Here is a 55,000-nt window from a genome sequence, read left to right as displayed (position 1 = left end):
TCACTTAGATAATGAGAATTTACTCTTTTCTTCCCTTAACCTAGACTAATCCTTGTTAATCTTTGTTGATCCATATTTTCTAGGCTAATCTAGGCTAGTGAGGCTAATCTACTATGCTTTAGTGGTATCAAAGCCTAGCCTTTGATACATTTCTCATTAATTTTTTAATTAGTCACTAATCTAAAATTAATTTCTATAAATTCCCTAATCTTGGCAAGAAATTCTTGAGAAATCTATTTTTGGGAGTTTTCTTGATCATCTTGGGAGAAAATTTGGCCATATTTGATAAGTTTGAGTTTATCTTTGGAATTTTCTTGATTTCCCCTAATTCCTGTAATTTTCATGCATCATTTTGAGCCTATTTCTGCAAACCCTAGCTTCTATGGGAGAGTATATCTTGCAAGGAGCTTCTATTGGTCATATTTTATGGCATTTTTGAGCTTTTCTATCACTTCCAGTCTTGTAATGATGATCCTTTTCATGCCCAAGCTTCACATAGAGTTGACGAGACGAGGGAGGGACTGAGATTTATTATCTACATGCCTAATGGAAGCTAATGGAATGCATAAGGTGTTTAGCTATGTTACAAATGGTCCTTCAAAGGCTTTAAACACTTAATATTCTTCCTCCTTGCAAGCCATGAACCCAATGGTGAGTTCTTGATTTCTTATGGGTTGATTTTACATGCTTTTGTACCAAGAAAGCAAGAAAAAGGGATGCCTATGCAGATGTGTCAAAGACAATGGAGTGCTTTGGTGGGGTGATGAGGGTTTTGGTAGTTTTGACAGTTTTTTCAGTAGTACACAAATCCTAATTCAGTTAGAAAGGGTTCGAGCTGATTTGAATTTGAGCATAGGTTTGTGGTACCCACTCTATATCAAGCCCTTAACTTCGCCATTGGGACAACCGTGTAATTGTCTACATCAAATTTTTTCTATACTGGCTGCCCTATTTCTATAGATTTTGAGCCGTCTGAACTAAAGCAAAATTAGAACCATAGTTGGATAGAATTCTCTTAAGGCTCTCCACTACAAAGCTTAAGAACTCCAAATTTAGACTCCGTTTTGATGATCAAAAGGGGAAGATTCTCACCAATTGACTTTCTATAATAGTCAAACAGAGAGTACTTTTGCATTGACCAAGGTCATAGTTCACATATGTGGATTCTACACTCCATTACCTCTCCATAGAGCTAAGGAGAACACAAATCAGAGTTCGAGAGCATATCTAACTAGAAATTAGTCATTGTCATGATGGGATCAAAGTCAAAGTCCAAAGATACTTACAAAGAGGTTGTTGAGAATGATGGTGGCACATCAGAGGCAAAGCAAGATGCGAGGCAAGATGCTCAAGGAGCGATCAATGCACAAGTAAATGTAGAAAGGCATCAAGTGACCTATGCCACAATAGTTGGTGGAGATCAAATGTCACTTTTCTTTCAAAATTTGCTTGAGAAAACGTAAATCGATGAGAAAAACAACTTGCTAGGGTTTGAAAAGATTGTGGAAGGCTTGAATCAAAGACCCCAAGCTAATGCTCATGATGATGATCAATTCTTTGATCACTTGGATCAATGATTCGAAGCTATGGATTAACACTTTCAAATAATTGAAAATAAATTGCATGGTGGCTTTAAAGACATGAGGGAACGATTAAGTGGTCTAAGGCAAGATATGGACAAAGATAAGGAAGTTCACAATGAACCAATGGTGTCTCAAGCTTTGGGACCACAACTTATTGGGCATTCCATTGGTACTCCAAATGTCAATACAAGACACTCACCTCAAGCTAGTGTTTCACAAGTATTTTTACTATTGAGGATGCAAGCAAGCGCAAGAAAGCAAGAATGGTGGCTTTAAAGACATAAGGGAACGGTTGAGTGGTCTAAAGCAAGATATGGACAAAGATAAGGAAGTTCACAATGGACCAATGGTGTCTCAAGCTTTAGGACCACAACTTATTGGGCATTCCATTGGTACTCCAAATGTCAATACAAGACACTCACCTCAAGCTAGTGTTTTACAAGTTATTTTTACTATTGAGGATGCAAGCAAGTGTAAGAAAGAAAGAATGGTTTTGATGTATAAAGATGTGCACCCTATTTTACCGACATCGATGAGCATTTAAGACTTGTGGCATATATGGTTACCACTCAACTGATAAGATTTTGGTTTGACGATGGAGTGTCATTTGAACATGCCAAGTTTGCATTTGATAGAGAAGAATGGATGTGGTGTTGGGAATCCTATTTCTTTTCTTTCCCATGTGTTAGAGTAAGTTGAACTAGTGACTTCCTATTTTTATGGAAAAGCTAAGAAATGGTGGTTGCAAGCGAGGCAAGATTTTGAATGGTGTTAGAAAATTTTAGCTTATGATGTTGTGCAAAACTTTGTGGATGCTCAGGAGAAAGTGAGCTTTAGAAATGGATGTATGCTATTTCTACATAATGATTCCTTGACTAGTTATTCAAAGGATTATTTATATCTCTCCTTCTTTGAGTTGCATCTCAAGGAGAAGGAAATCATTGAAGGGTTTGTACAAAGATTAGGTGAAGGATTCAAGTAAATGGTTCATTGTATTATGAAGAAGGATAATCTCATTGCTCTTGGAAAAATCTTGGTATTGTGGGCATCCCATATGTAGCTCACTTCAGTCCATAGCTCCTTTGGAACATCATCATTATTATGAGGAGGTTTCAAAAGAAGATGGTGGAGATATAGTGATACCAATGAGGCGTGCAAAGGAGATTTTATGCATGCTATTGTGGCTGAAAAATGAACTTGTAGACAACCATGACTCATCAAGTGAAGATGAAGTCGAAGAGGAGCAAGTGGAAGTCTCGCTTGTGGGGAGTGAGGGCATGGACAATGTTTCAAGGGATGATGGATCTATTTTCCAATAGATCATGTTGATGGGTCATACATGTATGGAATGCCTATGTAACAAATTAGGTGCAAAAGGTCTTTGATTATCTTGAAGTGAGATGGGTTTATGTTTAGTGATAATCGTGTTTGTGTTGAACTAAGTGGCTCAATTGAGATCATCCATTATCGCAAGTCTTTGAAGAGATGCAAGGAAGGTGGCATACAAAATGAGGTGGTTTATGTGTTTGAGAAACTCGTGATCCTTCTACAAGAAGATGATTATACTTTTGTGCTGAATTTTTCTCGAAGATCGAAGAGGGGAAGGAATGCTAAAGAAGGGTTGCATACAAAGAGGATACAAATTTGCAATGTTTGGTTGAAAATGGTGAGATAATTAAAACAAAAGCCTCAGACGACTTTTATACCATGAAGGTCAAGCTTCACGTATCCTATGCATCCGTGGTCAAAGGAGAAAAGAAAGCTGAAAATGGGAATGTTTGGACAACTATTGTTGTAAGTACTTCTATGGGTACATTTTTAACTTTTGATATGTTTCCACAAGGAATCTTGATCATGAGGATTGTATTGATAAATTGTTGGATGACACATTGATCGATGTGTCACATGTGGAGGATGCAATCTTAGATGCCGACCCATGCACATGGAAGATCTATTGCAATGCATTGTTTGAGGAATCCTTCACAAAGGATTGGAAAATTTATGTGATTATGAGGATGTTCCATATGGTGAATTGGTGACTCATTATTAGGACAATATGTTGGTGGGGGTTGATGTTGATGATCATGGTACTAACATTCATCGCAAGGACGAGGATGTCTATGAAGATGCGGATGATGGTATCCTTGATGCCAAAGATATTCATTATGAGGATGCATGTTCTATGCTTTGTAGTGGTGGATATCTATAAGTGAATTTTGAGGATAACACTTATGTTCATACATACGTTGATTTTGAGGTGTGCACCTTTAAATTTTGTGATACCAAAGGGATTCTATGGTTATGAGATTGGGGCATTCACTTTCGGATGCATCACTTGTCATGTGAGATGCATGGTACATGACTATGTGGCACACCATGGTGCACCGCAGTGTGGTATGGGTGTCAAGTCATGCTTCTTATGAGATATATGGCTTTGGTGTATTTCCCTTCTTAGATGATGGAGGTCCTCTTGCACATGGGGCATTGGATTTATGTTCCGACTTGATGGATGTACCGATATGCTTTCCTTTTTACCCTGGTATATGTGGTAGCCAAATTGTATAGGTTGGAGATTATAATAACTATCCTTTTGATCCAGGTTGCTACTTGTGCTTGAGAAGGTTTGATCATTGGTGGTCTCCTTTTGATCCGGGAGGTCAAAGCTTTTGATGTTTTGTCCTTCGGCTATTTGATCTGAGCAGCTACTTGTGCTTGAGGAGGTTTGATCATTGGTCTCTCGGTTTTCCTTTTGATCCAGGAGGTCAAAGCTTTTGATGGTTTTCCTTTGGCTACCTTTGAGGAGTCAATTGGTGCATAAAAATAGTGATTATTGTGTGCTAGAATTTCTAAAAAAAGGAAAAGGGAAGGAGCCCTCTTCAAGGCAACATGTAGAGAAGTTAGCAACTGCATTAATGCAGCAAATGACCCAACAATGGAGAATGGGTCAAGGCTTTGACTATGTCAGCGGGCCAACCTCATCTTTACTTGAAGAGAGAACTAGTGTGGTGCCTGATTTGTCGAGCAAACCACACTAGTATGGAATTTCCACATCTGAGACCTAGGCCAACTCTCTACTACATTGGGGAAACCACAAAACATCAAACTGCTACCACTAAAGAGATGCTCAAGCCAGGCCTTTACCATAAGCTTTATCGCCTAATCCTAGGTTTAACCACTAGCCTTACCCCAGCGCTTGCATATCACAATGCACCTCAACTTGGCCATGAAGTGGCCCAACAAGGTATTCTCAGGGTATCTAATGTACCCTTTCCACCACTAGTCCTTTCACCATAACCTCCTTTACCACCACGGCTGACCCCAGTTCACCAATTGACCCTGACAAAGATTTTCAAAGAAGGTGAAGAGGGGGAGGCGGTAGCTAACAATACTGTCTTTGAGCCACCTGAACCAAGTAGCCCACCATGACAAATTATGTGATAGAGGGTGAGCACATGTACCATGTATATTTAGGAGCATCAACACCATGAGGGCGGGACTTAAACAATGTGTCTAAATGACCACCTATGTAATGCTATCACTCTGCAGGACCTCATCAAGTAGGTGAGTGTATGATCAGGAAAGGGATGGCAAGTACTCCTATGAGTACCCCCGTCTTGACTCCCTTATGCACAGGTTGTGGGATAGACCACATGTATAAGGATTTCCCATTGAGAACTAGCATTAGGGAAAATCAAAGCTCATTTTGGGGACCTCTAAGAAATTCTTCATTTTCCTATTTATTTGATACCAAAAATGTGTAAAAGTGAAAAATAAGATCCAAAAGAAACATTATAATATCCCCAAAAGGTGAATCTATTAAGATCCTTGTGCATTAAAGATATAATATATGACACTAACTATGTTACACATCATATTAACAAACACTAGCTACTATACACACCATACTGAAGGTATTTTCTATTTAATATCAAACATTAAATTTGGAAAATTTTTAAATTTTGGAGAGTAACAAACAAGTTTTATGCCATTAGTCCTAATCTGGTATGATAAGAGGTCTTGTTTGTATCAACAGACAACCGAAAAATGGAAGGAGGTGAACTTTCAAACCGGAAGAGGATTTACCATCTTCATATAGATCTTGAAGATTATTATGCTCCAGTTCAGAAAAGGAGAAAGGGTCCACGCATTGGTGCTATGGAGAGAGAACATGAGGTCATCAAGATTACACCATATTGATCTATGGTAGGACGGCTCAATTTATCCCAAGTGCCCAATCACAAACTCCACTCCCTCTTTTTTCAATCCAACATCACTCTTAATATTTGTAGAAGATGGTTACAAAGATCTTCTTGGATACATATCAGGTCACTTGCTTGGTAGTTAACAGATGTGTAAAAACACTTATATATCAACAAGAAGCAACAGACAAATTAGAAAATATTACGGAGTATTCAAAGTTGAAGGAACTACTTCAAGTAAGATTGAAGAATTATAAAAAACAAAAGAGAAACTTAAAAAAGTAAGAAGCAAAGAAACTCTATTGGGCGAAAGATAATGAAAGAAGAAAGTTTGCAATCTTACAGAACTGAAAGTAGGTAGTGAAACTGCGATAAGCAAGGCAAGAATTATTACTAAAAAAATTTAATTGTTATTAAAATGCAATTTTAACGAGTAATAGATTAGTAAGATATTGTTTTGTTAGATATTGAGAACACAATTTATTCTTCAGGAATATATTGGAACCAAACAAAGAAAACGTGAATCCTAATAACCTAACAATCAAACAGATGAAAGGATTGGCACCTTCCAGTATTACAAAGGACATGATTGAAGAGAAAGTAAAAAAAGGTGAAAAGGAATGTTATGCAACAATTTGTTGATAGCAACAAAGTTGATGTTTATGTAATTCAGAAAGCATTAGATGAGAGCGGTGTTCAGAAAAGGATATACTTCTATTTTCAAAACTGTATTCAGAAAATTGTGAGACCAAAGAATCAAACGTGTGCTTTTGCCAACACCTATAGAAGTATGGAGACTAAGAAGCCTTTTAAATCAGTAGGTGGATGAGTATATTGGACAATGCTTCCATATCGAAGGTTCTTTTGAAGGTATAAAAGGTTCATTTGAAGGTATAAAAGGCAATACAATGTGTAATGCATGGAATAATATTTTCGTTAACTTACAACTTCAAAAAAGAATGGTGGAATTCTACAATATCATGTTTGAAGAATGTAAAGGTCTTCTTCAAATTGGATGAATGTGAGATGGTAAAGGAAAAGAAGATGGAACACGTGATAGTCACATTGGTGAATAGGGCACTTGATCCATCCATGACAGAAAATAACCCAAAGTATTTTACTGTGCAATCGGAGGAGAAAAATATATGGTGGTTAGGATCATTTGAGGTAAGTACAGTCTTGAGACATATATCTACTTATGTAATTTGTATTAGGACCACTACAGAAGATCTACTTATGTCATTTGTATATTTACAGGTCAAGACAGAGGATCATGAGACATTAAATTGGGTGTTTCATCAAACTAAAATACCATCTATCATAAAAATTCAAGTTCAAGGTAAACTGCTTCATGTAGAAGGGAGAGGTGATTTTCAAGTTGAATGGCAACTTGCGGGGGACCTCAAAACATTGAAGTGTATGTACAACATTAGCAAAGGAGGTAACTCAAAGTCTCCATGCATATATTGTAACAAGACAGCATCAAAGTTAAGTCAAAAGTGGTGGAAGAAAGCCCCCAATAGAAATAAGGTTGATCCAAAGTACAAGACTATGCTTGTTGACATCTCTTTATCGAATGTACACATGCACATTACATGATTTATGTTGAATCATTAAAACACTTGTATTCCTCTACATTGGATTTGCTTGGAAACTTTGTCTAAAAAAGTAAAGAAGGGCAATTAAGGCATTGGAAAAAGTACTTTCAGACATTGGACTTCATGGTGGTGATATTACTAAAGACTTGAAAAGGTTGATAGACGCTAAGGAAGTTCCAATCAAACTATCCATTGGCGGTGTTAAGGCAAGAAGGTTTTTATCAAGGCCATATGTTAAGAGAAAGCCTAAAAAAAGAACACATTATATCTCTACGATCAAGTACAACTTGTGGAAGGTAGTGCATAATACTATGAAAGATCATGAAGCGGATGGCCACACAAGGAATGTAAAGTGTGAAGTATGGGAATCTCTTGATCAACTATTTATATTCCGCGACAAACAAACTTGGAACAAAACTGATCATAAGGCATTTGAAGAACAACTGAAGATTTTTGGAAAGAGCATAAAGGAGGCTTGGACATATTGCAACATAACACATTACATGGTAAAAATATCAACCTAGCCCTATTATATCAATTAAATTATAAATGTTTTAACCTTTGTTTTATTAATGCAGTATATAATTCACAATCATCTACCTTACTTTGTTGTCGGAGTTTGGTCTAGACCCGGCACTTATGTGGTTCCAGACCACCTAGTTGGCTTTGTAGGAGCAGCGACTAATGCAATTGTGCCCAACGCAATAAGCTTACACTAGGACGTTGAGCTACCTTTCTACCTAAACGCAAGGAGATTGATCATGACTGCAAAGTAGGTTAGTTCCTAAGTCTGTCCTGAATCCGGATAGTGATCCGCACATCCAAAATAGGACTACACTTAACAGAAGATTGAATATTGAATAGATAGAGATATGTAGAATGAATAGAAGTAAGACAAAGACCAATAAGATGAGGACCAGCCCATGTGTCATTCTTGAGTAATAACAATACAGTATAATGCCTTAGCAGAGCTCTACTCATCATGAACTGCTCCTGTTTTCCTATTCAGTATTGTTCCTCTCCTTTGGCCCCAGGTAGACCTGCCATGATTCTTGGACTATCCAAATAGTAATGCACTCCTTCCCTATAATCTTAGCCTGAGTAGACCAAGTCTACTCTAACCCCTATATCCCCTTATCTAGCTGATTCCCCTTTTCCTTTATAACTACACGGGTACTACCCCTTCTTCAAGAAGTTTATTACAAAACAAGAAGGCTCGGTTTGTTGCACAACGGTTAGTCCGAGCGGCGATCTAGGCGGTGACCAAACGGGTTGATTGGCCACACTAACACCTGGAGACATGATGGATGTTGTGCCAGCAGCAAAGCCCACAGTTGCTGTTCAGAAAAAATTGTGTGTCCGGATCCTCCCATCTAGAATCCTTATGGCCTTTTCTAGCCATCTTCGTGTGGTACCTCCTCCGCGGTTACTATGCCCCCTGAGATGAACTTGATGGGCGATCCTGGGCATATCTCTGTCGGTGTCCAGTCGAGACCTGGCACTTTCATGGTTCCGAACTACCTAGTCAGCTCCGGACGAGCGGCGACTAATACAACTGTGCCCAATGTGATAAGCTAATGCTAGTGCATTGCGCCATCGATCTGCCTAAGCTACGGGAGTTAGTCATGACAATGCAGAGGTTGCCATGACACCAAAGTTGCTATATCATGTCATGTTATAATGATACTCATAAAGGAAATTTTTTACATGTACAATGCAAAAATTTTATTATCTTGCACAACCAATTCTCCAGTTTGCAATAAAGTCACTCACCTGCCTTTACAGTAAATCTCAGGAGGACAAGAGAGGACAATTCCTTCTTTTCTTCCTATTCTCGAATTTTCCCCTTTTTCTTTCTACTTAGTCATTAGTATGCTACTCTCCTAGATCCTAACAGGTGCTTCTTTTGCATTCACTTCAAAAAGGTTTGGCTTAGCTGAATAAATTCTCAGCTCAAGAGACATTGTTTGAATCACTAGGGCATCCCGCTGAGCTTGGTCAACACCTTCTTGTACAAGAACCTTATTTTACCGGTCTTCCCTCACTACATGAATCTCGAGACCATTGACTATAGTATGATACCACGGAGCTGATTTAAGATGTGCTTTGGTATTGAAGAGTTTGTCTACAAGGCACCTAATTCCTTACTAAAGAAAAACTACTCAAAAAGCCGAGCAAGCACCGACTGCAAAGCTCATTCCCGTTGATCTGTGCCATATTGACCCGAATCCTCCAAGTTGCACAATTTCCCAGAGCTCCTCTACAATCTCCTTGAAGACCTTCCACAATGGTGGGGAGAGTATGCAATGGGGAGCCCTCCACCACCGAGTGGTTCTCTACCACATATTTTTTTTGGATAAGATAGGCTTAATTAGTCACTAATGAGGATTCAATCTTACTAATTATGATATTATGGAGTGGTAATGAGATGAAAGGAATGGCATTGACTTTGATACCATGTTAAATGAGATGGATTTGAGTAGGATATGAGTGCATGAACATGAAAAAATGAGAGCTATGGTGGAAGAAGACATGCTTAGAGCATAATGTTGACACTAATGAAGATAAACAAGATATGAATTAGGGCTAATCACATGCTCACATTTTTACATTAAGAAAATGAGTTTGACACATCCATTTATAGCTCTTATAGAGCTCTCATCCACATGCTCCATACACCCTTGTGCCATCCTTGTGTTCATAAATGGCCACATGCCTTGTGCACCATTGCATTTTCCATGTGCCTACTTTTTGACCATTGACTCCATTTCACATTCATCCATTCACATCTCTTAATAACCTTAGACTTTATCCATTCCAATTTCATAGCATCCTAGGCTGCATCTACCTTCTTGCTCCCACATACACATGACATGACGGGCACCACATTTCATCAATAGGAGAGGGATAGTGTAGCTTGTAACATTTTTGGTGCTGCTGATCTTTTTTGAAAAAAAATAAAGAACCATTAATCCTCTTGCATGATATCATTTGATCATTCATGTTGTAAAGGAACAATCTAGAAAATTTGAACTGAAAAAAATAAGATTTACACCCCCAAATCAACGACTTGGTCGAAACATGTGGAATCACGTTGCCATGAGATTTTGTAAGCTGCAAAATCATGTCCTTGATTTTTGATTACGCCATGATTCTCTAAAAAATCCAGCTATCCCACCAACCCCGAGACTACGCATTAAAGGCCCTTATCTCTGACATATTTCATCTTATCCAATCGTGATTACGGATTATGGATCAAAGTCTGTGATTGTCAAATCACGACCGTGACTTGCCACTTCATAAATCATGCCTAAGAATCATGCTCCATGACCAGCAATCATGCTGTGATTGCCACAAAACTAATCACGATGATAGAACTTCACAATTTAATAAGAAGGTCATCTGAAATAGTTAATAGAGATATTAGGGAATTTATTTAAACATTCATTGGACTTTTTTGGGTGAGTATCATCACCGCCGTGATTCTGCTGAGGATCACAACTGGTGATTCTCAACCCTATAGGATCATGTTAACTGATACCTTGAGTATCATCAGGACAAGTTCTCAGGGGTGTTTCCAGGGTCTTCTTTTCACTAGGGGAAGCTGTGAACAATTGAGAATAATGGCATCAATTTGTTCGTGATTTCTGTCGTGAGATGATCACATCCATGATTTTTGATCATGAGACTGTGATTCTATAAAATTCTAGTAATTGCAGACTTGATAATTCCAAGTGTGTAAAAATCCATATTTTGTCTAGTTAAAATCATTTCATGCATAACTTAAGGTCGGGAAGGCTTGTGATGACATTGCCCCTGATGATAGTGTATCTACCCAACCAGGATCCTCCTACCAGAGAAGCTTAGGGTTAGCTCACATGGCCAACACACAAAGGAGCATGTTTTCTTTGCAAAGGCCGAGTTCTTTTGAATCATTGAGTAGCAAGGAAACCATGGAGAATCCTCTTAATGAGGAGGTGGCAGGGGAGAAGGGTGCTTCTTCTCCAACACTATTTGGAGGGTTTATGGGCTTAGCTTGAGGAATCCTAGGATATAGTTTTATAAGCTTGAAATGGAAGCTCTACAACTACCAAGGGAGAGCCATTGAGCTCGGATAGAGAAGTAAGCACTGGAAGACCTAGGAGTACAGAGCAACACAACTGAGCAAGGAACTGCTACCACGGGGGAGCAATCCTCAACCCATGGTACAACTTACTCCTAGAATTTGAAGGGATCCTATAAGTGCCCAAAGAATGGGGGTAGTGTATTTCTACACTTCCAGGGAACTTGAGATTAAGAAGCAAAGAAACTCTATTAGGCGAAAGATAATGAAAGAAGAAAGTTCGCAATCTTACAGAACTGAAAGTAGGTAGTGAAACTGCGATAAGCAAGGCAAGAATTATTACTAAAAAAATTTAATTGTTATTAAAATGTAATTTTTAATGAGTAATAGATTAGTAAGATATTATTTTGTTAGATATTGAGAACACAATTTATTCTTCAGGAATATATTGGAACCAAACAAAGAAAACGTGAATCCTAATAACCTAACAATCAAACAGATGAAAGGATTGGCACCTTCTAGTATTACAAAGACATGATTAAAGAGAAAAAGTATAAAAAGGTGAAAAGGAATGTTATGCAGCAATTTGTTAATAGCAACAAAGTTGATGTTTATGTAAGTCAGAAAGCATTAGATGAGAGCGGTGTTCAGAAAAGGATATACTTCTATTTTCAAAATTGTATCCAGAAAATTGTGAGACCAAAGAATCAAACGTGTGCTTCTGCCAACACCTATAGAAGTATGGAGACTAAGAAGCCTCTTAAATCAGTAGGTGGATGAGTATATTGGACAATGCTTCCATATCGAAGGTTCTTTTGAAGGTATAAAAGGCAATACAATGTGTAATGCATGGAATAATATTTTCCTTGACTTACAACAACTTCAAAAAAGAATGGTGGAATTCTACAATATCATGTTTGAAGAATGTAAAGGTCTTCTTCAAATTCGATGAATGTGAGATGGTAAAGGAAAAGAAGATGGAACACATGATAGTCACATTGGTGAATAGGGCACTTGATCCATCCATGACAGAAAATAACCCAAAGTATTTTATTGTGCAATCGAAGAAAAATATATGGTGGTTAGGATCATTTGAGGTAAGTACAGTCTTGAGACGTATATCTACTTATGTAATTTGTATTAGGACCGCTATAGAAGATCTACTTATGTCATTTGTATATTTACACGTCAAGATAGAGGATCACGAGACATTAAATTGAGTGTTTCATCAAACTAAAATACCATCTATCATAAAAATTCAAGTTCAAGGTAAACTGCTTCATGTAGAAGGGAGAGGTGATTTTCAAGTTGAATGGCATCTTGCCGGGGACCTCAAAACACTGAAGTGTATGTATACAACATTAGCAAAGGAGGTAACTCAAAGTCTCCATGCATATATTGTAACAAGACAGCATCAAAGTTAAGTCAAAAGTGGTGGAAGAAAGCCCCCAACAGAAATAAGGTTGATCTAAAGTACAAGCCTATGCTTGTTGACATCTCTTTATCTAATGTACACATGCACATTACATGATTTATGTTGAATCATTAAAACACTTGTATTCCTGTACATTGGATTTGCTTGGAAACTTTGTCCAAAAAAGCAAAGAAAGTAGGCAATTAAGGCATTGGAAAAAGTACTTTCAGACATTGGACTTCATGGTGGTGATATTACTAAAGACTTGAAAAGGTTGATAGATGGTAAGGATGTTCCAATCAAACTATCCATTGGCGGTGTTAAGGCAAGAAGGTTTTTATCAAGGCCATATGTTAAGAGAAAGCCTAGAAAAAGAACAGATTATATCTCTACGATCAAGTACAACTTGTGGAAGGTAGTGCATAATACTATGAAAGATCATGAAGTGGAGTTCAGAAAAAATTGTGTCCGGATCCTCCCATCTAGAATCCTTATGGCCTTTTCTAGCCATCTTTGTGTGGTACCTCCTCCGCGGTTACTATGCCCCACCCCTAAGATGAACTTGATGGGCGATCCTGGGCATATCTCTGTCGGTGTCCAGTCGAGACCCGGCACTTTCATGGTTCCGAACTACCTAGTCAGCTCCGGATGAGCGACGACTAATATAACTGTGCCCAATGTGATAAGCTAATGCTAGTGTGTTGCGCCATCGATCTGCCTAAGCTATGGGAGTTAGTTCCTACATTTGACATGATTCTTGATGTGGCTCCTGATCCTGTTTCCAGATAGGAGTCACGTCCTAATAGGAATGACTTTGGATCTAGATTCCAATTAGAAGATATGTCTATACATGAAAGTACTTAACACAGACTAGGAATTAGATAGACTTATACAGTAGTACAGAATAGAGAGCTGCATAGACAAATCACTGTATTACTTGAGTGATGGCTTAACGCAACAGTACAATGTAATATAGACACTTAGTAGTCACTCTCTACTCTCTTCTCTACACTAGAAGGAAAAGCACAACAATGGTATCGATCGCTTAACCCAAATGACATTATTAATTTTTTATAGCTTAAGAGTGTGATCGAATCTAGTTTTGTACGAAGTGAAGATAAGTGGAGCAGCCCTATGGCTTAATTATACAACATCAAGCAAGCGGAGCATGAGTCTATGAGAGATTATATCTCACACTTGAAAAACTTGAACTCAAGAGTGTAAAGCCTAGGGAGAGGTTAACATAATCATGTCCTGCTTCCTGCTCCCTCCTGGACTCGGATTTTGGTTCCTAAAATATCTCTGGATTAGGATCCTGATTTCCTTTTAGACACCCTTTTCCTTCATCTGGCATCTCTCCATGATAGGGCTTCAGCTTGTACACCCATTTACCAACTTCTTGAGTTTTTCACCATCCAGACTCGCTAGTTCAAAAGTTCATGTCCCTACTTTCTTGACAATTCTGTATGGGCCCCTCCATCTCATTTTCAATTTTCTTGGGTGGGGTCCCATTCTTGATGAGAACAGCAGGACAACATCTCCTTCCTCAAATATCTTGAACTTTGCATTCCTGTCCACTTGAAGCTTTGTTCTCTTTTGCATAATTTCTGCTCTCCAAGTGCTATGCCAATCTCCTTTCGTCCAGCTTGAGGAGTTGTTCGATCATGTGCACCTCTGATTCTTCCGGAGAGAGCCTTTCTACCACTGCTATCCTAAGACTCTATGTAAGGAACTTCATGGTGGGCACTACTGCTTCTTCTAGTCCATACACCATGCTGAAGGTTGTAAGTCCTGTAGCATTCTTATAAGCTGTTCGAAATGCCCATAATGCTAAGTGCAGCTTTGTGTCCCAATCGTTCCTGTTCTCATTTACTATCTTGATGAGGATTCCCTTAAAGATCTTATTGGTGGACTCTGCTTGCCCATTAGCTTACAGGTAGTAGACTTTCAACTTCTTGTGTATTATCATGTGTTGTTCTGTCAGCTTCCTGATGACTTCGTTGATGAGGTGGCTCCCTTGGTTGCTGACTATCTCTATTGGGCATCCAAATCTTGTCTTTATAGTTTCATAAAGAAACTTTGCTACAGACGACGCCTTGCAGTCTCTAAGGGAATTGGCCTCCACCCATTTTGTACAGTAATTTGTGGCCAAAATGTATTTGTTTCCTATCCTTTGAGCAGCTAGTTTGAATGGGCCCCACTTCTCTGCATCCTTCACTGTTAAGCTGCTGTACAAGGGTATGGCCACATTTGCCAGGAACCTCATGAACATGCTGTGCCACTTGATTAGACCAAGGAATCTTGCCAATTATTTTGCATTGTTGAGTGGTTGAAGTTTCACAATGATTGCGAGCTTGGCTGGATCCACTGCTAATCCTTCTGTAGATACAATGTGTCCTAGGAGTGATCCACTTGTCACAGCAAAGGCACACTTTGCAGGATTCAGGCTTAGTCTGGCGTTTCTACACTTGTCTACACATTGTGAGGTGTGTGATGTGGTCTTCCTTCTTCCCGAAGACACTAAAGTCATCCAAAAACACCCTCATGAAGGAGGTCAAATATTCATAGAATATTTCTTGGACCATCCTCCTTTGGAATGTGGCAAGAGCATTTTTCAGCCCAAAGGTCATGACATTGGAGGCAAACGCCCCCCTCTATCATAAAATCTATCTTTTCTTTATCTTTCGGGGCCATTCATACATGGTTATACCCACTAAACCCATCCATGAAAGAGTATGTTTCATGCCTAGCTACTATATCCAGCAAGGAATCAATGAGAATGGAAATGGGAATGGGTCCGATATAGTGGAAGCATTCAGCTTGCAGTAGACCTTCAGCTTCCCATTCTTTTTTGGAACAATGACTATTAGTGATAGCCATTCCGCCCTATCCACAGTAGATGAACCCTACCTTTAGCAATTTGTCAATCTCTTCCTTCACCTGTTTGGCATAGTTTGGGTCCATTCTGTATCTACTTTGCCTAATTAGAGTTGCATCCTCTTTCAGGTTAATTTTATGCTGGTAGAAACTTGGATCAATCCCCTTCATGTCAGAATAGTTCCAAGCAAATACATTTTTGTAGGAATTCAACATGTTTCATGAGCCTCCCTCTAAACTCCTAATTCAACTTGGCACTAATTCTTCTCACTGTCTTGGGCTGTTGATCGTCCCCTAGGTTCACCTCTTCAAGCTCATCTTCTTGAAATTTGATGTTCCTTTTCCTGAGCTCAGCTTCCTCCTACTTCTTTAGGGCCACCATAGCTTTTTCCTACTCAACTTGCAATTCTTCCACATTGTCCTGAGTGTCATCTTCCTCTTCTTGAGTGCTTTCTTCATTCAATGTCACTTTAGGATAAGCCACCAGGACCTTTGGATCATATCTCTCCCCACATACACAAGAATAGGAGGAGTTAACCGTTGGGTGCGTGCTTTGCACACTACCTACACCTTTAAAAAAAGGGTGCATAAGACATGAGAGGAAAATGGAGGGAGTAGAAGAAGTGACGGGACCTACCCTCTTGTTATACACATGGACACATGCTGCCTTGTAGAAGTGCAGAAAGAAACAAAAGAGGGCGTTGCCCTTTGATGACACTCACAAGCCGAAGGGCGCATCACTAGCTTGGACTCAAGAAAGGGAGAAGATAGGAAGGGATAGAGAGAGAAATTTTCAAGCATTGAGGGTAGTGAGCAGGACTAAACCAAGAGGAGCTTGCAAATCTTCAGGCTGACCAAGAAAGCTAGAGATAAGATATTTTTTTGTTCACCATTTTACAACACTCTCATATGCTAATAAAAAACACATTCAAACAATATTATTCATTGTCAAAGTGTGTGATAAAAATAATTTTATATGTGGTGACATAGATATATTAGCATTGATATACACATTTTGTCTTGATTGTGTCTTGTGAAGATGATTATCTCTATTCAATACATACGTCTTTTGTGAAATGATTTTTTTTTGCTACATAAACACATCCATAGCATCACATTTGGTTGGGAGTCAAGGATAGCTATCATTTGAGAAGTTTTCTTTGAAAGGTGTTCTTGGGCTTGGGTTTCTGTTGGCATCTTGACAAGACCTTGTGATCTTGTCATGGCCATCACTTTTGGTGGCTTTTCTCTTTCTTCCCCATGGTCTATTTTTACCATATTGACAACTACATCATTTCCTGTTGGGTTTGCCTCCCTTTGTGGCCTTGCCTCTTGCAGTTCCTGCTGCTACTACTGATAACACTGAAATATGGGCAATCATTTTGTACGTGCCCTAGACCATTGTAATAGAAACAAGCTCCCCTTGCATCAAATCTTCCACCTCCTCTTCCATATGGTCTGTTCATTTGAGGTCCTATGGCGACCTAGTTGATTGCTGGGGCTTGATGCTGCCTTTTTCCACACCACCCTTGGATTTCTGTTCCAGGTATTATAGTAACATATCCCTCCAGAGTGATTGTTCTTCCCACATATAGTGCATACTTATTGCTGACTGTTTCTTAACTTGCACTCCTCTTTCATGTGCCCTTGATTGTTGCACCTTGTGCACCAGACATCTATTCTGAGTCTGAATCTTGTGTGTCCTCCGACAATCTTGGCTAGAGCGCCCCTTAGTTCTTCTTGAACCTTTTCTGCCTGCTTCCTACCTTTATTTTTATGGGGCTTTCACTCTTCGGCATCCAACTCCTAACTGGACTCTGACTCTGAGGTATCTTCTCCAAAATCCAATTTTGAGGTTTCTTCCTCTTTCTTCTTCCTTTTGTCCTTCTTTTTCTTGGAGTCTTTTATTGTTTGCTTCAAGACCCCTTCAGCTCTCTGGCAGCTCCTGCCACCACCACTTGTTCGAACGTAAGGGTGTCTAGGTCGTATGAGGCTACTGCTGTTTGGAGCTTTTCCCTCAGCCCTCTCACAAACCACTGGCCCAGTGTGGCTAGAGCAGGATGGTTGGGCTGGTCCATGCGCATCCGCATTGCTCGTAATTCAGCTACATAGTCTTTTGTTGGCCTCTTTTTCTACGTCATTCTTTGTAGCCTTTCCAGCACCTTCGTTATGGTCTTGTCTTTCCTGAATCTTTTCAGGAGAGCCTTCTTCAGTTTTTCAAATGTCTGGAAGTACTCCAGACCATATTGGGCATACCAGCTACTAGTGGCTTTGCCACCCAACGTTGTCGCAAAGTACTTTGTCTTTTGGGGCAACAGAGCTTTGGTGGGCTAGGAGTGGTTTCAAAGATGAAGATGTGGGTGTCTAGATACTCTGCACTCTTGCCCTTGAATTTAGGGTACTTGAGGGACATCCTGCTCATAGTTGCCAATTCTTCTCCTTCGTGAGCTTCCTTCCTCCTATTTGGTGGCTCCTAGATCTTCTTCTTCCTTATTCCTTAGTGGTTCCGGAATGTGTCTTTCTAGCTGTTGTGGAATCTTGTCTATTAGTCTTCTTGGACGGTGCAGTTGTCCTTCTTGTTCTACAGCTTCAATCTGTCTACAACGGTACTGCATTGCCTTGTTTAAGCTCCCTTCATTCCCCATACATTCTCCATTGTACTCTTATGATTCTCTAGTGAACATTCTTGACACTAGTTAGTGTGCGCTTTCTTTCTTGACTTCTTTTGACTAGCTTACCTAACTAACTAACAGTGCAAGACTAACCTAGAACTGGCCTCCGTATTTCTACTCCCCTACCTAGCGTACCATTTCCCAGCAGGATTTCCAAAAGTGTCGATGTCCAGCACTTGTGTGGTTTCGGACCACCTAGTCGGCTTTGGACAAGCGGGCGGCTAATGCAACTATGCCCAATGCGATAAGCTAACTCTAGTGCATTGCATCACCGATCTGCCTAAGCTACAAGAGTTAGTCATGATAGCGTATAGGTTAGTTCCTACATCTGACATGATTCCTAACGTGGCTCTTGATCTTGTTTCCAGATAGGAGTCACGTCCGGATAGAAATGACTCTAGATCCAGATTCCAGTTAGAAGACATGTCCAGACAGGAAAGTTATTAACATAGACTAGGAATTAGATAGACTTGTAAAGTATAGAATAGGGAATTGCACAGATGAATCACTGTATTACTTGAGTGAAGGCTTAGCCCAACAGTATAGTGTAATAGCACACTCAGTAGTCACTCTCCTCTCCTCTCTATCATGTATATCTCAACCCTGGATATTTCCCCTTACTTCCTTTTCATCTACTCGTGTACTACCCATTGGCAAGATTAGTTTCAAAGTTGTTACAAGAAAGGAGATTTCAACCCAAGAGTTTTTTTCCCAACGGATATACTGGGTGATGAGGTTGGTGGCAAGGCTGGGTGATGACCGATGATGACTGGATGGCCGCCAACAATCTCGGCTCATATGCCCTCTTCCTGTTGCTTACCCAGGCATGCCCTATGCCCAACCGTGCTCTTGTCGACCCCTCAAAATTACACACCAATGGCCGCCTCTAGATACGTTGCCCTTTTCGTCTTCATTTTTTCCATAGCCATGCCTGTTGTTGCGAAGGCATGGGGATCTGTTTGCTTTGGGGTGATGACATCGTCTTTAAATACGGTCTTCTCAGGTTCCTTTGGTCTCCTTTTCTTGCCTCGACTCCATTTCCACCCATAGGGCGGTATTCTTGTAGGTTCCAACTTCATCACCCCCCTTCCCCTTTCTGCTTGGTGGCTCCATTGGCTCCATTGGCAAGGGGCATTAGCAAAGTTGCTCTTTGAATGAGTTGTTGCCTCCTCACCTGAATCCGCAAGTCATAAGAGCCCGCTGCTCTGGATTCGGGGGAGGGGCTTCTTCCCTATCCTAATGCTCCTTCTTGAGAGTTTCTTTGGCCCTATCTCTCTGTTTTTGACGCTTCCAACTGGTTCATGAATTTTGCAATTTCTTCACGGTTGGAAGGTCTTAGGGCACCTGCCTACTGAGTTTCCTAGATTAATTTTTCATATATTTCATAGCGGTTCCCTTCTAGATGCCCATGTTCCTTTGGCCCATTTGTTCCTTGATTCTCTTCTGTAGATATTCTTTTGCCCCCTTTTCTCTTTTTACCGAGCCTTGGAAGTCCTCTATCATATCCTCCTTTGCTTGTACTTCCTTCGCATTGTGTACCCTCCTCATGGTGTCCATCTGCTCTCTTGTCTTTTCCGGGGGCTAGCATGAGATGTTATCAATGCGAGATTCAGCTCATTTATTGTCGTTTTTCATCCTCTTCCTCTTGTCACCCTTGCAGGCTTAGCAGCCTCTACATCCTTTTTGAGGGCCTTTATTGTCTGCTCGTCCTATTTTTGCTGCTCTTTAAATTCTTTGATGAGCACCTCTAGCTCTTCAATCTGGGCTCTTAGTGCAGCCTCGCCATTTTTCTTCTCCTCTAGTTTCTTTCTAGCTACCCACGCATGTTCCTTCAACTCCTCATCGGGGATTAGGTCCATTGATGAATCTTTATAAATAACAAGTTCCTTCCCCTTCCCTTCTGACTGCGCGTCTCCCTTTAGGATGGTGAACCTCCTTTTCCAGACTTCTAATTCATTCTTCAGCCACACTCATTTTCCATTTGTAGCTCTTTTTCCTTGTTGGCGTCTCCTCCACTAGTGCTGGCCTCTTTGCCTGGGTGCAACTGCTTCCATAGCTTTTGTTGGTTTCGAGCCTATTAGCTAGGCTTGATTCGGATTTCCAAATCCTCCCTCCAGATTTTCATCCTGTGAATGGTAGGGCACCATCTGCAAGGAAGGTGTGGAGGCTTGCATTAAGAGAGTGTCAATTTGTTTAGGTATTCTCCCCACACCTCCTTTAGGTCTTCGATCATGCCCTTCCCATTGCTCCATCTTATCCACCTCAAGCTCGTAGACCTCTAGAAATTCCTCTGCATCTAGGACTGCTAGCTTGGCTTCTGCCTTGACCAACTTTGTCTTGTCTATGTAGGCCCTAGCATGCACTTCCTTTATGACCTTGAGGTGCTCCTCTTTGATCAAGGAAACTTGGCCCCCCTCTGTTATCTCTTGGCTTTCCCTGGCCCTGTCCAATTTGATTTGCAGTTGTGCATTCGTTTGTTCTTTCTGGGCCATTGCCTCCTTCATATTCTCCATATCCCGGGCGAGCCATAGTAAACTTGGGCAAACAACTGACATGGCCAAAAAAAGTAAACTTGGGCAAACAACTGACATGGCCAAAAAAGTAAACTTGGGCGTTGAAAAGTAAACTCGGGTAGGTAGTAGCACACCTAAATGCAATTTTGGGCCCTCAATTGCATTCCATGCCCCCAAATCGCATTTGGGGGCTATCAGTATCCCTGAAATTTCTAATGCAATCTGTTTGATCTGGGTCCATTTTGCAAGGATCCCACTTCACTATGAAGAAAGGAAAGATTCTAGCTATGCAGGAGAGGTGGTCACAACTTGTGGGAAAAAAATAGCTCCCACCATGATGAACTCCACGTGGCTTTATCTATTTGCAGATCACTCATGCCTACTCACTCATATTTAGCAGAGCGAACAATCCATGATTAGTGTGGTGACTGTGAGATCAACTATGCGAATCCTATGTATCAAGAAATTGGTGAAACTTGTCTTGGTGGAAGGCTTCACCAAGAGTGTTGTCACCGTTAGCATAGTGCTGTACATAACTCTGGCTTTGTCAATGCTTTCTCTTTTCGCTTATCACCTTAATGTGCCATTTTCTCTAATAAAATAATGATAATTTTAATTTTAATTTTAGAATATATTAAACGTGAAAAATTTAAAGTTGAGCATTTACAACAAAAGTCGTAGACATATAAATTATAAAGTTGGATCAAGATTAAAAAAAACAAGAGTTAAAAGTATAGATAAAATTAAATTATTTTCATGACTACATTTAATCATTCTAAACATAGAAATTATTAAGAAAACACAGATAAACCCAAAAAACGTTGAAAATGTTGATAGAAATAATTTATTTTATTGACTACGCTTGATCATATAAGTGATTTGTTGAAAAGGTCCTAAGTCGTATGATGTGTGGCTATTGTATACTTAATCATTTTTTGACAATGATGTCTAAGTCAAAAGAAATTATATTTGAGGCTCTCAAATATACAAAAATAAACATATAAAATATCTCACAAGAAGCTAAAATGTGTATTTATTAATGTTTTTGAGCTTGGGATTTGGGGTAAGTAAAAGTTGATACCCAAGATATCAATATATGCACATAAAATGATTTACACAAGATCAAAATGTGCTACAATATATTTTTTATATAATATATATAATTCATCACACGAATGCAAAATATGTACATAAAATGATCCACATTAGATCAATAAGTGTTTTTTAATTTAATTTTTTAATTTAAGTTAAACATAAACATAAGTCACATCATAAAAACATGAAACATGCACACAAAATGATCCACACGATGTCAAAATGTGTGTTAATTTTTAAATTAATTAATTATATTTATTATTTTAAAAAAATTGTAATAAATTAAATTTACAACTTAAATAGCATGTTTTCATAAAATAAACCACTTGATAAAATAAATAATTCTTATTTTATTAAAATATTTATACTAATGAATCAGAATGTTTTCACAAACTCAAGGGTAAAAACTTTTACCTAAAGCTCAAGATGTGAAATAGAAAATAAGACATTGAATACTTGATAAAATAAATAATTATTATTTACACTAATGAATCAGATTTTCTTCACAAGCTAAAACACTAGGTAAAAAACAAGGGTAAAGTTTTTTACCTGAAGCTCAAGATGTGAAATGGAATATAGGACACTGAAGGCTAGTACTATAAGTTCTTTCAACCAAAATGCATCCATATATATAAAGACCTAAATGTTTTAGTCGCGCGAATAATCTTTTGATTGAAAAAAATGTTCCGATCAAAATATTCTTTCGGTCGAAACAATCTTTCGATTGAAAAAAATGTTTCGGTCAAAATATTCTTTTGATCAAAACAATTGGTAAAAATTTCTTGTTCATCTACAAAATTCAAATAAAACCCAAATTAAAGACCTATAATTTAAATTTTTTAATAATTAAATTGAATTAATGTAGCCTAGCTTTATCATGGCTACCTTAATCTCAAAAAACCGTCACTTTATGAGATAAAATCATGCATTTCAAACTTCCTCCATAACCTACCTATTTTTTAGATTAAAGTGGGAAAGGACTGTCTATAAGTGCGTTTGTGCGGATGTCCCCTTGAACCTTAATATTTATAATTATATTACCACATGTATATGGACTTCCTTATCTTACCTTGAGGAAGTCAACCCTAATGAAAACTCTATTCAATTTCTTTATTATCAATAGAAAATCCTCATATATTCTCCCACCCAAAACTCTAAACTTGAAAAATGACATAGCTCTTAAACTCACGCTCTCGTTTATGAGCAAAACCTTGTAAGCACCACACCCATGTACCACCATAACACATCAAGACGATAGCTTTACTATGCACAAAATGACATGAATAAGCTAAACTGTAAAACCCAAAAGCACCATGACTGGAACGCATCAAGAAGGTAACTTTACTATGCACAAAACAACATATGAAGAATCTAAACTACAAAAACCAAATGAATCTAAACTACAAACCCCAAATGCACCTCCTCTAGATTAACCTCAAACTGTATAACTTTCCCCTCTTTGTGTACAAAGAAGCATATATGCAAGAACACAGACAAATAAGAAGTTGTAGAAGAAAATATTGATTCCTAAATCCATTGTGACCATCAACCAACTACATTTTGGTATATCCAATGCCTTGTCCATCCCTCATTTAAAAAAAACTTCCAACATTGTTTAGTGATAAAGTAGCTTACTGACATTCTAATGTGTGCGTGTACTTATAACATCCTACAAACCTTGTGTATCAACAAACCTTCTGATGTGTGTGCCTTTACTTGTAACATCCTACAAACCTTGTGTATCAACAAACCTTGGAAATCAAAACTATTTACATTGGTAAAAGTATTTCAAGTATTGGAAAGAAATCCCTCAACATGAAAGTCTTGACATAGCTGAGATGTAATGCTATGGGGCTATTATGTGCCTCTTTCAAAATCTTTAGTTTCAATTTAATTCTATCCCAATATACATAACCTATTGTTAAAATAAAGGCATCCATCTTTATAGCTATATCCTTGCACCTTTCTCAACTCTTCAAAAGTCTTGTTTGACTATTGAATTAAGAAAATTATAGGTGTAAAGAAGGCATCTTGAGAGATAATCTTGAGAGATCACACCCTTAGTAAGGGATTTGATATCATTAAAACAACAAGTAAGGAGGCTCTTTTTGCTAAGAGCATCTACACTACATTTTCCTTTCCGGGTTTATCCTTGATCTCAAAATTGAATTCCTGTAAATTTTCCATCCATTTGTGCTAGTGCATATTTAGATCTAGCTGGGTAAAAATCCACTTGAGACTCTTATGATCTCTCACAAGTGTAAACCTTTGGCCTAGCAAGTATGCCTCCAATTTTCAAAGCATATACCACTATAAATTTTAAGTCATGTACTACATAATTCTTTTCATGAGGTCACAACTTGCGAGACTTATAAGGGTATAGGTCAGCCATCTTTCATTAGTATGGCACCAATGGAAATCTTCGTACATCTATAACCACGTCAAATGGTTTGCCAAACTTTGGTGATTTGAGCACCAGAGATAGCTAGGAGAGCTACCTTTAGTTTATCAAATGCACTTCGACACAGTGGTGTAATGGAGCATCCTTGTTTAGTAGAGCAGTCAATGGAGATGCAATCTTAGCATAATTCCTAATAAAGATTCTATACCATCTTGTTAGCATAATCCCTAATAAAGATTCTATATCATCTTGTCAAACCAAGAGATCGTCAAACCTCTTTTACTCATTTAGGTACAAGCCAGTCCTTTATTGCTTGGATTTGGCAAGATCTACTGCAATCCCATCCGTTGAAACCATAAATCCAAGATACTAAAGAAGGTACATTTTCACTTGTTTTTAGCAAAGAGCTTATGTTTCCTTAGAATTTCTAGTGTTTTTTGGACATGCTTCTCATTCACTATCCTACATTCTTGGATTAGACCAAAATATCATTAAAGAATACTAACACAAATTTATCTAATTATTCCTTGAAGACTTTTAACATCAAAAGTGATTGAAGTCTATAGGGACATTGTCAATCTAAAAGCATCACAATAAAGTAGTGATGTTCATACCTTGAGTTGAAAGCAGTTGTAAGTATGTCTTGCTCTATGATCATAATTTAATAGTACCCAGACTTCAAGTCAATCTTGGTGAGCACTGTAGAGCCTCTTCAAGAGTTCATCAATCCTAGGAATAAGGCATTTTTTTAAAACCTTCAGTAGATTCAACCCATGATAGTTTTTATACAAGGTCTTAGCCTTCCATCCTTATTCATTTGGAAAAGTATAGGTGTACCCCCAAATGGCCTCGAGAAGCTTATACATTTTGTAGGCTTATTTATCCATTGAGATTGAGCTTCAAGAACAAGTTCAATTTCATGATCAAATAACTCTCCTTGGAGGATAAGGTTAGTATGCTCTTTGAGAAAAATATTTGCATATTCTCTTACCCATTTTGGCTCCCTAGCTTTAGCTTCTCCACATAGATGGCTTGCTTCTTCCTAAGTTCTTTGAGAGGTCTCTTGAGCAACCTTGAAGCTTTGACTACTTACAAAACAAGAGACATTGAGATCTCATTTCCTTGCACTTTATTGCCTTTAAGGTTAAAGAAAGAGATTGTGCCTTTGTGAGAGTGGATATCAGCTTGATTTGCTTTTAACCAATCCATGCCTACAATGCCATTATAGATAATATCTTAAATACATAGTGATATTCTGATTTTCATCAACAAGCAAAAACTTCATATTGTGAGTTTCATGGTATGTGAAAAGAAAAAACTTAAAACTATCAGTTTCATGGCCATTTATTCTCATTTCCATCAACAAGAAAAAAATCAATACTATCAGTTCCATGGAATGTGAAAATCATTCTCAACAAGAAAAAAATCAATACTATCAGTTCCATGGCATGTGAAAATCATTCTCCCACTTGCCGATTTAAGAGGATTACCAGAATTCGAGCGAGGTGGCAGTTCGAGCAAGGACATTTGTTGATTTTCACAACAAAGTGCAAGTTATTTATGTTCCAAATAGAGGTATCTCTCATTCATTTTTGGAGAAGAGCGTATGTACATGAATTTTTTTAAATATGAAAAATCCACAGAAACATGGGAGCAACGGTCTTAAGAACATATATCCAATATCAAAAGTATAATTTATGGTTAGTTAGCTTTGATTGCATCTATATGTTATAAAAAATTGCATTGTAGTTATATCCCCAATTAAAATTTATTTATTGAAAACATCTCTAAATATAGCCCTCTCTACTTTATTTATGGTTGATGTTTTGTCCACGTTATTTTTAATGTCAAGAACTTTAAGGATTAAAATTTTAGCAATTACTTTTCCTTTATTCAAACAACAATAGTCTCTTAAAGATTGAAAAACCAAAACCACTTGAGCATCTATATCATTGTCAATATGTACAAACCAATTCATTATCCTCAGGTCATTTTTGTTCCAAATTTAGCTATTTCCCATTCATTAATGTAAAATCCAAAAGTCCACATGATTTTATTGAATACAAAGAAAGCCATACACATTTAGAAGCAAGGGTTCTTAGACTGTCACCCAACATCAAAATAGCAAAATTGTAGCAAGGGTAGCATTAATGCTTCTATACATTCCCAAAATTACATTGAAGATTTATTAGAACATATATAAGCGTTTCTCAAATTCTTCTCCCAAAAAAAGCTAATGCATCCTCATACCTATTGCAATTTCTCCTTTTCATATTTTTTTATGGAAGTCCCAACAAAAACCTTCTAGACCCCAAGGGAATGGCCAAGCACACCAATGATAGACTGGTCAACACTCCATGTATGGGCTAAAGAGGTGTTGCAAAACCACACAAACTGCTCTTTAATACCATTAGGATGTTGTCTTCTCCACTTGAAGCAAGGTGCAGGGACACCCTTAGTTGCACTTCGACCTAATGTATTTATGAGTGCTCCACATCTAGCCTTTGTGGGGCAGCAATGAACCCAAAGCATGTCACCACACTACGTGGCTCTGTTCTTCTGATGGCCCAATTAGTGTCATGAACAACACTCTCCTTGCATAGAATCTCCTCTTCATGTATATTTAAAGAGGAGGTCTCCTCCCACCAATTGGTCGCCTACCTGTAACATAAATGTACTCCGGCCTATGACTATCATGCTCCATCACTATAGCAGGAGTGGAAGAGTCTCTTCTCCTTCTAATTTGGGTTTGCTCCATCGATGGCCTTTGCATTTCAGGTGTCTGAAGCCAAGCCTCTTCTATAACAATGTGGGCAACATCAACTAGTCTCTTTGTCGACACATTGCTTGAATCTCATCATAATCCTCTCCCTTAGTTGTCTAGGGTAGGTCCTGTTCCTAAATGTTTGCCAGACATGTAGGCATTGTAGTGTATACTTTGAAGCACATACATTTCCAGGTTTGAAGCAGTGGCCTCATATAAGGTTATGTGTTTAGCATATCCATGAGCAGTCCTCATACTTGAATTCTTTGTCTCTAATAAATTCACAGAAGGAACAAATCCTGTGTCCTTATGTTGTTTCATGAATGATTCCCCCCATTGGGAAACTCGTATATCCCACCATGCTAACAACCATGTCTCAAGGGCAAACAACTCACCATCTTTTACATGCATAGGTGTTCACCACTTCTTTATCATCTTTACAAATCTCTGCACTAGCATCCGATGTCGCTCTCTTCCAGTTTCTACACAGCTGCTTATGCTCTTCTTGAAAAGGAGGACTAATGCATTTCCTTGTATGCTTTATCATGCTCATTTCCCAATGAAAACCACATGTTCTCTCTTTACCCTCCATTAGATTATTAGGTCCACCATTATACACTGTTCTAACTGTAAGCCAATTTACACCTGCTCCATCTACCATAAAGCCTCTAAATTCTAGCAAAGGGAATCCATTGTTTAATATTTGATCATTAATGAGTTGCCAAAACTTTATCTGTGCACTAGTGTCTTCAAGCTTAAATTCACATGTAGCAATTGTGAGAAGCTCTCTGATGAAAGGGTCATACACATGGGCACCCATGGTAGACCATCCCTTAACCCGGTGGACATGGTCAAAGTGCAACCATTGTTGCCCCAAGCTACCACGTGGCCTCATTCTATTAACCAAGTCAAGCCATGAACCTAGACCAACAATAGACATCTTGAAGACATGAGGTTGTTGATCATATGAGAGCTGTCCAAGAAAAAGTATACTTTGTAGAAATGGATATTTGCACCGCCGTTTCAAATCTAGCAATGAATCAAGCCCACAATCCACTCCTTCTAATCCATATCTAGCTGACTACATGGATCTTTGAATCCTCCTTCTTTGTGACAATGGTGTGATTGTCTCGAGAACCTGCTAAACACCAATCTCATCCAACTCCTCAGTTACTTCCTCTTTACCAACAATCAACATGTCCATGAAAATATCTTTGGCAACACCAACTTCAATATTTTTGCAAGACATGAAAGGGTTCTTTCTTGCACGGTCTGATACCATTTCATCTACTTTCTTTTTTTTTACCTCGACTGCTCCCCTCATCAACAGGATGCTCATGAACTCCCACATGCACTGCACATCTTGAAGTATGTTCACAATCATGTGGAATGCAGTAGTAAATGAAAGCTTTACATCGTGCAACACATATTGGTATCTCACCACAATGAATGCATACCACGGAACCACACTCTCTATCAATTGGACCCTATGGACATGTTTTTCTCAATTTTCCTTTCCATTGTGTTTCATTGCATAGTTTTGTCCGATCGATATAAGGACAATCTAAATTGCAACACCTCAAGTAGCCTGCACACCTACTTATTCGAACCATTCCATTGAAAGAGTCTTGCGAGCTTGTAGAGTATAGCGTCCAGACATGACCATCAAACTTTTGATCCATCTCCTAAACATTGCAGAACCTAGAGGAGATGGCGGAAGCTCAAACACAATGTAGCCATTATAGTGTCGGGGCAACTCTGAAACCTGCTCTATAGTGGTGGCACTCAAGAAAGCAACATGTAATGAACTATTAAGTGGAAGCTTTCAAGCAAGCTGATCACACTCATACTGTCCCTCGATTTGGCAGAAGGTGTAGCTTCCTATGTCGTTACTATAGTGAACACACCACCATACTTTGGCTTCACCTTGAATTTGAATTCTCCGGCTTCCAGCTCAAGTGGTCGATGGATGATCCCTACATCTTGAAGTCCTGTCTCCTCTTGGAGGACAATGTCGCTACTTTGCAAACCAAAGAAATCAGTGAGTTGTAGCAGTGAAACCTCACAAACAGCAGTGAAACCTCACAAACAGCAGTGAAACCTCACAAACAGCAGTGAAACCTCACAAACAGCAGTGTCGTATATGATTTTCCAAAGTCTGAGCACCATGGTTGATAACAAGGAAGGATGGCATTGTGAGCTAAGTAATGAGAAATCCAAAAACATGAGGAATGGTAGGGAGACAGAGAAGAGCAATGCTAAGGCAAGGATGGCTAGGAGAAAGAAACACAAAGAAGAGCAACCAAGAAAGAGAGATGGTGTCCATAAGTGCTGATATGGCATAGTCCAGCTTGAACGTCACAAAGGGATATGGTGGCCAAATAATGACAACAAATGCCATATTCTGAATTAAATGGTCAATCAAGAAGTGGCAGCTATCTGGTTCACATATAATTTGCAGGCATAAACAATTATGTTTTAGTATGCACCATCTAATGCAGTGAGGGTTGTGAGGAGATTGTGCTCCATAACGTTTTTTGATTCTACAAATCGTGGAATATTTAAGTGGATGAGAAAGGGTTTTCTCAACCCCTCAACAAGGGATAGAATGGCTTTGCCATTTATGGCCCATTAATTTTACCATTTATTGTAGCTATACTAAATGGATTACTGTGGACCACCGTTAATTGCCATTTATGGCCCGTTATTTGCCACTAACCCAATATAGATCACATCGGATCTTTGTGAATAATGTTTACTACTTATTACATTCTAGCCCATTCTAGTTAACACTTGTAAGTTAGTCTTTAGGAGTAGTCTAGGTTAGTAGTTAGTAGTTCTAGTTTAGTAGTTAGTATTCAGTTTAGTTTAGTAGTAGTCTTTAGTCTAGATTAGTAGTTACTAGTTCTAGTTTAGTAGTTAGTCTTCAGTTTAGTTTAATAGTAGTCTTTAGTCTAGATTAGTAGTCTTAGTTAGTAGTTTAGTTCTAGTTCTAGTTTAGTTAGTCTTTAATCTTAAGTTAGTCTTTAGTTTAGTTAGTCTTTAGTCTAGATTAGTAGTCTCAGTTAGTAGGTTAGTTAGTCTTTTCTCCTCCCTCCCCTTACTCCCTCCTCCCAACGTCTTATTCACTCAAACCCTAAACCCTTACTCCTCCATACCCTCCCTTACTCCTCCACTCTAAAGCATCGCTCGAACGTAGTCGCTCAATAATTCGACTTACTCCTCCCAATTTAACATTTATAGATTTAATACTATCAGTTTCATGGCATGTGAAAAAATTAATACTGTCAATTTCATGGCATGCGAAAAGCAATCTCCCAATGTGCTAACTCAACGTTCATAGATTTACTTTTCCTTTAATACAAATTTATTTTTTTATAGCCAGGCAAAATGAACGAATCAGTGCTAAATAAGAAAATTGAAATTCCTACCCCAAAAGGTCACTAGTGTGTCCGAATAACTAGGAATTGTGGGTTTTGGCCATGATGATCGATGGCATCATGAATCCTAGATCTTTTCTCTTCTTTATCTACTACTATTTTTACAAATTTAGAGATAGACCAATGATTAGGAACATGCCCACGGTTGAGTCCTTAGGATCGGGGTAAAGGGACATGACTATTTTTGATAGCAGACAGAGTTGGTTTAAGAGTGTTGCTATGGTGCTTCACTTTGTGACCAGGCTTGAAACACTTAAAAGCATTGGTTCCTCTTGAATCCTGCTCGAAGAGAGGGCATCCGATAGACTGGTCTATCTTAGCTTTCTCCTTGGAACCTTGATGTAGCTTCAATTCTTGGAAGGAGCTTATAGGAGCAAGGGATCTCTTCTTGGGAGAGGTAGGAGGCTTGATTCCCAAGGTCACCACACAATCCTTGGCCATGGACATAGCCTCGGATACAGAGGTGGGAGGGTTGATTCCCAAGGTCACCACATAATCCTTGGTCATGGACACGTCTTGTAGGTTTCGCATTTTCTACCATCTTTTCTAAGGGTTTAGTAAGCCTATAGATGAATCTGCTAAGAAGACATGCTCATACATTAGTGGGGCATATTTTGAGAGGCTACCATAAGCTTGATGGTACTCATTTATTATTTTTCCATCCTAAGATAGTCCCAAGAACTCATTGGTTTTCTTGATAAAGGTATCCCTTTATGGTATCTAGGTGTTGTGTGGCAAAGGTTCTTCCACTAGATCTTTGTCGAGCCCTTAAGTTTTAGACATACTAGGGCCACTTGACTTATCTCGTTAAATCCATCAATGTTGAAGTAATCCTCCATGGCTTCAATTCGTGCTTTGACTACCTTGCCTAAATAAGGTCCTTCGCCCATAAAGTTCCCATCCTGATCCTTGTTAAGGGCCTCCTTAAGGGCTTGCACACTAGGTCCAATGTGGTTATATAAGCATGGTTGCCTGAGACACGTCAAAAAAATTTGAACACCTTTAGGCAATTTGATCTTACACTTAGGATAGAAAAGACATTTATCGTAAACCAAGAACTTTCATTATTCACTTTAAAGACTTTACAAAGGCTTCCCATCAAGGATCAAGCATCACATCAAATAAAGTTGAGCACGTTCAGGCAATTTGATCTTATGCTTAGGATAGAAAAAACATTTGCATAAAATGGAAACTTTCATTACTCACTTTAAAGAGTTAACAAAGGCTTCCCATCAAGGGTTATAAACGTCTCTCTAGGCAAATACAAACTTAGTAGCCTTAGTCTACTCTTAAATCATGTTGAATCATGAATTTTTACATAATGAAGGGCATAATTTTTAACAAGACCTAATTTCTCTTTAATCATGTTCAACACACAAGGTTTTCTCTTTAATCATGTCCAAGATATAAGGTTTTCTTTGAATTAGGGTGTACGATCCAAGTAAGCATGTGTTAAGAAAAGCCTACCCTAACCGTGTCGTGGGAAGTTACCTATTCGCCAAGCTTGAGCATGGCTCAAGAGCTCCACCGTAGCCGCTCATCATTGTTGTCCTCCCACACTCGTTGTCACACTAAGGCAGTTGCTGTAATCCAATGGGTGATGCAAGCTCTCTCGCGCGAAGATCGTGTGGGATCTCCGCGGAAGAGGATCGGGTTGGTTAGTCTAATCACGAGAGAGAGAGAGAGAGAGAGAGAGAGAGAGAGAGAGAGAGAGAGAGAGAGAGGAAGCAAGAGGGAACAAGTGATTAGCACTAATCACTCCCAAACCCTAACCCTAAGCACACTACACATGCTAGATTAGAGTCGCAAGAGAGAGGGAGAAAGAGAACACTCCACTTCTATTGCACAAATGGGAGAATGAGTTACAAACAAGAGAAATTGGCTTTTATAGTTCCAAGCCTTTTCCCACTAGGCCGCGTGGGAGTAAGTGACCCGGGGTGCCCAAAACATAGTTACAAGGCTTTTCTCTATGGTTTGGCCAACTGACCAAGATCCTCTTGTTTGTCCTTTGAAGCTCAATACTTGGGAGCGTATTTAGGGAGTTTCCCTCATCAAATGATGGGATTTACAATACAGCATGAGCGTCTATTACATAAGTGTGCGGACATAGTTGTCATAAGAATGTGTTAACCAATATGTGGTTAACAGCATGGGTTGTATACACGTACTCCTTGGGCCTCCAAACTGGTCCCTTGAGATACCCAAAATCTCCAGTAGGAAGGGGCATAGAGTTACGCCAAGTGTTTGGTTGATAGACTTGGCTATTTTGATCCAGGAAACAAGTGAAGAGCTAACAACTTGAGTGACAAGATGCTTGCAAAGTTGAAGATGTTGACTGTAAATATTCTAAAAATATCTATGAAAAATACTCAACAATTTAATAATCTAATGTTTTTTAAAATGTTTATGAAGAACTTAATATGAAACCCTCATCAAATTATCCCATAACACTAGCTCTCACCTCATGTGGATTTCTCACTAAATTAACATGTTGAGTATGTCTATAGATTAACAAATAGGCATCCATAGAAATATTCTCAAAACAACAAACTTGGTGGCACACTATTTCTACAATGAGAAAACAAAGGTGATTATGGCTTAGCAAATCTTCAATGGCACGGAAAAGCACATAATTTCCAAGAACTAGCAATGGCATCAAATGCCTCATCATGCAACCTTGAAAAATGACCAAACACAAGCCCATTAAACTTTAAATTATATAACTAATGGACATTTCCATGTAATGCTCAAGCTATACTTAACAGACACTTCAATATAAATAGCAACTTAAATATAATAAAAGTAACCACAAACCAAACTAAGTTGTCAATCAACCGTCTTCAAGTTACATGGGAAGGATGTTCATTTATGAGTGTGTGAACACTTGCTTAGGCATGAATGCCCTCTTATCTGGATAAGTATGTACTATGTGTCATGTGCCCATTAGTACTTGTGATTTGTGTGAGTAAAAACATAAGGTCCCGCACCTATAAAAAGGGCATGTACTTTCATTTTACATCAATGATGCATTATGTACGTTTGTGCCCAACACTCGTGTGTGTATCTCTCTCTCTCTCTCGCTCTCTCTCTCTCTCTCTCTCTCTCTCTCTCCACACTATGGAGTTTCAACCCCCATAGCTACTGTAGCCATTGCTTAACCCTAGGAACTACTACTAGTAGAATAGTGCCATTGTGGAAGAAGTCATGTGTAGTGTAGATGGATAGATAGAAATGGAAAGTATAAACTCTTCTAAGAAGGCAACTAGGTGTTGTTGTTCAACTCAAGAATAGGTCCGCATCCTAAAAATTGAAGCTCAAACGGATAAGACTATATTAGATAACTAGAACACTAGGCTAGGGCATATCCCATATGCCTTCACCAAATGGCATTCCACTACCTATAAGATGTCCTTCATACTTACAAACATTAAAGTTCTAAATTTTTGTGATATGTGGATGAAGCCTTTGATAGTCATGTTGATACATGGGAAATTTTTACTATGTGGAAAAGATAAAATTTCCCATTTCATATAAGAGAAAAATCAAAGTTTATCAAATTTTAAATGGCACAATTTAGGCAAAAAATTGCTTCTCTAATGCAACATATTTTTCATATTGATACTTCAAATGTTTTTAGCGAACATTAACACCACACAAGGAACCTTCCCCACCCAACCACATCAACCAATATGTGCCCTAGAAGTGGCAACATCTTCAAACCATTTCTCCATGGGAGTGATACAAAAGATGCCATGTATCGTCTTGTGGCTTCAATGCCAAGACACAAAAAGATGCCATGCCATGTGGCTTTTTGAGTTTCTTTAAAAGAATATTAGATTCCATACTTCGGTTAGCTAAAACTCTTTAAATTTAGAAAAAAACTCAACAATATATAGTACGAGTTTTCATAACAAAAATATTCTTCTTTTGTGATTTGAAAAATGATGAATCTTAACTCTTTTGTGATTTGAAAAATGATGAATCTTAACTCTTTTGAAAAGTGGCTTTTTTAAAATAGATATTTGTCTTTGGAAAAGGAAATTCCAAAGTGGTATTCCAATTTTTTAATAGTGAAGGTGTCTTGAAAAAATAAAAAATCTTTTAAACTGTTGATTGGAAGAATTAAATGTTGCAAAATATATATAAAAGATAAAATTCTATTAAATTGTTGATTGGAAGAATCCATTAAATTAAAAGAATCAAATAGTGAAATATATATATAAAAGTCAAAAGAGTCCATTTTGTTATAAACAACTATGTGGAATTTTCTTATAGTGTTAAGAGTACATGAAAAGGACAACCATAATAAATATACTCCTTTCTACACCCTACTCTTCGTAATAAATATACTCCTTTTGTTATAAACAACTATGTGGAATTTTCTTATAGTGTTAAGAGTACATGAAAAGGACAACCATAATAAATATACTCCTTTCTACACCCTACTCTTCGTAATAAATATACTCTTTCCCATGCTGCACATGCAAATGCAAAAACACATATAAAAATGCAAAACAAACATGCAAATTTTAATTACAACCTCTCTAAGCTTATTAAACACTCAATTCCTATATCTTTTAGATTTCTACTCATGAGACATTCTCTTGATCCACACTAATTGAATTATACAAAAATCATGCAAGTATTGATTGCCCAAAAATTAACCACCCTTCTCTTGAGATGTTAGCATGTAATTACTCATGCTCCAATAACAAAGAAATGGAGGCATGCCATGCATTGGCATGTGGCAATGCCTTGCTTCCTTAAAAATAGTATCGATGATGTTGATAAGGAGCATGCGAAGAAATTAACATAAATGAAGCAAGGTTTTGGTGCGCTCCTAATGCAGTGATGCTCGATGGTCATGTTATTCTTAGCATTTTTCGTACCTTTTTGCTAGAGTACAAGCCTCAAGGGACAATACACCATAAAAAGGTACAAGAGCTAGAAGAAAAGTAAAAAACAAGATTAGAGTGTCTTTCTCCCCTCTTGAGCAATGATCACCCACTCTGGTAGTGTCGTGTCATGCTTCTTCGTGTGCAGTGTTGGACTTGTGCTCGTGTCATGTTAGAATTCTCCTCTACCTCTACCATCACTTGTATGTGGTTCTTAAGCACCCCCCCACCTCCCTCTACCATCACTTGTATGTGGTTCTTAAGCACCCCCCGGGCTCTCTCTCTCTCTCTCTCTCTCTCTCTCTCTCTCTCCCCCTCTTCTCTCTCTCTCTCACACACACACACACACACACACACATATATCTCCATACATCCATTCATCCATATGCCAAAACACTTTGCCTTGTGATCAAATGGCCAATAACTGTAAGCGACACGCACTGGTGGTGCCTATGCCATTCCAAGGCCACATACATCCTCTGATGGAGCTCGCCAAAAAGCTCGTCTCAGCAGGCTACAAGGTAACCTTTGCCAACACGCAGTTTAATCACGAGCGGATTCAAGCGTATCTGCAGAAAAATGAAGGAGAGGAGCGAAAAGACGGCTGTGGGCTGCTCCGCCTGGTTTCTCTGGAAGAGGGGTTTCCCGCGGTGTTCGATCGCCCCTTAGATTTAGCGACGGCCGCCATCTCCCCGGCTATGAGGGCTGCTGTGGAGCGCCTCCTCGCCCAGCTTCTTCAGGAGGATCCGCCCGTCTCGTTCCTAGTGTCCGACCTTCGCCTCCTTTTCACACAGGGCATCGCCCACAAGCTGGGCATCCCCCGCCTGGCGTTCTGGACCCAGTCTGCTGCCAGTTTTGCCTCCAACTTGCTCATGGCCCATGGTTTCCAGCCCCCTCCAGGTACAGATCCTGCTGCTAATTACTGGTTTTCTCCAGCTAAGGATATTGTTTTTTTCCCCCCCATTATATATACCGATATTCACAACTTTTTTATTCGTGTCTATTAACAAGGCCGACTAATAGGAAATTTTACGATTCTAAGGTTTTTTCCAGTGCTTCCTCGGCCTTCTCCTTGAAGCTTTCTGTCCTCAGTCATTCCTGAGGAGCTCGCCTTCTATTCATCGATTCCCTCCCCTCATCAGCCCCTCGTTGCCCTCGTAGCAGGTCCAGCAGGTAGGCATAGGTGCAGCTGTTGGCAGATGCGGTTGCGCTCTATTCCCTCCATGCAGCCCCCTGGTCACCCATCGTATCCTCCACTTCAACTCAGCCATAGGTCCCCGCTGCTTGCCTCCAATCTTGCGTCCCTATACAGTGCATGCCACAGAGAGAGAGCGAGAGAGAGAACCTACGTTGCTCTCTGCGTACCATAAAGAGAGAGCACTATCTATCTGCGCATACAGAGAGAGAGAGAAAGTTGGACTCCAGGGAGCGCTAGTTATCTCTCCATGCAGTTGCGTGCCATGAGAAGCCATAAAAAATCTCCATTATCTATTTTTGGGAAGATTGAAAAGCATTAGGATATTGCCAGTGCTAAAACCTTATAAAAGATTAATCCATAAAAGCTTTTATTAATTAATAGCCTCTGAAGAAACGTTTTGGTGCCTTATACCGATTTTCAGGAAGAAAAAATCTTCATTCTCTACAGAAAAGAAAGTTGAAAAACCTGTAGATCTATCCTCAAAAAAGCTTAATTATATTTTTGTCAAGAAATCTAGAGTTAAATTTTCTTCATTCCTAGAATTACCATTGCATATTTTTTGTTTTCTCTTCTCTCATTTCTCTTCAAAACTAATACAAGATGAAAATTGTGGGATTCTTGCATGAGCTCTTACCATTATCATCTCTACACTATTATTCTCACTATTCTTGCCCTTGCCTCAGCATTCACTCACGTGTCACTTTGTGGCCATCTCATTTTACCACACATTCACTTATGTGTCACTCTATGGTCATCTCATTTTACCATGTCTAAGAAGGCAGAGTTAAAGAGTGAAGAAAAAGCTTTATTCCCATTTCAAATTCAAATTTAGTGTAAAAAGGGCATAGTGCTTTGGGAGGTCACTTATATGATGAAAATGTATCTCTCTTTCTCTCCAGCATTGTTTAAAAATAGGACACACTCCATCATTATTTGAGGATATAATAAGTGAGCACACCTCACCACATCTCTACCAATGAAAAAAAAAAGTAAAAGCAATAAGCATTTCTATTTTTGAAAAAAAATTTTGCTTTAAAAAATTCTCATACATACTTTTTTAGCACATACTCCCTTGTGTGCATACACACACACACACTACACACACTCTTGCATGCTTGCACACAGACACTCACATGATCCCATATCATGGGTCTTCCGGGGAAAATGCCTTAAGGAAGCAGTGACACCGTCTCTATGGCTGGGGAGGACGAAGCTAATGACAAAAGCGTTTCTCTGTTCGAGTCTCAAAATAAGTTCGCTCATCTCTGACCTTGGCTCGAAAAACAAAACAAAAAAACACTCACATGATGCACATACACATAAAGGCATACACACGTATATACACACTCTTGCATGTTTGCACACACGTGCACACACGTGCACATACGCACAACACACACGTACATGCACATGCACATACACGTCCATGCATACTCGAGCGTGCACACATATACACATATGCATGTATATATGTACACAAGTGTACATACATGTGCACATATTGACACATGCACGAACATACACACACATAGGCACATAGATGCACTCTCTTGTGCATGTGCATACGGAGATACGCGTGTATACATATAGGCACACGCACACACTCTCATGCGTGCATATAACATCGACACACATTCAATCACGCACGTACATATGTGCACACACACCCACACATGATGCACATATACGCACTCGTATGCTTGCACACACACTTTAATACACATACACAACACACACACAAACATACACATGCAAATACACGCACACACACACAAACATACACATGCAAATACACGCACACACACACACACGTGCATGTATGTATGCATACGCATACACACTAGCGCACGTGCACACATACACGTACATGTGCACGTATATATACGTATGTATCCACATACACAAGCCAACTGCACATACTCTAGCATATGCGCACATAGAGATACATACACGTGCATGTTCTTGGACGTGAATTTGGACATGTTCCTGGATTCATGTAGGTATATAATTCAACTCTATTAGTGGACATGCAGATTTCAGATTGTGAATTTTTCGTCCGAGTTGTGGCCAGTTGATATTGTGCTTATTCTTTTTATCTTTGGGAGTGCATTTGCCCTATCAACTACTTATTTGTTGTACTAATTCTTTCTATTTGCTACTTCCCTTAGTGCTAGGCTTCATTATGGCTGAGTCTGCCCTGTATCTTCGGAGGTTTGACAGAAACTCAGTATGATGGCCTTTGTGTGAATATATGCTCTTATGTGTGTGTGTGTGGAGTGCGTGTGAGAGAGCATATCTTGATACAAAGTTCTACACCCACTATTGGGCACTGATGACGTTAGTGGAGATGTCATAGTATCTAGTCCATACTATGCATAATGGAGTTGATAGTTATATAGTCATGTGGGTTGACTACCATGAGTATATAACATGCACGTTCGTAAAAGGTGAATTTGGACATGTTCTTGGATTCATCTAGGTATATATATACATACACGTGCATACACATAAGTGTATGCACACATGATGCTGCACACACACATGATTTTGTTGACACATACAATCATATGCGTGCACACACTGAGTCGATTCACATAGTCGCAGCATGAGGGTAACGTGAGAGCGGTCTTCATTAAGGCTTTAATACATATAGGTACACTCACACAGACATGTCGCACACACATTATGGACACATAAAAGCACGCACACTCACACACCATGTGCATACACACTCTCAACATACACTTCTATGTGTGCACATATATAAACACAAAGAATCGACATACGTACAATCATAGACACTTGCATGTGCACACATAGGCTCGACACATACATGCACTTGCATGCACACACCCACACCCATGACATGCACCCACACACATGCATGTCGTGTGTACACATAAATACCAAAGTTCTTTTAAAATTCTTAATTTTTACCGTTACTTTTTTTTTTCCGCGTTCCCCGCAGATGACTCAACACTCATCACGTGTGTTCGTGGTGTGCCCCCTCATAGACGCTCTGAGATAAGCAGCATTCTTTTTGGCAACAACCCTTCGTTTCCAGTTGCTGAGGAGTATGGATGCGGGCCTTTCAAACGAATAGGCGAACCTACGTGGGTGGTGCTCAACACCTTTGAAGAACTGGAGGCCACTACATTGGACGCTTTGCAAGAAGATCTAGGGTTTCGACCTCTCACACTGGGCCCCTTGGTAGACGCGCCTTCGTTCAGCATCTCTCAAGGGTTACAGAGATCAGCTTGCAGCTGGGACCTGAGAACTCCCACCTGGACTGGCTCCGAGCTCACCCTCCGGCATCTGTCCTCTACATTGCATTCGGAACAGTGATAACCATATCAGATGAGCAACTTGAAGAGCTTGTGCTCGGCTTGGAAGCTAGCCAGCAGCCCTTGTTCTGGGTTTTTCGTCCGGACTTGTCTGGTCAGTCGGGGAAGTTCACACTGGGCGCCCTCTTGCACCGGCTGAAGGATCAAGCAATGGTAGTTCCCTGGGCGCCCCAATTTCACATCCTGTCTCACCCTTCCGTAGGAGGGTTTCTCACGCATTGCGGCTGGAACTCCACACTGGAGGGCATCACAGCTGGAGTTCCGATGCTCGGATGGCCGCATTTTGTCGACCAATTTCTAACTCGGAGGTGCGTGGAGGATCAATGGGGGATTGGGTTGGGTTTGGAAGCAGGTACTGAGAAGAGTAGTGGGCTTGTCTCGAGAGTGGAAGTGCAGGAGAAAGTGAGAGAATTGATGCAAGGGGAGAAAGGGAGACAGATGAGAGAGAAGGCAAGCAAGCTGAGCGATGCAGCCAAAAGGGCTTTAGTTGAAGAAGGGTCATCTCATCGGGATTTTGAGCTTTTTCACAAAGCGCTTGGATGACTGCCTCGGTGGTGCAGTAGGCCGGTTTAACATGGTGGAGGACGGTGGTTGCGGGTCCTCAGCACTATATGCCACGGGGTCTTAAATGAAGCCTAGGCTGGAGGACTTGCTTGTCCTCAGCACTATATGCCACTGGGTCTTAAATGAAGCCTAGGCGGTGGGATGATTGTTGTATCTGCATAGCTATGCACAATAATTCTTTTTGGTCCCTATAAGACCTAGAGTTATCCGACATCCTTTTCACACATGCATGGGACTTGCACTTTCACCCAAGCAAGAACAACAGCATTCAAAAACCATATTGTGTGAAACATGATTACAAACAATGCAAAAGTAATTCTAGTCACTCTTGTTAGCTTTTTACATCCAACCATAGCCTCATTTATCATCTTGTTAAAAATAATTGTAAAAGAGAGATCATGAATTTGTGTAACTTCACGTTAATTGAAAAGAGAGACGATGGATTCGATGTAACTCGAAGACAGTCGATTTGAGAGGTTTGTTTGGTTTGTGGTTACTTTTATTATGTTTAAATTGTTATTTATATTCAAGTGTCTGTTAAGTATAGCTTGATCATTACATGGAAATGTCCATTAGTCATATGATTTAAAGGTTAATGGGCTTGTGTTTGGTCATTTTTCAAGGTTGCATGATGAGACATTCGATGCCATTGCTAGCTCTTGGAAATTTTGTGCTTTTTCATGCCATTGAAGATTTGCTAAGCCATAATCACCTTTGTTTTCTCATTGTAGAGAGTGTGTGCCACCAGGTTTGTTGCTATCGGATACTTTTGAGAATATTTTTATGGATGCCTGTTTGTTAATCTATAGACACACTCAACATGCTAATTTAGTGAGAAATCTGCATGAGGTGAGAGCTAGTGTTATGGGACAATCTGATTAGGGTTTCATGCTAAGTTTTTTATAAACATTTTAGAACACATTAGATTATTAGATTGTTGAGTATTTTTCATAGATGTTTTGGAATATTTACAATCAACATCTTCAACTTTGCAAGCATCTTGCCATTGAAGTTGTTAGCTCTTCACTCTTTTTCCTGATCAAAATAGCCAAGTCTATCGATGGAACACATGGCGTTAAGTCTATGGGTGAGAGGATGTATGAACAATTTTTGTTAATAATAAAGAAATCGAGTAGAGTTTTCATTAGGCATGACTTCCTTAAGTTAAGAGAAGGAAATCCATAATGTGGTAATATAATTATGAATATGAGGATTTAAGGGGAACATCCGCATGAACGCACAAGTTTATAGATAATCCTTTCCTAGTTTAATCCATAAATAGATAGGTTTTGGAGGAAGTTTGGAGACGGAAGATTTTGTCTCATAAAGTGAAGGTTTTTTGATACTAAGGTAACCATAATAAAGCTAAGATACATTAATTCGATTGAATTATAGAGGTCTTTAATTTTGGTTTCATTTGAATTGTAGATGAATAAGGAATTTTTTCCAATTGTTTCGATCGAAATAATATTTCGACCTAATTGTTTCTGATGCCTTAATATATTCTAAATACCGTCATTGCTACTAAGAAGTTCAAATCAGTAAAAAGTTATTTCAAACTTATAAATAAAAAAAAACTTTTAGCATAGCAAGAGAGGTTACCGTGGCACTTCACAAGCCACTAGTACTAGAGTCAAGATGAGGATAAGCGAGGCTACATCAAGTCACTATTAACTCCATTTTGGGCATCTCTCCATTACATACGAGAGATAGCACAATAAGTGTCATGAAATAGCACTCTAAACATTGTAATTATAAGAATAGCTGGCTATGCCACAAAACTATGTAATTTGTAAGCATTTAGTTTATCTTTCATTAAGTTGTGGGGGGGGCACCCAAGTGTGAATAAGGGCCAGTTGTATAAATAAGATTATTCTCATAATGCAAGACACAATCCCCCTTTATGCCAACTGAGTCTAGTCTTATCTATGGTGTGTGTGTGTGTGAGAGAGAGAGTTGAGAGGAGAGAGAGAGACATTCATGGTGCATGTTTATATTCTTGTATGGAGAATGGCAAACCTCATGATGATGACAGCTTCAGGAGAAGGCAAGAGAGTGGTGCTAGCTGCCACCAGCAAAGCTTAGAGTCTTCCGAGATTTGAACTTGGACACACCGGCAAGTTCCCCACGATAAGGTGATCATTGTCCATTTCACTATAGGAGAGGGATGGTGTAGCCCAGTAAACATTTTTGGCACCGTTGTCAAGGACCACCGGTCTTTTCTACTCTATTTTCTCTCCCTGACATATTCTTACAAGTCTCTTTTTCCTTAATATGGCTTCTTGAAGATGTGTGATTAGTAGAGAAGAGAATATAATGTGGATAAGGTTATGAAGAAAGAGGACAAAATAGGTGAAAAAGGGTTGTTTTGCATTGTTTTAGCAATTTTAATTTTGAAGTTATTATTTACAACAGTGATTGTGGAGGGAATAGCCATTTATGCAGCATTTTTTAAAAATATTAAAAAATCAAAAAAATTAAGCGTCATTAATTCTATTTCTTGCTATCATTTGAATATTTATGTTGCAAGGGATCAGACTCAAAAACTAAATTTTGCACACTTGAATCATTGATGTTTGGTTGACACGTGCAGAATCACATCGCCATGATTTTGTAAACACTGCAAAATCATGGTTATGATTTTCATTCATGACATGATTTCTTGACAAACTTATCTGTTCTGTAATTTTTGGGATTCTGCATTAAATGCACGTTATCTCCGAAAAATTCCATCTTATCCAATCGTGATCACAGTTAATGATGAATCACGCTATGACTGACATGTCATAAATCATAGTTGAAAAAACGGTCCATGAATATTGATCATGTCCATGATTGTTAACATGTCACCAATTATGTCACTAAAATCATGGCGTGTGATTGCCACGCCAAGGAATCACGCCTGTGATTGTCGAGCATGTTGTTGATTACATGTCACCAAAAATCGCGATGATAGAATCTGACCATTTGATAAGATAGATAATTAAAACAATGACTAGGGGTATCATTGAAATCATTTAAACAATCCTTGGACTTGTTTGGGTAAAGACCATCGCCGTGATTTTGTAGAGGATCACGATCGTGATTCTCAATCCTACAAAATCATGGTCGTGATTCTCAATCCTGCAAAATCACATCACCAAGATCTTCAAAATCAATAGGAGAATAGTTCAGGAATGTTCCTAAAGGCTTTCGGATGCTAGAGGAAGTTGTGAAAAGTTGAGAATATTTTGTAAAATTGTTGTGATTTTTGCCATGATCACGGGCTCGTAATTTCTAATCATGACCATGATTGTGGACATTTTTCGCTGTAATTTTGTAGAAACTTGTGAGTTCCAGATTTGATAATTCCAAATGTGTACAATTCTAAAATTTTGGCCAGTTAAAACCATTTCACATACTTAAGGTTGAGTAGGCTTGTTGGTGATATCGCCCTGACAATAGTGCATTTAACCCAACCAAGATCCTCCTACTAGATAAGCTTAGGGTCAGCTTGTACGGTCAGAACACAAAGGAGTGTATGCTTTACATAGGATGAATTCTTTTGAGTCATCAAGTAGTGAGAAATCCATGGAAAATCCTCTTAATGAGGAAGTGAGAGAAGGGAACTTCTTCTAGAACACTGTCTGGAGGGTTCATGGGCTTAGCCCAAGAAATCTTAGGATATGGACACAAGCCTAAAAGGAAAATCTCGACAGGTTGCCAAAGGACAATCATCAAGCTTGGATCGAGAGGTGAGCATGAAAAGACTTGAAAATACAAGACAACAACTAAGGGATGAACCATCACCAAGGGATGAGTAACCCTCAACCCGCGATATAGTATTCTCCAAGAATATGAAGGGATCCTATAAGTGCCCTAAGAATGGGGAAGTATACTTCCCCGCTTCCAGAGAATTAGAGATTAAGGAAAGAATGAGAGAAGCCCAAACCCAACTTAGAAGGCTCGAACAAGAAAAGACCAGCTTAGATCTCCATAAGGAGATGGAGATGTCTGAGAGACGTGCTTTTGATATGACAATATGTGGAGAAGATTCTTCTAGTGTTAGGGGATTGAGGCATGGATAGAACTTGGCTGCATGAGGTAGTGTGCTAGAGAGGCTGAATTGGCAATGGAGGAGGGCATGCCACCTCTAGAGCCTCTTTTGGAGATGATCTAGCTGAATGAGAAATGATCACGAGGAAAGTTAGAGAAAACTTACACCAAGGCTGAGGTAGATGCAATTTTAAGAACCCCAGAGTTCCAGGAATACATGAGAGGAGTAGTCTTGGATGATGGTGTAAACAAGAACATAGAAATTGTCCTAATACCACCTGACCCAAGTGTATATATGAATCAATATGTTGGAGCCACAAGAGGTCGAAATAGGAGAGGGATAGACAGGATGGTGTACAAGGCCACACCAAGTGAGCAATGCTCATATGGGAGTCACAGAACTTGTATATCTATTAAAGATCACCGAAGAAGATTAATGCCAAAGTTTTCAGGTGATGGTGGCGATGCCATACAACACTTGGAGATATTTGAATGGATTGATTAGTGACGAGACGAAACTATTTGCATTTTCCCTTACATAAGAAGGGAAGGCACATCCAATGGTATCGATAGCTTAAGCCAGATGATCGGATTACTTTCACACCACGTAAGAGTGTGCTTGTACCTAGTTTTGCTGTGCACAAAGTGGAGCCCTGTGGCTCAACTCTATAACATCAACAAAGAAGAGGATGAGTCAATGAGAGATTATGTCTCTCATCTAAAAAACCTAATCTCAAGGTGTAAACCTATAGAGAGGTTGATAGATGAGAAATTACTACCATGCTTCCGTAGGGGAGTAAGGGATACTAAGATGCTTCACTACTTGTTGTTGGCCTAACCAACATTGCTTGATAATTGTTGGAAGCAAGCCATCGACTTTGGGTATAACATGCATAAAACCTTATGATACCAAATTGGCTACTATGGTAGCTCCATAGCATGCATCGGGCTGAACAAGCACGATAACCTCAGAGAGACCTATAAAGGATATGACTCTAGATAAGCTAAGAACTACACTCCTAGATAAGATAAAGCTAAAAGAGGTAAGGGATGTACCCATAGAACAACATTTATACCCACGACGAGAATTGGTATGGTGCTCAATATATTGGAAAAATCACACAAGCACAGAGTGTCCTTAGTTAAGGCCTCACCCATTTGATGTATAGTGTGCATTGTATGCGACTTGGGAACCATGACATGAGTATGTGTAGGTACTCACATTTGACACAAGAACTATAGGCACCTCAAGTACCTCAGTTGCCTTCTACATAGCACAACAAGTAGCTTTACCTATGCCACTTGGGCAAGGGCTTACACCACGAGAAAATTTGTCAAATGTGAAAACTGGATGAGAGGATTATATAGAGTATTAGAAGTACCTATACCATCACCTGTTCTACCACCACAACCATCAGTACCTCACATAATGCCAGTTAATCAAATGATCATTGAAAAGGTGCAGAGCAAGGAGAATATGCATGGAAGCCTCGACAAACTATGGAAGAGCTAGCTGAAAATCGGGAGGTGCCTCCATAATATTTTCTAATGTAAGGGAATATGCAAGTACCAGTATTCCAAGCTGCAACGTAATGGAAGGGCCGTGAGATTAATACCATAGAAAAAAGAGCCCCACCATTGTCAAGGACCTCACTGAGTGGCCAAGTGTCCTCATAAGATCAATGTGACAAAACCGCATACTACTCAAGTCAACACATCCTGGAATGAGTTGTGTAAAGTGTGGAATATTAACCATTTAATCAAAGATTGTCCTTACAAGGGCACTGCAGAGTCGTCAACAACCACTAATCAAACCATGGGACTCAGGGTCTAAGGAGACTAATGTGAAAGGAATTATGAATATTCCAATGGTCAAGAAGGGACAAACGATAAGCATTGTTATTGATCTTAGCAGTTATTCTAAAAGGCCTATAAAATCATGGAGATAATTTAATAGCTGGATGTTTCTCAACAGACTTTAGTCTGCACTTTTTTATGCGAAGCCAAACTAAATCATTTTCCTCAAAAGTCTTTGGTATTCTGTGCTTATTAGCCTATTTAGTGTAAGCTTGTTGAGTCTTAAGAATAGACTCACGAGCTTTAGCCAAAATTCGATTATGAGCCATGACAAAATCATTGGCCGCTCGAACTTCATGAGAAAGTCTAGTAATTGGAGTTGAAAGTTTCTTACCATAGACAATCTCAAAAGGATCTTTGCAGTGGTTGTATGAGGTGTGTTGTTATATGCAAATTGTAAAAGATACATGTAAATACTGATCCCAATTTGCAGGAGATGAGATAGTGTAAGATCTCAAAAAATCTAGAATAGTGCTATTTGTGGCCTCAATTTGTCCATTACTTTCTGGATGATATGTAGAACTAAAATCAATCTTTGTGCCTAAGTTTGAAAACAATGCCATCCAAAAATGATTACAAAATCGAGAATCACGATATGAAATAATGACTTTAGGTAATCCATGATTTGTGAAGACAGTTTTGATAAACAATTGTGTAGCATGTGAAGCATTCAATGTTTTACGACATGCAATGAAATAAGCTTGCTTACTAAACCTATCCACAATTTTCCATATCATATCATTTCGAGAAGATGTGGTAGGTAAACCAATTATAAAGTCCATAGAAATTTCTTCCCATGGTGCCGCAACAGGAATAGGTAAAGGCATGAGTAGCCCATACTTTTTCCCTTGGTGTCTTTTAACTCGTTTTGACATAGATCATATCACGACAGAAATCACGAACAAATTGATGCCATTATTCTCAATTGTTCACAGCTTCCCCTAGTGAAAAGAAGACCCTGGAAACACCCCTGAGAACTTGTCCTGATGATACTCAAGGTATCAGTTAACATGATCCTATAGGGTTGAGAATCACCAGTTGTGATCCTCAGCAGAATCACGGCGGTGATGATACTCACCCAAAAAAGTCCAATGAATGTTTAAATAAATTTCCTAATACCTCTATTAACTATTTCAGATGACCTTCTTATTAAATTGTGAAGTTCTATCATCGTGATTAGTTTTGTGGCAATCACAGCATGATTGCTGGTCTTGGAGCATGATTCTTAGGCATGATTTATGAAGTGGCAAGTCACGGTCGTGATTTGACAATCACAGACTTTGATCCATAATCCGTAATCACGATTGGATAAGATGAAATATGTCAGAGATAAGGGCCTTTAATGCGTAGTCCTGGGTTGGTGGGATAGCTGGATTTTTTTAGAGAATCATGGCATACTCAAAAATCAAGGACATGATTTTGCACCTTACAAAATCTCATGGCAATGTGATTCCACATGTTTCGACCAAAAATCGCTGATTTGGGGGTGTAAATCTTATTTTTTTCAGTTCAAATTTTCTAGATTGTTTCTTTACAACATGAATGATCAAATGATATCATGCAAGAGGATTAATGGTTCTTTATTTTTTTCAAAAAAGATCAGCGGCACCAAAAATGTTACAAGCTACACTATTCCTCTCCTATTGATGAAATGTGGTGCCCGTCATGTCATGTGTATGTGGGAGCAAGAAGGTAGATGGAGCCTAGGATGCTATGAAATTGGAATGGATGAAGTATAGGTTATTAAGAGATGTGAAATGGATGAATGTGAAATGGAGTCAATGGTCAAAAAGTAGGCACATGGAAAATGCAATGGTGCACAAGGCATGTGGCCATTTATGAACACAAGGATGGCACAAGGGTGTATGGAGCATGTGGATGAGAGCTCTATAAGAGCTATAAATGGATGTGTCAAACTCATTTTCTTAATGTAAAAATGTGAGCATGTGATTAGCCCTAATTCATATCTTGTTTATCTTCATTAGTGTCAACATTATGCTCTAAGCATGTCTTCTTCTACCATAGCTCTCATTTTCTCATGTTCATGCACTCATATCCTACTCAAATCCATCTCATTTAACATGGTATCAGAGTCAATGCCATTCCTTTCATCTCATTACCACTCCATAATATCATAATTAGTAAGATTGAATCCTCATTAGTGACTAATTAAGCCTATCTTATCCAAAAAAAATATGTGGTAGAGAACCACTCGGTGGTGGAGGGCTCCCCATTGCATACTCTCCCTATCATTGTGGAAGGCCTTCAAGGAGATTGTAGAGGAGCTCTGGGAAACTGTGTAACTTGGAGGATTCGGGTCAATTTGGCACAGATCAACGAGAATGATCTTTGCAGTCGGTGCTTAAAATTTTGGGAAAAATTGACCTATTGTCGAGCTCAAGCTTGCTCGGCTTTTTGAGTAGCTTTTCTTTAGTAAGGAATTAGGTGCCTTGTAGACAAACTCTTCAATACCAAAGCACATCTTAAATCAGCTCCGTGGTATCATACTATAGTCAATGGTCTCGAGATTCATGTAGTGAGGGAAGACCGGTAAAATAAGGTTCTTGTACAAGAAGGTGTTGACCAAGCTCAGCGGGATGCCCTAGTGATTCAAACAATGTCTCTTTGGAACCACGTTCTTGAGCTGAGAATTTATTCAACTAAGCCAAACCTTTTGAAGTGAATGCAAAAGAAGCACCTGTTAGGATCTAGGAGAGTAGCATACTAATGACTAAGTAGTTTCCTTTATGAGTATCATTATAACATGACATGATATAGCAACTTTGGTGTCATGACCATAAAAATTTCAAGTTGTCTCGATAGACAATGTTACACATAATGCAATACAACACTTTTTTTAATTTATAGTGTGTCACTAGAAAGTCCTTACACCTGTGGGAGGATCTCAGCAAGATGAAGCTGAACATCACATTGGACCAAATTCTGAATCTAGTTCCCAATTATAGGCAAAATCTGCTCCAAGCCATAGTGCGAAGTGAAAGATTGGCACAAATTCCCATGGAGGAAACAAAAAATCCAAATCCAAAGTGTAGGAATTTGGACACATCCATTCCGAAGGTGACCATAAAGATCAAAGGGGAGACAATGTCAAGGGTCATTTTGGTGCACAGCCATTGCCTAATTCCACTTGGATCTGGGGGGTTTTGGTAACCACGAACGCGCTGGTGAAGTTTGTTTTGCAAATGATGGAGTAGAAGTTGAGATCCAGGCCTACACCTCCTTTATGAGGGGATAATGACATGTCAATATGAATAAGATTCCAAGAACGAAAAAGTAGGATGGTAACATGAAAGCCTTACTAGACATGGGTGCGGCACATAACTTGATCATTTGTAGTGACATGCCTAGATGTCCCAATTCTAGAGGATTCACATGTTTCCCCCGCAGCACAGAGGAGGGAGTAGGACAACGGACTACTTGATTGGATCCTAGATGCCTTGCTTTCACAATTTCAGGATTTCCCTATTCAATACCTTTCCCCACTCATCACAAAGCTCCACTTCCATCATGACTTAGACTGCATATATGGGGATCACATATGGTGCCACCTCTCAAGTATTAACCTACACACTGCCCTGCTAGAGCTACTATCACCATTCAGCTCCCATCTATCCCCTCCATGAGTTAGCCCAAGCCATGTACACTTGCACTGAGAAAGAAGGATGAAATGAGAGGATAATGAAATGTGAATATGAATAAGATTCTAAGAAAACCCAAGATCATAAAAATTTAGCATTGTAAATACATGTAAAAAATGTCCTTTATGAGTATCATTATAACATGACGTGATATAGAAAATTTGGTGTCATGGCCATAAAATTTTCAATTTGTCTCGATAGGCAATGGTACACATAATGCAATACAACACTTGTTTTATTTTAGAGTGTGTCACTAGAAAGTCCCTACACAGTGTTCCCATATTGTGACCAATCAAAGAGAGGAGATGGGATCCTCACATGAGGCAACCCTAGAGCTAGCAATTCCCTACACAATACTCCCATATTGTGAATAATCAAAGAGAGTAGATGGGCCCCTCATGAGGAAACCCTGCAACTAGAAATAATTTAATACATAGAATGCTAGAAATAGTTCAAGACCTAGAAAAGGCTCAAGGGTTAAAGTGGCCACATACCCTCTTAACTATTGAGTTGTTTGGTAGGAAAGGTATTTTTAATACTTGTAGTTAAATGAAACAAAACCTTGAACAAACAATCTATGTTGACCCTATGCATATAGCATGCATCATCATCAATAATGACATCAACTTTCATTCATGTTATGTAAACCCCTTGAGGTGACTAAGTTATAATGGTTGTGGTGGTAGTACATTATAGTAGCCTTAGAAATAAAGTAATTAGTTAAAATAAAGGTAAAAATATTTGTTATACTAGCAGTGGTTTGTAGGTGTGATGAGTAGGGTGACTAAGATACTATCATAGAGTTAGGTGCATTTCTCCAAGTCTATGAATTTATATTCACATTTATGAAGAACATAGAGAATAAGCATTAAATTCACTTGTCATATTTTTTTTCTTATCCCCAAAGTTAGTGTTAATATTTTCAAAATGGATTCTTTTGTCATTTTTCAATTCATTTTACTTATCCTACTATGAATTTCAACACTGTTTTGAATCTTTTCCACACAAGATAAAATGTGAGCATAATCACATCTACCTAGAACCATTGAGATGGACTTCCACCTGGTGGCATTAACCAAAGTTAGTGTTAATATTTGCAAAGTGGATTTCTTTTGTCATTTTTCAATTCACTCTACTTATCCCACCATGAATTTTGACACTGTTTTGGATCTTTCCCACACAAGATAAAATGTGAGCATGATAACGTCCACCTAGAAACATTGATGGTGGACTCCCACCTAGTGGCCTTACCCTTGCCATTTATACTATCCTTAGACACAATCTTCTACATAATGAAATTGCTAATGTTAGTATAAAGGAGCAAGGAGAGGTCACCCAAAAATTTCATAGATAAGGATTCCATAATCATGTACTTTGGTGGAGCATATGTCTCCCCTCCATCACGTGCATTTATTGCAAAATTTCTTGTTAGCGATAAGTCTATACCATTCTCTGCACTCTTTAGTTCAGCTAAATGTAGATTCTCCAAATTTTTTGAAACTTTATCATCTTGTCTTTGCAATAATCTGCAACTTCACATTTACTAGGCTTTGCATAAAGATCTTAAGATCTAGGTGGTTTCCTCATAATAAGAAATTGTTGAAGTTTGGTGGTGTTATTCTCATAATAAGAAATTGTAAAAGTTTGGTGGTGGCTTATCTTGGCAAGATTTAGAAGTTTGTAATGGCCATTTTAGCAAGATTTAGAAGTGATATTATTATTTTGCAAATTGGTGGGGCAAGATCAATTATTATTTTGCAAATTGGTGGGGCAAGATCAATCATGTTTAAGATGGGATTTATTATATTGAAGTCACTCCACAAATATTGTTCATGCTTAAGTCATTTAGAGCAAACTGATTTTTTGATGGGAATAAATTCTATTGATCTAGGTAGTTGACCATTTAGCTACACAAATTTTCACAAAAATGATACTTAATTTTGGCAAGACAAGAATGATTATGTTTATGATGCATGTGACTAATGAGTTATCTTTTAAACTAGCCTAGTTTTAACCAACCTAGTTGCTAGCAACTAGTTGGAGATTGCATGTCAAATAAAATTAATCCCCTTTCAACAAGAATAATAAGGAAAATGCATGATAAAGTATTCCTAATTACATGCAATCATTCCATTAGTTTGTAAATGTGAGAGAAATAATTGTGGATAATCACTTGGACTCCTATAACTTACTAAGCCAACAACATCATTGCCAATGAATATGGTTAATCATGTTTGGAGAATTTAATAAGGAGTTCTTTTATGTTTGTAAACAATTTAGAGATATTTTGTGTTTGTAAACAAAATGTTTTGTGTTTGTAAATAAAAAGAAATCTTATGCTTGTAAACAAAGAGATAATTTGCCCATTTGATTCTTTGTTCATTTGCACCGTTCAGATTAAAACACCATTTAGTCATTCATCCATTTCCTTGTTGATGCTCCACTCTTCTCGCACGATATTTCTCCTCAACAAGAGCTTTCCTAATTTTAGACTCCCAAAATGAGAGACCATCAATATGGTCCTCAATTTAGTACCAATTATTTAGACTTTACAAGCTTAAATATATCAATATTTTACTTAAACACCACATTTTAAGTCATATATTTTATTTATTAGACTAAAGCTAAAAAACATTAGCTCTACAGTAGCTCTACAATAGCATCATCTTTTGTGATCAAAAGAGGTTATGGATTCATAGTGCATGTTCTAATGGAGCACCAACTAGAGGCTGGACTTCTTGGGGCCGCAAGTCTTTGATTTATTTAGACCACTTAATTTTGGAGGATGATGTATTTTAGTCCATACCTATTGCTACGTGTAAAATAAGAAATTAGTGTCATTTTGTACATGTGTGTTTTAGCCCACATGTGTTGCTATGTGTAAGATAAGAAATCAGTTACATTTTGTATGGTCCACTCATTTTCTCTACATGTGATTATTAGGAGTTAATTAGTTTAACTATCATGTACTTTAAGTCTTACTTGAGCAACAATTATCCACCATGTGTGTTTTAGCCCACATGTGTTGCTATGTGTAAGATAAGAAATCAGTTACATTTTGTATGGTCCACTCATTTTCTCTACATGTGATTATTAGGAGTTAATTAGTTTAACTATCATGTACTTTAAGTCTTACTTGAGCAACAATTATCCACCATGAATTACACATCTAGGTATAAAAGCCTAGAATTTTCTATTTTAATATTCTTGAGTTTTGTGTGTATCAAAGATGTCTGAACTTATACAAAGAGATATTTTATGTATTTTGACAGTCTCTTGATTTTGTACGACTTTTCTTGAAAAAAGAGGTGGTTAAAAGTAGCTAGCTTTCATCCAATTTTTTTGAAAAAACACTTAAAGTGTATTGTTGTTCGAAAATACAAGAACTCTACATTCATTTTCCATGCTCACAATAACACCCTACTTGTTGAAGTAACAAGTGGCTTGGCCTCCTATGTGATGAACATACTTTTGATTTTGTACGCGTTTCTTGAAAAAAAAAGGGTAATTAGGTATCTACTTTCATCCACATTTTTTGAAAAAACACTTGAAGCATATCTCTTTTCAAGAATAAAAGGACTATACATTTGTTTGTCATGCTCACAAAGCACACCCTACATGTTGAAGTAACTACTGTGTTAACCTACATGATGAACATTCTTGAAGAAGTTATTATTGATTGTGGTGCACACACATGTGTATGAGGAGGATAGGTGGGCACTAATGGCTAGAATCAATGAGGTTAAAGAGATGTGAAAAGGTTGTACCATAGGATTTCATGGGTCAAGACATTAAAATACATATGTATAACATTTGTTTATAACATTATAGGGGGAGAGAGAGAGAGAGAGAGAGAGAGAGAGAGAGAGAGAGAGAGAGAGAGAGAGAGAGAGAGAGAGAGAGAGAGAGAGAGAGAGAGAGGTTCATTTGCATGATATATATGGAGACAATTTTGATTTGTTTAGATAGAGGAAAGGAGAGAGAGGGGATCATTTACATGAGATACATTATTGGATAAATAAATTAGAGAGAGGCACATAGAGAAATGGGAGGAGATGGTTATAGTCCCATATGTTGTGGATGAAGGTCATTTCATATCCATGGTTTAGATAAAGAACATAAAAATGTCATTGCCTTGAAATTTTCCTATAATTTATTAAATAAATCAAGATGTGAAACCTCTTAAGACATAACGTCTACATGAATTTAATATTATATATAATCAATACTTGATAGATTGTGAAAGTCTTATCATGTTGCATGATGATCACTTGAGGCTTACGATCTTGGGTTGAAATGGAGCATACAATATACTATCCATTGATAAATGGTCAAGTTTATACATTATTTTAGAAATAGATATTTCTTTATCGGACACATTTTTCATGAGTTTTGTCCTCTCTATAATTACAAACCTCTAAAACAAATTCAAGCACTTTCCAGACCCTAGAAAATTATTGAGCCTCCTAAAGTAAAAGTAGTGGTCAATAAACTCAATAATATAATTTCCAAAATGTAGAAGAGGGACATTGTGCAAGCACAATTGAACATTTTATTGATTGTGTCCTCCTAAAAAAGTTATAGGAGTTGCTATGCATTTTTCATGTGATTATCATCATAACTTAAATAAAGTCTAGGTATGGTAATTTTTCATGTGATTATCATCATAACTCAAACGAAGTCTAGGTATGGGTCATTTTCACTCACATCTATCAAAACCTTACAAATAATATATATCAAGTTTAAGCCCCTCTTTCTATTGTCAAGAAAATAGCCCTTGCATGAAAGGCACCATCATTGAATCTCCTAAAAGCAATTGCACTCAATAC

The 55,000-nt window shown here is 38.5% G+C and overlaps 1 protein-coding gene and 1 pseudogene across 1 annotated transcript; both read left to right on the top strand.

The window, feature by feature from the left end:
- The first annotated feature begins 35,922 nt into the window (after positions 1 to 35,922).
- On the top strand, positions 35,923 to 40,057 carry LOC147619278 (7-deoxyloganetin glucosyltransferase-like). The gene is made up of 2 exons (XM_086772937.1): positions 35,923 to 36,414; positions 39,681 to 40,057. The coding sequence occupies exons 1-2, from the start codon at positions 35,928 to 35,930 to the stop codon at positions 40,055 to 40,057; spliced, it is 864 nt and encodes a 287-aa protein (XP_086629063.1). The 5' UTR covers positions 35,923 to 35,927.
- Positions 40,058 to 40,206: 149 nt separating this feature from the next.
- Positions 40,207 to 40,599, top strand: LOC147619277 (UDP-glycosyltransferase 74E2 pseudogene; annotated as a pseudogene).
- Positions 40,600 to 55,000: the final 14,401 nt, after the last annotated feature.

This window comes from Cibotium barometz, chromosome 33 (genome assembly GCF_041138505.1).
Source record: "Cibotium barometz isolate CiBa-2024 chromosome 33, ASM4113850v1, whole genome shotgun sequence".
NCBI classification, from domain to species: Eukaryota; Viridiplantae; Streptophyta; class Polypodiopsida; order Cyatheales; family Cibotiaceae; genus Cibotium; species Cibotium barometz.
The sequence above is the reverse complement of the archived record's forward strand: the minus strand, read 5'-3'. Positions and strand labels throughout refer to the sequence as shown.

Coding starts and splice junctions, on each gene's coding strand:
- LOC147619278 (XM_086772937.1), top strand. CDS start 35,928: ATGGCCAATAACTGTAAGCGACACGCACTGGTGGTGCCTATGCCATTC. Junction 36,415..39,680: donor TGGTTTCCAGCCCCCTCCAG/GTACAGATCCTG, acceptor CGTTCCCCGCAG/ATGACTCAACACTCATCACG.